A 62,915-nucleotide genomic window follows, 5' to 3' on the forward strand; every position below is an offset into this window, starting at 1 on the left:
TCCGAACCGAAATCGGTGATTATTATGCAGATGGGGTTGGATGGGGATCTCCTAGAGATGCTCTAATGCCCTGTTCCAACGGCATTTGCTGCAACTGGTAGCCCCACTCGAGATCTGGACGGTCCCTTTTTTACCCTCCGAACCGAAATCGGTGATTATTATGCAGATGGGGTCGGATGGGGATCTCCTAGAGATGCTCTAATGCCCTGTTCCAACGGCATTTGCTGCAACTGGTAGCCCCACTCACCTTGCTTTGTTCTCGGGTTGAACTATACCTCTAGATTGATCTTCAGAGTATCTCCAATCGTCTTTGCCCATCTCGCTGTTGGACTGCAAGTCCTTGGCTTATGTTTGTGATTCAGATAGTCCACCGGCGCCACAACAAGCAGCACTGAATTTCTTGTGATCCTTGAGCTGTATATGCCTGATATAGTTGGAGTCGTATATCACTTGGTCCTAATTTCTTCCATAGTTCTCTCACATTCTTGCATCTCAGGAACAACTGTTTATCTAGCGGTGGCAGAGTAAGAAGACTAGACGGGCGAGTAAATCATCCTCCGCGGCCGCGTCGCTGCGTTAGACAACTACGTCTTCCTGTCCATGGGAAAAACCGCAAATGAGGATGGGTTGAAGTGTTGAACATAGGCTAGCACAAAGCGCAGTTCCTATACAGGCCTATGGCGGCGACACTCCGAGGGTCTGATTGGTTGGTCACAATTCTGTTTCTTGCTTTGAGCGGGTTAAAAATGATTGGTTAGTAGGCCGGTTAATCTTGAAACCTTGGCCCGCATGTTTCTCAAAGCAGGATTTTCACTGCACGCGGAGAAACGCTCTATTCCACCATTTTTCACGAGCCAAGCTTCGGACGGCTGAAAGGAAAAGTTGCGCCCCGCTCGTGCAAGCTCGGAGATGGCGGGAGCACACATGGAGCCACGAAAAGCCGGCGGAAGAATTTCGTCACCTCCCGCTGAATTGAACCGCTTATATCACCGCACGGCTCACCGCCCAATATGTCCTCTCGATTTCTCTCCATTCGAGCTCAGCGAGTCGGCACGGAGGTTCACCGATGGCCAGGTAAGAGGCGACGACTACTCTAGTAGGAGCTAGACGGCCGCGGCAAGCGGGCTGCTGCATCTTCTCCGACCTCGTCAACCGGTTCTTCTCTGATGGCGGTGAGTCTCGTAACCCTTGCTCCCTACCATCTTTGAGCATGTCGTAGATCGTAGTACTTGATTTGATAGATCTGAGCCAGATTGTAGGCAGTGCATAGTAATCTTTACTCAATCTTGCTTGCTACATGTCCATTATGCTCTCTGCTAGTGCGATTTCTTCTGGTGTAGCCATTGATCTGTGCTTGAAGGTAGCTAGTCCATTTGTTGTTTCACTACTTGCTATGCAGATCTGAACGAAATAAACCTCTTATTTGTCATATAAGTAGCCATATGTGTTAGATCTAGTCGTAATATTGATAATGTACATGGTTGTGATCTACATTTACATTTTAGCTTGCAACTGTGAACTGTATTGACGTTGTACCTCCACTGATTGATGTCGGCTTTGTAAATGACCACTACCTAGGGGTACACCGGCGACAAGTTCTGATAAGGGGTTGCCCGATCTTCTCAGTAAGCACGATGGTGGTGATGAACACACGATGAACACAGCGGAGATAACACGATGAGGAGGTGGAGATAACTTGTATGACACCGACAAAGTCTCTCGATTGATTCCTGTCGCCAATGCAATAGCTCTCAACCCTGCAAGATATTCGCAACTCTACACACTTGCGCACTTAGCCGCCGACCACGAAGCGGTAAATTGCAACCGTCTAATTCCCAATGGAACAGCAGATCACACAAAACTTTCAGTAGCAAAACACCAGATCGATGCGAATTGGCATATAGATTCAATAGAGTTGCTAAGCAATCAACTATGAACCGGGGTTTATCTTAAACGTGGTCTAAACCCAATTTGGGGGCGTCCTGGGCACTTATATAGGGGTTCAGGACGACCAGAAGTCGAAAAATACGATTACAAATCGACCCAGATTGGGATCTCGTCGAGACTGACTCAGACACGACCGACGTGGGGGCCGGTCGACTGGGCCAGGGGCTGGATGGGCCGGCAGGGACCGGGCCTGGCACCTGGCTGGCACCTGGCGGGGGCGCCAGGCTCCCTGGATCGATTCCCGGTGTGCACCGGCGCGCAGAGCCGGCAGGCGCCGGGTCACCCGGTGTGTGGGCCGGCGGCACCGGCTGTGATGCCGGGTTGGCCGGCGTGGCGGCCGGTGTCACCGCGTGTGGCGTCGACCTGGACTTTTTCTTCTCCCTCCTTCGCGCATGCCTCCCGCTCCTCCCTCGCGCGTCCATGTGATGTCTTCATGTCCAGCACCATGTGCAGCTGTTCTCCTCCTCCTCGTGCGATGCTTCCTTTATCCTCGTACCTGATCATACACAAGTCAAAGGACTTGGGCCGTATACAATTCTCGTCAATCAAAGTATCATTTAAGAACAAGTTCACCTGTTGCTTTAGTAGCTTCGCACGAGCTCTTGTCATAGGTCAAATCCTGACTTCATTGGACTTAAGCTTCACAGCAATATCATCTTCATCTTGTAATAACGGAGGTAGTGGTTCGGTGGGGATGTCCTCATCAAGTTCGAACAGGCCCTCTTTGATACCCAGGACAATGTCCTTAGTTCCTGAGAGCCAGCTAGCACCCATGTATACCTAGGACACGGAATTGAAGCTGACGCCCCCATTGTGTTTGCTGCTTGTTGATGAACATCACCTGGCAGATGGAACCTTGAACGACAAGCAGAAGGCGAGCAAGGTTGGTAAAGCACACACCAGTCTGGGGGTGGGGGGCTTAAGTTGGGCAAGTTCACTATGAAGTGGCCACCTTACCTCTCTATGTTCGTCCTAAACCACATATGCGCAATCATCAAGACTGACACCAGGAATGAGAAGGGGTTTAATTAAGGAGGTGCATCTGAATGATTGTGCGGAGAAGATCTTTGAGTACTGCCAGCATGAGGTGTCGTCAACGCAAGTGTACAATCACCTGCATAAGTGGAGATCCATGTGGATCCATATCAGCAAGCTGAGAGACCCCAACGGCACCGGATGGGATGATGACACTCACACCATCCTTTTGGACGACGACCACTACATAGGCCATGTCTTGTTACTGGCCTCTCACTTACACACTAATTCACTTGCACACTAATTCACTTGCACAACTATAACATGTTCTCTAACTAGCTATTTGTCCCCATGTAATAGGCTCACCCAAAGGGCACCGAGTTCCTCAACAAGCCAATTACCAAGTACTCACATATCCAACAGATCTTTTGCCTTCGTTCTAGCCACTGACAAGTAGGCCATGGGCTCTAGTGAGTGTATGGGAACACCTGGAGTAGAGGACCATGACACTCAGGACTGTAATACGGTTGTTCTTGATGACGACCATCATGCATCTCCTGGTGTTGGTGCTAGCGTTGCTCCTGGTGCTGACAAGAAGAGTAAGAGGTTTGGCTTCACTAAGGAGGATGTTGGCCACATGACCTTCATCATAGAAGTTGTCAAAACGGTGGTGCAGGACATCACCAATGTTGCCCCTTGATACGTCCATTTTGCATCACTATTTTATATCATAATTTACTGTTATTCATTGATATATTTCATATTTAGAGATGATACTTATGTTATTTCACATGTTTTGCATGTTTCATGATTATTGGAGAATTATTCACCGGAGTCAGAATTCTGCTGGAAAAAGCACCGTCAGGATACAATATTTCTGAAGATCAACAATTGACGGAAAATATACCGAAGCTCCTATTTGTCCAGATGACGGAGCCAGCCAAAAGGGGAGGCCGAGGAGGGCCGCCATGGGCCCTCCCCATAGGCTGGCGCGGCCACCAAGGCCGGCGCACCGCCACGTGGGGAGGGGGCCCACGACCCCCTCGGCCATCGCCCTTTCGCGTACTTCATCTCCCGAAAACCCTAAGGTGCAGGGAGGCATCGAGGATAGTCACCGCCGCCTCCTCGAGGCAGAAAAACACCATAGAGAAAAGAGCTCTCCGGCAGGCAGAAATCTGCCGGGGAAATTCCCTCCCGGAGGGGGAAATCGTCGCCATCGTCACCGTCATCGAGCTGGACTTCATTGGGATCATCATCATCTCCCCCACCGACACCGTCATCTCCATCGCTGCACCTCGTCTCCGCTGTAACATCTTGGGTTGAATCTTGAGTATTTCATAGGGGAAACTTTCCCGTGTCAATTACACCTTGTTATTGATGCCATTGAGTGAAACCGTTGAATTAAGGTTTATGTTCATATTGTTATTCATCATCATATCACCTCTGATCATGTTCCATATGATGTCTTGTGAGTAGTTCGTTTAGTTCTTGAGGACATGGGTGAAGTCTAAATGTTAGTAGTGAACTATGTTGAGTAATATTTAATGGTTTGATATTTAAGTTGTGGTGTTATTCTTCTAGTGGTGTCATGTGAATGTCGACTACATGATACTTCACCTTTATGGGCCTAGGGGAATGCATCGTGTATTCGTTTGCTAATTGTGGGGTTGCCGGAGTGACGAGCAACTCGAACCCCCGTTGGTATATCGATGCATGAGGGATAGCAGGATCTCGTAGTTTAAGGATCTGTTGTTAGATTTATCTTAATTACTTTCTTGTATTTGCGGACGCTTGCAAGGGGTTTAATCACAAGTATGTATTAGTCCTAGGAAGGGCGGTGCATTAGCATAGGTTCACCCACACAACACTTATCAAAACAATGAAGATTAATCAACTATATGAAGCGAAAGCACTGGACTAAATTCTCGTGTGTCCTCAAGAACGTTTGGTCATCATAAGTAAACAAACCGGCTTGTCCTTTGTACTAAAAAGGATTGGGCCACTCGCTGCAATTATTACTCTCGCATTTTACTTACTTGTATTTTATTTATCTGCTATATCAAAACCTCCTGAAAACTTGTCCGTGAGCATTTACAGTGAATCCTTCATCGAAACTGCTTGTCAACACATTCTGCTCCTCGTTGGGTTCGACACTCTTATTTATCGAAAGTACTAAGATACACCCCCTGTACTTGTGGGTCATCAAGACTATTTTCTGGCGCCGTTGCCGGGGAGTGAAGCGCTATTGGTAAGTGGAATTGGTAAGGAAAACTTTTACTGTACGTGATGTTTTTATTTCTGCATGCTGCTATAATTCATTATGGAGAGATCTTCTCTTGAATTCCTATTTGGGAAATCTACTACTACTGCAAAGGTAGTGGATGAGGCGTCAGGTGAGAAAGTGATTCCATATAAAATACCTATGAAAATTATTGAACGTGTTGTGGATAACCGCTATGAAGGGGATGAAACTGTCCATCCTGGAGATCATTTACTGTTTTTACATGAATTATGCGGGTTATTCAAGTGTGCAGGTATTTCTATGGATGAAGTTAGGAAGAAACTATTCTCTATGTCGCTGTCTGGTAAAGCAGCGCATTGGTATAAACTGCTGAAGAATGGGCATTCTCTTGATTGGAAGGATATTATACCTCTATTTTATTCTAAATTCTATCCTCCAAGTGAAATTCACAAAGACCGAAACCGCATATATAATTTCTGGCCTCATGATGGAGAGAGTATTGCCCAAGCATGGGGGAGATTGAAGTCTTTAATGCTCAAATGCCCCATTCATGAGCTTCCTGGTAATATCATCATTGATAATTTCTATGCAAGACTTTCTTTTCAAGATAAAACCTTGTCGGATACTACTTGTTCTGGATCATTCACGCGCAACAAGTAAGAGTTTAAATGGGACCTTCTTGATCGGATTCAGGAGAATACTGAAGGATGGGAGAACGACAAAGGTAGAGAGTCAGGTATAAATTATGATTATGAATGCATTGAAACTTTTATGGATACTGATAAATTTCGAAATATGAGTGCTACTTATGGTCTTGACTCTCAAGTTGTTACAAATTTTTATAAAGCTTTCGCCTCTCATTTTGAATTGCCTAGGAAGAATTTTAATAAGTATCATGAACCTTACAAAGATAAAACTGATTCACCTATAGGTAAATGTATTGAAGTTAAAACTGTTGATCACATTCTTCCTGAAGCTTATATCGAAAAAATTCCTTTTCCTGCTAAAATGAAGGAGTATTCTGTTATAACTAGTGTAGTTAACAAAAGTGCAAAGAAACCTATAGAACCTGAGGAGCAAATAAATGTTGAACCTGTTGTTGCAATAGTTAAAGACCTTGTGACTGAAAATGTAGAAGATGGTCACATCATTTTCTCTGAAGATGCTTCTAATATTGTTTCACATCCTAGTAAGTCTAGGAAAGCCAGCGTTTCTATGCTCTCTGTTAAAATTGGTGATCACTGTTATTATGGTTTATGTGATATTGGTGCAAGTTCTAGTGCCATTCCTTATGAGCTTTACGTGGAAATCATGCATGAAATTGGTTCTTGTGAACTTGAAGATATTGATGTGGTTATTCGGCTAGCTAATAGAGAAACTATCTCTCCTATTGGTATTGTTCGAGATGTGGAAGTTCTATGTGGTAAGATTAAATATCCTGCTGACTTTTTGGTACTTGGTTCTGCTGCTAGTAAGACTTGTCCTATCATTTTTGGTAGACCTTTTGTAAATACTTGTGGAGCTATTATAGATTGTAAGAAAGAGAAAATTGTGACTAAATTTGCTGGTGAATCTTATGAGTTTAATTTTTCTAAATTTGCCAAAGTACCTTATGAAGCTGAATTGCCTAATGATGACTTTAGAGTTGAACAGCTTGCATCTATTGCTCTTGCTCCTACTAATCCTTTGCAGCAACATTTGGAGGATCACGAGAGTGAAGTCTTTAGGGAAGAAAGGAATGAGCTTCATGAAATTTTCCTTCGTCAACCCATTCTTAAACATGACTTACCGGTCGAAGATCTAGGTACAACACCACCACCAAAGGAAGATCCTGTTTTTGATTTGAAACCATTACCTGATAATCTTAAGTATGCTTATATTGATGATAAGAAAACATATCCTCTTATTATTAGTGCTAAGCTTTCAGATTTTGAGGAAGAAAGATTATTGGAAATATTGAAGAAACACCGAGGAGCTATTGGCTACACTCTTGATGACTTGAAGGGGATTTCTCCCTCTATTTGCCAACATGCCATCAACATGGAAGATGATGCAAAGCCTGTTGTTGAACATCAACGTCATCTAATTCCTAAGATGAAGGATGTGGTAAGGAATGAGGTATTGAAACTTCTTGAAGCTGGTATTATATATCCTATTGCTGATAGTAGATGAGTTATTCATGTGCATTGTGTCCCTAAGAAAGGAGGAATAACTGTTGTACCTAATGATAATGATGAGCTCATCCTTCAAAGAGTAGTTGTAGGGTATAGAATGTGCATTGATTTTCGAAAGGTTAATAAAGTTATTAAGAAAGATCATTACCCTTTACCATTTATTGATCAAATGCTAGAAAGGTTATCTAAAAATACTCATTTCTGCTTTCTTGATGGTTATTCTGGGTTTTCACAAATTGCTGTTAGAGCTAAAGATAAAGAGAAAACCACTTTCACTTGTCCCTATGGAACTTATGCTTATAGGCGTATGCCTTTTTGTTTATGTAATGCTCCTGCTACTTTTCAAAGATGCATGTCCGCTATTTTTCATGGCTTTTGTGAAAAGATTGTAGAGGTATTCATGGATGATTTTTCTGTCTATGGAAATTCTTTTGATAATTGTTTGCGAAACCTTGATAAAATTTTGCAGAGATGTGAAGAAACTAACCTGGTTCTTAATTGGGAGAAATGTCACTTTATGGTTAATGAAGGAATTGTATTGGGACATAAAATTTCCGAGAGAGGTATTGAAGTTGATAGAGCTAAAGTTGAAGCAATTGAGAAGATGCCCTATCCTAGGGATGTTAAAGGTATTCGTAGTATTCTTGGTCATGCTAGTTTTTATAGGAGATTTATTAAAGATTTCTCTAAAATTTCAAAGCCTCTTACTAATCTTCTTCAAAAATATGTACCTTTTGTTTTTGATGATGATTGTAAGGAAGCTTTTGAAACTCTAAAGAAAGCGTTAACAACTGCTCCTGTAGTTGAACCTCCTGATTGGAATTTACCTTTTGAAATTATGTGTGATGCTAGTGATTTTGCTGTAGGTGCTGTTCTTGGACAACGAGTAGATAAAAAATTGAATGTTATTCATTATGCTAGTAAGACTCTTGATGTTGCACAAAGAAATTATGCTACAACTGAAAAAGAGTTATTAGCTGTAGTTTTTGCTTGTGACAAGTTTAGACCTTATATTGTTGATTCAAAAGTCACAGTTCATATTGATCATGCTGCAATTAGGTACCTTATGGAAAAGAAAGATGCTAAGCCAAGGCTTATTAGATGGGTGCTTTTTTTGCAAGAATTTGATTTACATATTGTAGATAGGAAAGGTGTTGATAATCCCGTTGTCGATAATTTGTCTAGATTGGAAAATATTGCTTATGATCCCGTTCTTGTTAATGATAGTTTTCCAAATGAACAATTGGCTGCAATAAAGGTGAGCTCGCGAGATAGTCCTTGGTATGCTGATTATGCTAACTTTATTGTTTCCAAGTACTTGCCTCCAACCTTTTCAGCTCAACAAAGGAGGAAATTCTTTTATGACTTGAGGCATTATTTTTGGGATGACCCACACTTATATAAAGAAGGAGTGGATGGTATTATGCGAAGATGTGTCCCCGAATATGAACAACAAGAGATATTGAGTAAGTGTCATGGTAGTGTTTATGGAGGACATCACGCCGGAGATAGAACCGCACAAAAGGTTCTACAGTCTGGTTTTATTGGCCAACTCTCTTTAAAGATGCAAGAAACTTTATTTTATCTTGTGATGAATGTCAAAGAGTTGGTAATATCTCTAGACGCAATGAAATGCCTATGAATTATACTCTTGTTATTGAACCATTTGATTGTTGGGGATTTGACTTCATGGGTCATTTCCCTTCTTCAGAAGGTAACACTCATATACTTGTTGTTGTTGATTATGTTACTAAATGGATGGAAGCCATACCCACAAAAAGTGTTGATGGTGAGACCTCTTAAAAAATGCTTTTAGATGTTATTTTTCCTAGGTTTGGAGTACCTAGATATCTTATGACTGATGGAGGTTCTCATTTTATTCATGGTGGTTTTAGAAAAACTCTTGCCAAATATGGTATTAATCATAGAATTGCTTCAGCTTATCATCCTCAAACTAGTGGGCATGTAGAATTATCAAATAGAGAAATTAAATCTATCTTGCAAAAGACTGTTAATAAATCCAGGAAAAATTGGGCTAGTAAGTTGAAAGAAGCATTGTGGGCTTATAGAACTGCTTATAAAAATCCTATGGGTATGTCTCCTTATAAAATGGTTTATGGAAAAGCTTGTCATTTACCTTTAGAACTAGAGCACAAAGCTTATTGGGCTGTAAGAGAACTTAATAAAGATTCTAAACTTGCCGGTAAGAAAAGGTTGCTACAATTGAGTTCTTTAGATGAGTGGAGAAGTGAAGCTTATGAAAATGCTAGATTTTTTAAGGAGAAAGTTAAGAAATGGAATGATAGAAGAATTATTAAAAGAGAATTTAATGTTGGAGATAAAGTCCTATTGTATCGATCTCGTCTCAGATTTTTTGCAGAAAAATTGCTCTCAAAATAGGAAGGACCATATGTCATTGTGGAGGTGTATCGTTCAGGGGCAATAAAAATTGCTTCGCTGAAAGATGATGCCACACAAGTGGTGAATGGACAAAGACTCAAACATTATAATTCTGGAGATTCTTATAATGAAGATGTTGATGTTATTCAAGTGGTGACTCCGGAAACTTTCATCAAAGATCAAATTGATAGTTCTGCAGAGTTCGACTTTGAATAGGTAACAGTTTTGGTAGTAAAAAGTCCGCGTTTAACTTTCCGAACAATATTTTTTGCTATTTATAGAAAATATGAAAAATTACGAGATCGAATCGGAGTGGAGGAGGCGCATGAGGGCACGTCCCCACGTGGGGGCGTGGGGCCCACCCTGGCCGCCCCGCCCTATGGGGACGGCTCCTCGGAGTCCCTCTCCCACTCGTGTTCGACCTGGTACTTTCCTTTTGTCATGAAAGTTTTTGCTATATAATCCCTCGGATCCCCCGAGGTCCGTATATCGTCTTCTCGTCGTGTTTTGTTTCGAGCTGTTTTCTGCCAGATATTGTTTTCAGATCTAGAGCCACCATGTCTTCGTCGGGAACTCCGAAGGACAGTTTCTTTGAAAACATCGTCAACCCGTACATGAACGAGCTGATGCATCCCAAGGAATTGCTGCTCGTAGATGGAGAGTTGCAGATAGAAGATGTCCGGGGTCATAAAGGAGAAGGAAGCTTGGAGGACAGGATGGAGAAACTAGAACAAGAGGTTTTCGCCTACAAGAAGATGGCTGAACGTGAAGTGGACATCTTCCACAGAATTGTGTCCGAACTTATTGATGAACACAAGAAGGAGACTACAAAGCTGTGGGACGATATCCTCTCACTTCACAACACTACCAACCAACTTCAGGCGCAACTTTATGACGTTCAGAATCAAAACTGTGAGTATGAAAACAGGTTTAAACACATAAGCTATGCTGCTAGTTTCAGGATTCCTGAGACCAAGACGTCGTTTGTTGATGGAGAGCCTCTTCCTTGGAAGTCTGATGACGGGAAGAATTCACCACCATCACCATCGAAGGAGTAATTCATCATTGGTATTGGCATCCCCTTGGCTTGTTCCAAGCTTGGGGGGAGTGTCGCGATATCACATCATCACTATCTTTTACCTTTTTACTGTCAAGTAGTGTCATATCATGAGTAGGGAAGTTATCATATAAGATGGTTTGCAGTGTGGAAGTATCTCTCTTTTTAGTTGGTTATCTATGTATCCCTTGGTGTGAGTTATCGTTATGGAATATTAATGAGAAGTTTTATCATTTACTTTTTGCATGCTTTATTTTAGTTTGCAATTTCTGTTATATGATTGATCTTGTTGTTAGTATTGATATCACTTTGGGAGCATCAAGTAAATCTATTTGGTTTTGGCAAACTTAGCATTGGTCAATAGCAACAATACTTTGAGGCTTAAGTAGAAAAGAGGGAAGTACATGTAGATATATTATTTCATTATCTTTCTTTCTTGTTAGCTAATGAGCTTAGTATTCTGAAGTTAAAATTGTTTGTGCTTACAAGGAAGATGCATGATTGTTTCTATCACATATATATTTGTTTGTTTCCCTCAACTCTTATGCTTGCTAACCAACCTTGCTAGCCAAAGACCTGCACTGAGAGGGAATGCTTCTCGTGCATCCAAAACCTTAAACCAAACCCATGCCATTTGTGTCCACCATAACTACCTACTATGTGGTATTTTGCGCCACTCCAGGTAATATTTCATGTGCTACCTTTAAACAATTCAAAAGTTATTATCTCTTATTTGTGTCAATGTTTTATAGCTCATGAGGAAGTATGTGGTGTTTTATCTTTCAATCTTGTTGGGCAGACTTTCACCAATGGACTAGTGGCATATACATCCGCTTATCCAATAATTCTGCAAAAAGAGCTGGCAACGGGGTGCCCAGCCCCAATTAATAACTTTCATTAATAATTCTCTTCACATCTTTTGCCCTGATTTATCAGTAAGCAACTTAATTTTGCAATAGACACTCCTCCATGGTATGTAAAATGTTGGAAGGCACCCGAGGATTCGGTTAGCCATGGCTTGTGAAAGCAAAGGTTGGGAGGAGTGTCATCCATAAATAAAACTAAAGTACATGTGTAAACAAAAGAGAAGAGGGATGATCTACCTTGCTGGTAGAGATAACGTCCTTCATGGGAGCCGCTCTTTGAAGGTCTGTTTGACAAGGGGGTTAGAGTGCCCATTACCATTCGTTGACAACAACAAACACCTCTCAAAACTTTATTTTTATGCTCTCTTTATGATTTCAAAACTTAAAAAGCTCTAGCACATGATTTAATCCCTGCTTCCCTTTGTGAAGGGCCTATCTTTTACTTTTATGTTGATTCAGTAAACCTATTTCCCTCTATCTCAAGCAAGCAATTGAGTTGTCGTGATCCAACCATTTATATCGTGATCTATTTAATCATGTTTTCTTCCTTGTTTAGTACAAATTTTATCTGAATGAATATGACTTTGAAGGTTATCAATGATTATGAGGAGATTGTTATGATTGAGCATGTAAGTTCTGCCATATAAGCTCTAATATAAAGACTCTGCTCGAAAGATAAGTACAATCTGTTAATAGTTCTTTGACCAAGAACAAAGTTTGCCATCACCAATTATGATTTCATATGCACCTTTATTTGTGATTTCTCTTTACTTATTTCAAGTTGAGTTATATGAGGAAGTTGTTTACTAGAATGTCTTGTGTGAATTAATAAATGTGATGCTTCTTGTCACGTATTTTATTTATCGACTCTTCACTCCATAAACATGTGGTCTTATTTATCGAGTTCGGTTTCGCTTGGGGACAAGCGAGGTCTAAGCTTGGGGGAGTTGATACGTCCATTTTGCATCACTATTTTATATCATAATTTACTCGTTATTCATTGATATATTTCATATTTAGAGATGATACTTATGTTATTTCACCTGTTTTGCATGTTTCATGATTATTGGAGAATTATTCACCGGAGTCGAATTCTGTTGGAAAAAGCACCGTCGGGATACAATATTTCCGAAGATCAACAATTGACGGAAAATATACCGAAGCTCCTATTTGTCCGGATGACGGAGCCGAGCCAAAGGGGAGGCCGAGGAGGGCCGCCATGGGCCCTCCCCATGGGCTGGCGCGGCCACCAAGGCCGGCGCGCCGCCACGTGGGGAGGGGGCCCACGACCCCCTCGGCCATCGCCCTTTCGCGTACTTCATCTCCCGAAAACCCTAAGGTGCAGGGAGGCATCGAGGATAGTCACCGCTGCCTCCTCGAGGCGGAAAAACACCAGAGAGAAAAGAGCTCTCCGGCAGTGCGAAATCTGTCGGGGAAATTCCCTCCCGGGAGGGGGAAATCGTCGCCATCGTCACCGTCATCGAGCTGGACTTCATTGGGATCATCATCATCTCCACCACCGACACCGTCATCTCCATCGCTGCACCTCGTCTCCGCTGTAACATCTTGGGTTGAATCTTGAGTATTTCATAGGGGAAACTTTCCCGGTGTCAATTACACCTTGTTATTGATGCCATTGAGTGAAACCGTTGAATTAAGGTTTATGTTCATATTGTTATTCATCATCATATCACCTCTGATCATGTTCCATATGATGTCTTGTGAGTAGTTCGTTTAGTTCTTGAGGACATGGGTGAAGTCTAAATGTTAGTAGTGAACTATGTTGAGTAATATTTAATGGTTTGATATTTAAGTTGTGGTGTTATTCTTCTAGTGGTGTCATGTGAACGTCGACTACATGATACTTCACCTTTATGGGCCTAGGGGAATGCATCTTGTATTCGTTTGCTAATTGTGGGGTTGCCGGAGTGACAGACAACCTGAACCCCCGTTGGTATATCGATGCATGAGGGATAGCAGGGATCTCGAGTTTAAGGCTGTGGTTAGATTTATCTTAATTACTTTCTTGTATTTGCGGACGCTTGCAAGGGGTTTAATCACAAGTATGTATTAGTCCTAGGAAGGGCGGTGCATTAGCATAGGTTCACCCACACAATACTTATCAAAACAATGAAGATTAATCAACAATATGAAGCGAAAGCACTAGACTAAATTCCCGTGTGTCCTCAAGAACGTTTGGTCATCATAAGTAAACAAACCGGCTTGTCCTTTGTGCTAAAAAGGATTGGGCCACTCGCTGCAATTATTACTCTCGCATTTTACTTACTTGTATTTTATTTATCTCGCTATATCAAAACCTCCCGAAAACTTGTCCGTGAGCATTTACAGTGAATCCTTCATCGAAACTGCTTGTCAACACCTTCTGCTCCTCGTTGGGTTCGACACTCTTATTTATCGAAAGTACTACGATACACCCCCTATACTTGTGGGTCATCACCCCTCCCGACGTCCACCCTGCCCTCTACTCCGCCATCATGGATGCCTCGCCTACCTTCATCCCAGACGCGAAGATGGTGGCTCTAAGCCACCTCTTCAACAACAGGGCTCAGGGCAATGGCTTTTGGCCAAATGGCCGAGGACCACATGGGCTCTAGCTTACGACCTTCATGGGCAAGAACTACTACGTCTAGTGCCCCCTTTGCTGGGGTGGTGGTGGCTCATGCATGATGAAGTCGACGACGATGTTGGTTGTAAGTTTTGAAGTAGCTAAGGACCCGATGAACTGTTATGCCATGGCATGCACATTATGTGAGGTGGTATATACTAACCCCTCACATGGTGCTAAAAACTTTCGGTGTTGTGGGTGGTAGAGGATTACACTCTCTTTTGATGTGGTGGTAGGATGACACCATAGTAGCTAGTGTGATCGTTATTCAGATCACCTTAGCTAGTAGATTGAACTTCTCTGATGCTTTTGCCTGTAAGAGCATGCATACTTACATTTCTTAGCTTGTGTACTGCACTTGCAATGGTATGTTTGTTGATATGTTTCTTATGTTCCGTCTTGGTAGAAGTTCAGCTGGTCTACTATGGGAGAGTGCCATGAGTGTACAGTTCTCGGAAGGAGGTTTGACCTCTTGTGTCTGGATACGAGAACAACCTCCACAAAGGATACAAGACAAGGGAAGAGACAGAAGAAGCTTACTTCTAGTTCTTATCGCAGCAGGCAGGCTACTATGTGCCTCCGCAGATCGATGTTCATGAAGCTCCGCCAAAGAACGCAGGTTACGCTGAAGGCAACTACCACAAGAACTTGATCATGGTCATTCTTGTTATCTAGATCATGTATCTGATGCGGTTATAAGATTGTGTGGTCACCTGTAATAACCTAAACTCTGGACTCGTGGATGGTAACCTCACCAACCGTGCATGCAAGGTGACCATAACGGGCCTTGTGCGAGCTGCCAAACATTAATTGTGTGTTGCATCAATGAAGTTAAGAAACACGATTTGTGACCTTCCAATCAGTACAAAATTTACTTCTCCACTCATACAGCTACTACCATTGTTAGGATTCAAACGTAGTACACAACATAGCACAAACTCCGTTTCTCCTCATACGGCATCTAGCGGGCCAAATTAGAAAACGCGAAATTTTCTACGTGAGCAACCAATCAGGACCCTAAGTGTAATTCGCTGTTGTCTTTGTTTTCTATGCGGAAAGGGATGCAATGCTCGAGCTCGGAATGGCGAAGTACTTCGTTGGTGACTCTCACGGCAGTGTATTCATCATCTCTACGGCAAGGAACACGACGCTTTGAATCTCTCAAGGACGATGGCCGGGAAAATGACTGGCGGCTTTGAATCTCCATCTATCTTGGCTCCCCTAATCTTGTGCGTGTGGACAAGCTCGAGGACAGCTGTGCCTGTGGGAGATTTGTGCTCTTGGCGGTGGTCAACCACAGCGGAAGAGGAAATCGCCGCGCGTGTCTGCTCGATTATCGGACGAAATCTGGATCCCGATCAGCGGTTAGTGATAATACCTTTTTTACTGGTGTAAAAACCTGACCATGGATGCAAACTTTAGCAAAACCCTCAACCACAAATCCTAAATACATGTTTGCAGGCTGAAGAATTTATAATTTGAGGGCTGACAAAAGCGTTTGCAGACCAGATACGGTAAACAAAACTGCATATTTAAAAAAGATTGACACGGGAGATAGAACATGCATTCCATTTGACAGTTCAGTGCGATCATACAAAAGCCACTCAAATTTGCCTAAAATTCGAGATAAATTTCACCGCCACGGTAAACTAAGTACCAAAAATCGGCTCCGGGGTGCTCACCGGAGCCTTGTGTCATGGCAGCGACGCATCGGCGGCCGCACTCGTCGTCGCTACTGCCGAGGTTGCAGTACACCTTCCTCCGCTCCTTCACCACTAGGCGCCACTCCTCGGCCTTCTCCTTCGTTGTGGCTCATCTCCGACACGAGCCTGAGGACGGTGTCGAGGTGTTTGTCATCGACGAAGTCACCGGGCGCGAAGCCGGCCACGTCGTCGAGCTGAGGGAGGATCTACGTCGTCGACATAGTCGCCGGGCACGAACGCAGGCGTATCGTCAACCTCCATCTTCATCAGCGCTGTTGGTGGCACGCGTGAGCTCGAAGACGAGGAGGCGGCAGACGGGGAGGCAAAACAGCGGCGGTAGAAGCTGGACTTCCGCTTGGAGAACACGGGCGGCAGCGCCATCCCGTGCTTGGTGTACCGGTACGACCCGCGGAGGCGCGCCGCGTCCGAGCGCTTCTTCTCCGCCTCCGATTTCTCACCCGCCTTCGTTCCCGCCGCCTTGACTGGTCGACCCGCGTCCGGACATCATGACGCTGCAGCGGCGGTGGATCTACCCGCGTGCGTCGACTGCTGGCCGGAGCATGGGCAGATTTCTCGCCGACGGGGAGGCGGAGCGGTAGCAATGCGGATGGGGTTTGGCCCGTGTCGATCTGTGTGTGCGTGATATATATAGGTGGATTGGGTTTTTGGGTTATTGCCCGGATCTACTTTCTAGGCCAGACAACATATGCGATGTCTGGTCTAGCAAAAAAAAGACATAAAGCCGCATATCAGCTCAAACAGCCATGTACGGGCTGATATGCAGTGTGTGCTAGAGATCCTAGAGTTCCTCTTAATGATGTTTTTTTGTAGGGTGATGTATTTGTGTGTGTCGACATTGAACTACTTTTGTGTCAAAAACGAATTAGTAATGTAAAACGCGCTGACTATTACTTCGGAGAATAGTAGATGCATCTAGCTACCATTCGTATGATATACTATAATATGTAATGTACAGTGGACTAAGTTAAATGAAAACGAACTGAACTGTCTACAGTAGACAGTCTACTGCATTAGATCATCCTAACCCACACGACTTTGCCACGGTCATACATGTTGAACAGACCGTGTCATAGATAATTTTCACAAGCTAGCTGATTCGTTTAGGAAATCCACAAGCAATATTCATACATCGTTTTCCTAGTACTTCCTTCGATGTTAGATACATTTAAATTTTGATAAATCTCAGATAATCTTCATTGGGTGGAAGGAGTAAACTGCTGCCTGAATTATTTTGTTGCTAATGCAAAGTCTGGGTAACACTGTCACTAGGCAGATCTATAGCGACAGAGATGCATATACATTACATGCATGAGTAATCGATTACGCATGACTAGCTTAATGAAATTATAGATAAATCTCAGAAGCTAGCTGATTCGCTTAGGAAATCCACAAGCAACATCATACATCGCTTTTCTAGTATTTGTTACCTACTAGTACTTCCTCCGTTGTATGAAAATTATTTGGTAGATACATTTAAATTTTGATAAATTTCAGACAATTTTTATGGGATGGAGAAGGAGTAAAACCGTTGCCCGAATTATTTTGTTGCTAATGCAAAGTCTGGGTAACATTGTCACTAGGCAGATCAATAGCGACACACATGCATATACATTACATGCATGAGTAATCAATTACGTATGACAAGCTTAATGAAAGCAGGTAAAAGTATGTCGAGCAACGGCGATCTGGTCTTGTGTTGACTTGGTGCAACACGCGGCTACATTATTTGTCAACTGATACACGGTGAACCGATGCATATATATATATATAAGAACACCAATGCCTGGAGCCATCAATTCATCTCTCCACACATAACAAATTCCATCACCATTCGATCAATTTCTTATCGAGCATCATCAATTAGCCGGTCGACATCGAGCTTGCTAGCTAGCACTTCACCGACCCAACCGAATAATAAGCTAGTAATTAATCGAGCTTTAGACCGCGATGCCGCCGCCACGGTTGGCCTTTTGTGCGGCGGTGCTGCTCGCCATGGCCGCCTCTTCAACAGTGGTGGTGGCGTCGTACCCGCCGTCGTCGTCTCTGAAGGTTGGGTTCTATAAGCACACCTGCCCGCAGGCGGAGGACATCGTGCGCGATGCCGTCAGCCGCGCGCTCGCCCGCAACCCAGGCTTCGCCCCTGGCCTCATCCGCATGCACTTCCACGACTGCTTCGTCAGGGTAAACAAAACTATTTATCTATTGAGATTCATGGTGACAATTTCTATGCATGCATAACCTCTGACCCAACCTGACATTTTTTCTAATTTAGGGTTGCGACGGCTCGTTGCTGATCAACTCGACGCCGGGGAACATGGCGGAGAAGGACTCGGTAGCGAACAACCCAAGCATGCGCGGCTTTGAGGTCATCGACGACGCCAAGGCCGCCCTAGAGGCCGCCTGCCCGCGCACCGTCTCTTGCGCCGACGTGCTCACCTTTGCGGCTCGCGACAGTGCCTCCCTTGCCGGTGGCATCAACTACAAGGTCCCAGCCGGCCGCCGCGACGGCCGCGTGTCCCTCTCGGATGAGGTGCTAAACAACAACGTCCCCGGCCCTTCAGACGACGTCGTCGAGCTCATCGCCAGCTTCCGGCGTAAAGGCCTCTCCGCCGACGACATGGTCACGCTCTCCGGCGCGCACACCATCGGCCGATCCCACTGCTCCTCCTTCACGCAGCGCATCCACAACTTCACCGGCAAGGTAGGCACGACCGACCCATCCATCGAGCCGTACTACGCGGCGGACCTGAAGCGACAGTGCCCGATCTCCACGGACAACATTAACGACCCCACCGTTGTGCCGCTGGATGTGGTCACGCCGAGGGAGTTCGACAACCAGTACTACAAGAACGTGCTGGCGCGCAAGGTGCCGCTCACATCCGACCAGACGCTGCTCACCAATCGCCGGACGGCGGCGATGGTCAAGTCTCATGCTGCCAAGGAGAGGGCATGGAAGGCCAAGTTCGCCGCGGCCATGGTCAAGATGGGCAAGGTCCACGTGCTCACCGGCGATGAAGGGGAGATCAGGGAGAAGTGCTTTGTCATCAACCACCACTAGTCGAGCCCTTTAAAATTCATTCAGATGCATGCTTAATTTGCTGATATACGTGTGTAGTGTGTGTCCATCGATCCAATCTCATACTGGTAGTTCTAGTTGTTTGTGTATGTAATTCAACTTTCCAAAGTGAACTTTTCTTACTATTTGTGTGTGTATGTCAAAACGAGAAGTATGGAAGAAAGAACAAAATTTATGCCCCATAAGAAACGTATTGTTCTTTTTTTTGCACGAGCAAGCAATAATGGGGACCATTTTTGTCGAGAACTAACTTGAGAGGAAGAGAAATAGCTGATCTTTCTGATGCTAGCAATGCTTGCAATTAAGAAATTGAAATGCTAACATGCTTGAAATATAACGGCCCGTGTTACGAATGATTGACGACGAAATGTAGCCCATAAGTACAATACGAGTGCCAAAGAGATAAGCGATTGGAGCTGTATACAGAGAGTTTAAGAGAAGAGCCGTTCTCAAACAAAAGCGAAGAGTGATCGAGGAGGCACAATGTGATTGCCGTCCTTAGAAACTTTGGGCCTCACCGCGAGATGCAAAATGGGCCCTTAGTTTGAAATTTCATATAACTAATGCATACTTTCACTTAAGTGTATATTTTAAGTATGTTTTTTGCTCTTATATTTAAATACACTTGAAATTATAAATGCTGAAATAGTAAAGGAAGCATGACAAAAAAAAACCGTAGCTCATATCCTACCTAAAAGCATCACCCTCAAGGCTACTGAGGAGCAACAAACTATCTAAGAAATCTTGGATGCGTGATAAACTAAACAAACTACCCAATTATCATCCCCAAACAATTAAATTTTAGGTGTTGAGCACAATCAATTTTTTGATTAACCGCACAATGCCGACAACACCTAGCTACATAAGCTACCATCGAAATTACATTATGCAAATAGTCATTCGCAAGTTGATTGATTCATGTATCATTCAACCGAGTACCAATTGATGAATTGATCAACAAACAGTGACTAGGTGGTCGCGTGATGTTGTTTCTAATGTCATTCCCTGGCAGCGTGATTCCTTTATGATGGCAAATTGGGGAGTGTGGATTGGACTGCCGTGATGGCTTCATCCTTCAAAAATTGGCATTTGTAGCGTCACTCATCATGACTAGAAAATGGAGGAACGTGGAAAAGAGCAGCTCGCAAGCATGGTCAAGCGCTCAGAATAAAGGCAATCATCATTTGCAATTGTGTAAGAAGGTGTTTTCATGGAAACTTGGAAGTTACCATTGATGAAGATGGGTAGCTACTTCATTCTTCCTCCACTATTCTTTCATTATTGTTCTCATTAACTTGTACTTTCTTGGAACCCTCAACATAATTTTGTTCACTCAAAGAATTAGTACCAACAGGAATATTGCAATTTCATATACGTCAACACGAACTCATTGATTGTATTAGTAGCATTAGCATGTAATACCATATTTTTAGTTTTTTGCTTTATATCCGATGAACTAAAATGAGATGCAAAAAAATGCAAACAAGAATATAGCTTAGCACAACACTCCTGGCAACAACGTTAAGGAAGTGCTAGATAATCCCCAAGTGTAGAGAGTAGTTGTAGCATAATTCGATAAGTATTAACTGTCGACCCATGAGGAGCTGAAGGTAACCTTATATTCTCCAAGGTCCTATAACTCTCTTATGTGATTGTTCATGCCATGAAATTTAGCAAAAGATGCAAGGTTTAAGTATACCAAAATGTTCAGCGGAAAATTTCCAAAAACTTCCATGTTTTAGGTTTTCCGTTCGAAGTCGTTTTTGGGTCAGCTCGTGGCCATCTTTAAAAAATTCTACAGAGACAGATTCCATGAAACTTCGAATTTCACCATAATGAGGGACTTCTTTCCATATTCATGAAATTACTACACAACAAAGTGTAAAACAACAAATTGTGCACTTTTGTAAATATTAGTAGATTAGTTCAAATAAATTTAATAAAGTTGCCAAATATTAACATAATAAGGACTAAAGTCCATAGATACATGATATTGATTTAGCTTCATTACCCGTGAAAAAACTTCACTACAACCCCCCCCCCCCCCCACCACACACACACACACACACTTTTCTACAAGGTTATTGGCGTTTAGATAGATAACATAATGTCACTAAACACCCAAATAAATTTGTCTTTGAAATATCCACATAGTTTCTTAAGTGTCTACCATCCAAATAACACCATAAGAATCATGAAGAATCAAATGGAGACTCAAAAGAGCCACATAACTAACTGAAGATAGAATCTATCAAAAACAACAACTCTAGCAAACGATTTTTGAAACGGCAATCAGAAAACTCAGCAAAATATGAGAGCTTCCGAGAATGCAGAGGACAAAAAAATGAACTCACGATGTTTTTAGCACAATCCGAGCTACATGGATTTTTGAAGTTTCTTTTGGTAAACAGAAACTCACAGAAAACTATATCACGTGCATTTGTAATATCTTTTAGAATCCAAATGTATTAAACTTGGCACTTTATTCAAGAAACCTAAAACTAATAAAAAAGTCTCTATCCTAACAGGGACAAAAAAAAGCTTGGAAAAGGGAAAAAAGAAACAAGAAAAGAAAAGAAAGAATTTTTTTTGTTGTTTCATTTTTTTCAAAAATGCAAAAGGAAGCAATAAGAAGCAAATTTAAACAAAACAAAGAAGCATGAAATATTTTTGTGTTTTTTTAGTTTTATGAACAATACCCAAATGAAACACAAAGAAAACGAAGAACATGGTTTCTATATCTACACAAGACTCATGGTGGTAAAACTAAAACAAGAGTTGAGGAATAGGAAACCCAAATTTACTTGAAAGAAGAAGTGGAACGGGGACAACCCTAAGCTTTTGGTTTTTATAGTTATTATATTCTTCTAATTCCTCATCAACACTCAAGTTTTTTGGGTTTTGCTAGTTCTTATATTATTCTTATCCCCAAGCTTGGAGATAAAAGTGTTGATACATGTTAAATGTATTCGTATACTTTGGTGTTAATTTATTATGTGAGATCCATAATATTGGCAACTTTAGTTTATTATTTTGGGCTAACCTGTTAATAATTGCAAAAGTTCACAATATTTTTCTTACACTTCGTTGGGTAGGAATTGCACGAATATAGAAAAAGTCCCTCATTATGGTGAAATTCGGAGTTTACGGAAATTGTAACTGTTTTCAAAGATGGCAATGAATCAGCCCAAATAAATGTCAAATGAAAACACCTAAACATGAAAGTTGTTGGAAAAATTCCTATGAACATTTTGGTATATTAAACTTCAAAATCCGAGTCCATGTGCGACTTGCAGCCTAGGAGAACAAAAGGTCCAAACCTGCATTTTCGGGATTCCGAAAGTTGGTGACTGGATTCACTCCAAATCTTGCCATATGTGATGGATATGACCATTTATAGGTCGGTTTGGTGGACTTGTGGGGACAGAGAGGAGTTCCAAGGAAGGTTTTAGAGGTGTCCAAGAGCTCTTGAATCAAACAGATGATATCCCATGGCTAAGATGAAGTCTCCAACACTATGTATTGATGGGAAACCCTATTTTTGAAGGCCACCGACAAAAGCTAAAAAAAAGTCCCACCTGGAAGCCATATAAATGGAGAAGAGCTCCTCTCCATCGCCAATTAGTTTCAAGGAGGAAGGAGGCAAAGCGTTGTAGCCCCCAAGGGTGGTCGTGGCCCATTTGCCGCCACCTCGCTGCGGGACAGTGCCTCCTTCCCCCACTGTGGGATGGGCCCTTCTCCATGACCATCTACAACAACTCTCCTTAAACACCTCACCGTAACCTATTGGCAAAAATCATGATTGGTGCTATATATAATTTCTCCTTAATGTATGCATCTCTCTATCAAATTTTGAGTACTTGGGCAGTGGTGAAATATTTTTTCTTGTTGGTTCGATATATTTTTGTTTTCTTCTATTATGGTCTTAACACTGATGTATGAGTGCACACGTATGTTGTGGGGAATACATATAGTCATCAATATTGCTCGTGACTTATATAAGAGCGTGCGGGAGTGACTAAAATATGTGCATGAGCTTTAGATTGCATTCAATAGGGAGCAAACTAATGGATACCTTGAAACTTACAACAGTTATTGAATTTTATGTCTTGACTTATCATGTACTTGACCTTGGGAGCAATCACTAGTGGTGTGATTGCTCCGTGTACAATATTGCACATAATTATGGCTCCTCTCTAGAAAAAAAAGAAGGACTATATTTAAATCAAAAGCTAATGTGATGGTTAGCCTTAATTAATTCTGATTTCTCATGTGTGTGGCACGGGTTTTTTAATCATCAAGTTCATTATCCTTCATGACTTATTTTCCTATGATAGTGACAAGGATAGATAAGAGAGATGCGAGAGGCGCACAATACTCATGTCACACACTTTTAAGTTTGAGCTCTCCAAGTTAATAATTGGTAGGTTTCTAGGGTTGGTAATGTTAACGTAAACTTCAACCTTGCATCATTTGTTAAATTTTGTTCCATGAACAGTCATATAAGATATTTATAGGACCTTAGAGAATATGGGCTTGCATTTAGCTCCCCGTGGGTCCGAAACTCAATATTAATCAAATTATGCTACAACTACTCCTTTCACTTGTGGATTATCGAACACTTTTCTGGCACCATTGTTAGGGAGTGTTGAGCTAATTTTCTGCTCTTTTTTGCATTTTTTATTTGGTTGAATTTTTTTCATCTTATATTAATTTGTAGGATATAAATCAAAAACAAAAAAATCTACTAATGTAATCAAATCAATGAGTCCTTGTTGATGCATATGAAACTTTACAATATTTATGTTGGTACCAATGCTTTGAGTGAAGGAAATTATTTTGGGAGTGCCAAGGAAGTACATGTGAAGGAGGACAATGAAAGAATAGTGGTGGAAGAATGGAGTAGCTACCCATTTTCTGTTCCTCGCAATTGTAACTTCCAAGTAAAACAAAATAAAAAAAAGAGTGTTTCTTTGTGCTTGTTTGCTTTCTAATAAAGTGTTTTCATAATAATTAGTGGATGTTGCATGATGTGGTGAAGCAATGCCTTTCATTTATTTGAGGAACTAGCCATTTTGCAGGCGCCAAAGGTATCATGATGATAAAATATTCGTGCAAGCAATGTAGTCCTAAGGCCTCGGTTGCTTGGACTTGTGATTGGGCCTTAGAGTTTGGGACCTAACTTGGGGATGGACTCACACCCCAAATGAACATGCTTAGGCTTGGGACTCGGTGGGCCTTGTAGATGGCCTTGCACGATGTTCCCAGGTTAAGGCCCCAATGCGGATAACATCCCTATGTCCTACCTTGCGATGTTTCTCTTGATGATATCACAAAGATTTAAAATGGTGTATTTGGAGGTTAAAATATGCACCCTAGATCAACTATAGCTCATATGTGGACCCTTTTGGTGCTTGTATGACTTGTTGAGCTTGATTCTCATTTGTGGCGTATGGATACATTGGCTCAAAATTACCACCAAAAGAAGAGACGTGCCACATAAATAAAATTCAACACATTGGCCCAAAAGTTAAAAAAGGAGGAAGTCAAAATGCATGTATGACTTGTCCCTTGTATTTCGTCAAATATATATGACAACATTTGGAATAGAAATTTAGAAGAAGGTGAATTCATATCATTTCGATGTTATCCGTTTCAAGTTAACTTTTTTCCAAGCGATCCAACCATGGGATCGATTTTCATTACCAGGAGATAATGAAAAACAATAGTAGTTTTGGTAACAAGAAAAAGAAAACAGCATGGGGGAGGGGGACGCCGTCTAATGCTAGCGCTATAGAAACATTACATGGTGGAGGAAACTTTAAGGTTTTTTACATCAAACAAAAGGCCAACAGGCCGGACAGCGAGCCAACACAGCATTAGACATGGCCGGTGTCAGTGTCATCAAACCATCAGCGATCGCAACAAACTCAAAAGCAGGAGATCGATTTTGTAATATCGGCATCATCAGGAACGAGTTAGGCATCAGCATCATCCGTCTCCATGTCCTCCCCATCAGGATCTATTTCGAAGTTTCCAAATAGACCAACATATTGCAGCCAGCCCAGCAATCTGTACATTTCTTCTAGTAGGTACTAAACGGGAAACCACCAAAAAAATTGAGTGAAGCTTCAAGGTGTGTCAGTTGCCCCAACAGCCATAGCCACAATGCTCCATACATATTTTGCTGATGCACATTCAAAAAAGAGATGTGATATGATTTCATTTTGATGACAAAACTGACAGGAGGCATTTCCATCCCAGTTCCTCTTCAGCAAATTATCTTTAGTTGCAATTGCATTATGCCAGATCAACAATAGACATATCTTTATCTTCAGTGGGATCTTACTTTTCCATAAATGTTTGAAGGATCTATCAGTCTCATTCCTGCACAAGTGATTGTACATTGATTTCACAGAGTAAATTCCATTTTTTTGTCCATTTCCAGAAGGGTTTATCTTTTGCCGGAGATAAAATTGTAATCTTACAATTCCCATTAGCCCATGAACTTGAACAGTCAAATCAGGGGATAGATATCTCCTAAAGGAGAAGTTCCATCCAAGAGCAGCAGCATCAGCAACTGTAACACTCTGTTCATTGCAAATATGGAAGATATCAGGAAAAGAATCTTTCAATGGATTACTTCCACACCAGGCATTATGCCAAAAGCTTGTCAACTTCCCATCTCCCACCTGCATCCTTCTGCCAGGCAAGTAAATCTCTCTTACTTTCTGCATATCTACCCACAGGGGAGAGTCACCAGGTCTGCTTTTTGAATAAAATACACCAGTATCTCTTAGGTATTTCCTACTCATAAAATCATGCCAAGGGCCAACACTAGATTCAACTTTCCACCACCACTTGCACATAAGACTGACATTGAATTTGGAGAGATCTTTCAAACCCAGACCACCCTTCTTTTTGGGTTTACAAATCCATCTCCATTTAACAAAATGGTATTTTCTCTTATCTGCACTACCAGCCCAGAAAAATGATCTAATAGGTTTATGCATTTCCTCAATAGTAGTTTTATGCAACAATCTTATAGACATCTGATAGACACCTGTATTGGACAAACAAGCACCAATTTTTATCATTCTCCCTCCAATAGACATATTATTTCCAACCCAGGCACTCATTTTTTCTTTGTTTTGTCACCTAGGAAACTCATCTCAGCAACAGTGGGCCTCCTTGCACAGATTGGTGTGCCCATGTATTTTATTGGCTAATTACCACTTTGACAAACAGATCAGAGTAAGTCTGAATCTTATTGTCATCATGTAGAATCATCATGACTTCACTCTTCTCAAAATTTATTTTCAGCCCAGACATAGCTTCAAATAAATACAACAACAACTTGAGATTTCTGGCCTGTTCTAAGTCATATTGGATTAGTAAAATTGTGTCATCAGCATACTGCAACATAGCAATCCCCTTAGGGATAATATTATCAGCCAACCACACAACAAGGTCATTTTGCTGTGCCACAGAAACCATCTTAGCAAGGCTGTTAGCTACCATGTTAAAAAGATAAGGAGCAAAAGGCTCTCCTTGTCTAACTCATTGTGACTGCCAAAGTATGGCCCCACCTTATCATTGAACTTAAGACTAAGTGTTCCATCTGCAATAGCATTTTTGATCCAGATCAACCAATTTTCACTGAATCCTTTCTGTCTTCAGCAGTCAAACAGGAATTCCCAGTTCACTTTATCATATGCTCTTTCAAAGTAAATTTTCAGCACCACCCCTTGTTGTTTTCTGAATTTTTCTTCCCTCAAGACTTCCTGTAGCAGGGCAACCCCATCAGTAATATATCTTCCTTTGATAAAGGCGGTCTGGCAAGGATGTATGACTTTGTTCATGGTGGGAACAACTCTGATAGTTAGAAATTTTGTGAATATCTTGAACAGGACTTGCAAAAGGCAAATTGGTTTGTATTTCTGAATCTTGTCATCATCTGGTCCTTTTGGCACAAGAGTAATAATGCCACAATTGATTCTCTTCAAGTCAATTGCATGTCTGTGGAAATCATTGAAAGCAGCAATCATATTTGTTTTAATAATATCCCAACACTCCTTATAAAATTTTGCAGGAATTCCATCAGGACCAATTGCTTTGTTATTTTTCATTTGATCAATGGCATTCTTGATTTCCTCTTCATTGAATTCTCTATCCATCACTTCCCTCTCCTCTTCACTTATTTTTTCATCAGCAAACCAGATATGGTTGTTCAGTCTGATCCCAAAGTCAGTAGCTGGACCAAAGAGATTTTTATAAAAGACAGTGGCATGATTCAGTAGGTCTACAGTTCCTTGTACAACATTATCACCATCCTTCATAGAGAAAATAGTTCCCTTCCTTTTGCAACCACTGGAAATTCTATGAAAGAAAGAAGTGTTACTGTCTCTCTGAAAAAACCATTTTTCTCTAGATCTCTGCTGCCAGTAGCTCTCCTCTTTATCAATGATATGTAGCAACTCATGTTGTATCTGAGCCCTTCTTCTTATCTGTGCAGCAGAAAAGGGTTGATCCTCTTCCAGTCTCTCTAGCTCTTCTAGTTCTATACTAATATCCTTCTTTCTTTTGATATCTCTCCCTCTCAGATTTTCTCCCCAACCTTTCAAATCTCTCTTGACATTTTTCAGTTTCATTTGCAGTTTTCCTAGACTGTCAGAGGCCCTCACAGGATTTTGCCAGATCCTCGAAACTCTACAAAGCAAATCTTCTTCTTGTAAACATGCTTTTTCAAAATTAAAGTCTCTAACAACCCTATCTCTCTATTCCATAGTGTCTAGGATCAGTGGATCATGATCTGACATATCTCTGACAAGCTTATGGACAGTTGTAAGGGGAAACAAAGCCTCCCAAGAATCATTCATCAAGAATATATCCAGCTTTTCAAGGGTAGAATCTTGCTAATTATTTGACCAAGTGTATTGTCCATCAGATAAATATATGTCTCTCGGACCATGGTTGTTAATAATTGCATTGAACATATCAGTCCATCTGTTTCTCCTCATGGCTTTGTTTTTCTCTGAAGGAAATCTAATAATGTTGAAGTCTCCTCCAATGAGTAGAAGCAGCTCTTGATCACTGCAAACATTCCCCAACTCAATCAGAAAATCTTCCTTATCCTCTAGTCGAGCAGCTCCATACACAATGACCAAGTTCCATTTTACATGCATCTTTTTATCAAACATAGTAACTTTGATGTGGAATCTACCAACACTGGTATCACTTATGTCAAATCTAGATGACCTAAAGGCCACCCAAAATCCCACCGCTCATGCCAACAGAAGAATCCATCTCCAGTAAAAATCATTCATGTGGTCAATGATGTCTACGCACGCTTCTATTCCTGTAGACAGTGTTGGGCCTCCAAGAGCAGAGGTTTGTAGAACAGCAGCAAGTTTCCCTTAAGTGGATCACCCAAGGTTTATCGAACTCAGGGAGGAAGAGGTCAAAGATATCCCTCTCAAGCAACCCTGCAATCACGATACAAGAATTCTCTTGTGTCCCCAACACACCTAATACACTTGTCAGATGTATAGGTGCACTAGTTCGGCGAAGAGATAGTGAAATACAAGTAGTATGGATGTATATGAGTGGTAATAGCAATCTGAATAAAATATGGCAGCGAGTAAACATGCAACAGAACGATAAATAAACGGAGATTCGATGTTTGGAAACAAGGCCTGGGGATCATACTTTCACTAGTGGACACTCTCAACATTGATCACATAATAAAACCACTCTACACTCTCTTGTTGGATGACAAACACCATTAATTGTGTAGGGCTACAAGAGCACCTCAATGCCGGAGTTAACAAGCTCCACAACATTCAATGTTCATATTTAAATAACCTTAGAGTGCATAATAGATCATTGCAATTATACCAAGTACTAACATAGCATGCACACTGTCACCATCACACTATGAAAGGAGGAATAGATCGCATCAATACTATCATAGTAATAGTTAACTCCATAATCTACAAGAGATTACAATCATAACCTACGCCAAGAACTACATGATGCACACACTCGTCACCATTACATCATGAAGGAGGAATAGAGTACTTTAATAACATCACTAGAGTAACACATAGATGAATAGTGATACAAAGCTCATATGAATCTCAATCATGTAAGGCAACTCATGAGATCATTGTATTGAAGTACATAGGAGAGAGATTAACCACATAGCTACCGGTACAGCCCTTAGCCTCGAGGGAGAACTACTCCCTCCTCATGGGAGACAGCAGCGGTGATGAAGATGGCGGTGGTGTCGATGGAGATGCCTTCCGGGGGCACTCCCCCGTCCCGGCGGCGTGCCGGAATAGAGACTCATGTCCCCTAGATCTTGGCTTCGCGATGGCGGCGGCTCTGGAAGGTTTCTCGTACCGTGGCTTTTCCGTATCGAAGATTTAGGTCAGTGGGCTTCTTATAGGCGAAGAGGCGGAGTCGGAGGGGTTACGGAGCCGCCACACAATAGGGGGGCGCGCCCCCCCTTGGGCCGCGCCGGCCACCTGTGTGGTGGGCCTGTGGCTCTCCTCTGGCCCCTCTCGGGTGTTCTGGAAGCTTCGTGGAATTATAAGATGCTGGGCGTTGATTTCGTCCAATTCCGAGAATATTTCCTTACTAGGATTTCTGAAACCAAAAACAGCAGAAAACAGGAACTGGCACTTCGACATCTCATTAATAGGTTAGTTCCGGAAAACGCATGAAAACAATATAAAGTGTGAACAAAACATGTAGGTATTGTCATAAAACTAGCATGGAACATAATAAATTATAGATACGTTTGAGACGTATCAAGCATCCCCAAGCTTAGTTCCTACTCGCCCTCGAGTAGGTAAACGATAACAATGATAATTTCTTAAGTGACATGCTACCAACATAATATTGATCAACATTATTGTAAAGCATATGAAGTGAATGAAGTGATTCAAAGCAATGGTGAAGACAATGAGTAAACAACTGAATCATATAGCAAAGACTTTTCATGAATAATACTTTCAAGACAAGCATCAATAAGACTTGCATAAGAGTTACTCATAAAGCAATAGATTCAAAGTAGAAGGTATTGAAGCAACACAAAGGATGATTAAGTCTCAGCAAATGCTTTCAACTTGTAACATGTATATCTCATGGATAATTGTCAACATAAAGCAATATAACAAGTGCAATAGGTAAACATGTAAGAATCAATGCACACAGTTGACACAAGTGTTTGCTTCTAAGATAGAAAGAAGTGGGTAAACTGACTCAACAATAAAATAGAAGATAGGCCCTTCGCAGAGGGAAGCAGGGATTAAATCATGTGCTAGAGCTTTTTAAGTTTTGAAATCATATAGAGAACATAAAAGTAAAGTTTTGAGAGGTGTTTGTTGTTGTCAACGAATGGTAATGGGTACTCTAACTACCTTATCTACCAGACTTTCAAGAGCGGCTCCCATGAAGGACGTTATCTCTACCAGCAAGGTAGATCATCCCTCTTCTCTTTTGTTTACACATGTACTTTAGTTTAGTTTTTTATTTTATTTATGGATGACACTCCTTCCAACCTTTTGCTTTCACAAGCCATGGCTAACCGAATCCTCGGGTGCCTTCCAACATTCACATACCATGAAGGAGTGTCTATTTGCAAAATTAAGTTGCTTACTGATATATCAGGGCAAAGCATGTGAAGAGAATTATTAATGCAAGTTAATTAATAGGGGCTGGGCACCCCATTGCCAGCTCTTTTTGCAAAATTATTGGATAAGCGGATATGCCACTAGTCCATTGGTAAAAGTCTGTCCGAAGTAAATGACAAGATTGAAAGATAAACACCACATACTTCCTCATGAGCTATAAAACATTGACACAAATAAGAGATAATAGCTTTTGAATTATTTAAAGGTAGCACATGAAGTATTTACTTGGAATGGCAGAAAAATACCATGTAGTAGGTAGGTATGGTGGACACAAATGGCATAGTTTTTGGCTCAAGGATTTGGATGCACGAGAAGTAATCCCTCTCAATACAAGGCTAGGCTAGCAAGTTTGTTTGAAGCAAACTCAAGTATAAAACGGTGCAGCAAGACTCACATATGAACATATTGTAAGCATTATAAGACTTTACATCGTCTTCCTTGTTGTTCAAACACCTTAACCAGAAAATATCTAGACTTAGAGAGACGAATCATGCAAACCAAATATTAACAAGCTCTATGTAGTTCTTCATTAATGGGTGCAAAGTACATGATGCAAGAGCTTAAACATGATCTATATGAGCACAACAATTGCCAAGTATCAAATTATTCAAGACATTATACCAATTACCACATGAAGCATTTTCTGTTTCCAACCATATAACAATGAACGAATCAGTTTCAACCTTCGCCATGAACATTAAGAGTAAAGCTAAGAACACATGTGTTCATAAGCAACAGCAGAGCGTGTCTATCTCCCACACAAGCATGAATTTATTCAAACAAAACAAAAACAAACAGACGCTCCAAGTAAAGCACATAAGATGTGACCGAATAAAAATATAGTTTCAATAGAAGAAACCTGATAAGTTGATGAAGAAGGGGATGCCTTGGGCATCCCCAAGCTTAGACGCTTGAGTCTTCTTGAAATATGCCGGGATGAACCACGGGGGCATCCCCAAGCTTAGGCTTTTCACTCTTCTTGATCATATATCATCCTCCTCTCTTGACCCTTGAAAACTTCCTCCACACCAAACTCGAAACAACTCATTAGAGGGTTAGTGCATAATCAAAAATTTCACATGTTCAGCGGTGACACAATCATTCTTAACACTTCTGGACATTACCCAAAGCTACTGGAAGTCAATGGAACAAAGAGATCCATCCAACACAGCAAAAGAGGCAATGCGAAATAAAAGGCAGAATCTGTCAAAACAGAACAGTCCGTAAAGACGAATTTTTTAGAGGCACTGGAATTTCTCAGATGAAAAAGCTTAAATTGAATGAAAGTTGCGTACATATCTGAGGATCACACACGTAAATTGGCAGATTTTTCTGAGTTACCTACAGAGAACCCTGCCCAAATTCGTGACAGCAAGAAATCTGTTTCTGCGCAGTAATCCAAATCTAGTATCAACCCTACTATCAAAGACTTTACTTGGCACAACACTGCAATAAAATAAAGATAAGGAGAGGTTGCTACAGTAGTAACAACTTCCAAGACTCAAATATAAAACAAAAGTACTGTAGCAAAATAAAAACATGGGTTATCTCCCAAGAAGTGCTTTCTTTATAGCCATTAAGATGGGCTCAGTAATTTCAATGATGCACTCCCAAGAAATAAGAGTTGAAGCAAAAGAGAGCATCAAGAAGCAAATTCAAAACAAATTTAATCCTAACCCACTTCCTATGAAAAGGAATCTTGTAAATAAACAAGTCATGTAGGCATAATGCAACAAGCATAGGAAAACTAGACAAGCGCAACTTCAAGATTTTCAGCATATAGAGAGGTGTTTTAGTAACATGAAAACTTCTACAACCATATTTTCCTCTCTCATAATGATTTTCGGTAGCATCATGAACAAACCCAACAATATAACTATCAAATGAAACATTCTTATCATGAGTCTCATGCATAAAATTATTACTACTCCCAACATAAGCATAATCAATTTTATTAGTTGTAGTGGGAGCAAATTCAACAAAGTAGCTATCATTATTATTCTCATCATCAAATATAGGAGGTATAGTATCATCATAATAAACTTTATCCTCCATAGTAGGCGGCACCGGAAGACCACTATCATTATAATCATCATATATGGGAGGCATATCATAATCAACATAAACTTTCTCCTCAATACCCGGAGGGCTAAAGAGATCATTTTCATCAAAACCGACCTCCCCAAGCTTAGAATTTTCTATATCATTATCAACAATGGTGTTCAAAGCGTTCATACTAATATTACTACTAGCATGCAAATAAGGTTCCATAGGTTTTTTAATTTTCGCATTAAACCATTCATGTCTTGACTCAAGAAATAGTTTAAAAAGCTCACAGATGTTTTCCATTATGCCTTACTAGTGTTTAACAAGAAACAAAAAGATGCAATTGCAGGATCTAAAGGAAATAGCTTCGAGCACACACACAACGGCAACAGAAAAGTACTTAGTTACCTGGGACCGGAGTATGAGTGCTTTTTACCTTTCCTCCCCGGCAACGGCGCCAGAAAAGTGCTTGTTGTCCACAACTGGCGCGTGGTTGACGTGGGAGGTTTGATGGCGGTTGACGGGCTTGATGGAGTGTCTTGATTCGTCACCGGCAACGGCGCCAGAAAAGTGCTTGATGTCTACGCACGCTTCTATTCCTGTAGACAGTGTTGGGCCTCCAAGAGCAGAGGTTTGTAGAACAACAGCAAGTTTCCCTTAAGTGGATCACCCAAGGTTTATCGAACTCAGAGAGGAAGAGGTCAAAGATATCCCTCTCAAGCAACCCCGCAATCACGATACAAGAAGTCTCTTGTGTCCCCAACACACCTAATACACTTGTCGGATGTATAGGTGCACTAGTTCGGCGAAGAGATAGTGAAATACAAGTAGTATGGATGTATATGAGTGGTAATAGCAATCTGAATAAAATATGGCAGCGAGTAAACATGCAACGAACGAGTAAATAAACGGAGATTCGATGTTTGGAAACAAAGCCTAGGGATCATACTTTCACTAGTGGACACTCTCAACATTGATCACATAATAAAACCACTCTACACTCTCTTGTTGGATGACAAACACCATTAATTGTGTAGGGCTACAAGAGCACCTCAATGCCGGAGTTAACAAGCTCCACAACATTCAATGTTCATATTTAAATAACCTTAGAGTGCATAATAGATCATTGCAATTATACCAAGTACTAACATAGCATGCACACTTGTCACCATCACACTATGAAAGGAGGAATAGATCGCATCAATACTATCATAGTAATAGTTAACTCCATAATCTACAAGAGATTACAATCATAACCTACGCCAAGAACTACATGATGCACACACTTGTCACCATTACATCATGAAGGAGGAATAGAGTACTTTAATAACATCACTAGAGTAACACATAGATGAATAGTGATACAAAGTTCATATGAATCTCAATCATGTAAGGCAGCTCATGAGATCATTGTATTGAAGTACATAGGAGAGAGATTAACCACATAGCAACCGGTACAGCCCTTAGCCTCGAGGGAGAACTACTCCCTCCTCATGGGAGACAACATCGGTGATGAAGATGGCGGTGGTGTCGATGGAGATGCCTTCCGGGGGCACTTCCCCGTCCCGGCGGCGTGCCGGAACAGAGACTCCTGTCCCCCAGATCTTGGCTTTGCGATGGCGGCGGCTCTGGAAGGTTTCTCGTACCGTGGCTTTTCCGTATCGAAAATTTAGGTCAGGGGGCTTCTTATAGGCGAAGAGGCGGAGTCGGAGGGGTTACGGAGCCACCACACAATAGGGGGGCGCGCCCCCCTTGGGCCGCGCCGGCCACCTGTGTGGTGGGCCTGTGGCTCTCCTCTGGCCCCTCTCGGGTGTTTTGGAAGCTTCGTGGAATTATAAGATGCTGGGCGTTGATTTCGTCCAATTCCGAGAATATTTCCTTACTAGGATTTCTGAAACCAAAAACAGCAGAAAACAAGAACTGGCACTTCGGCATCTCGTTAATAGGTTAGTTCCGGAAAACGCATCAAAAAGATATAAAGTGTGAACAAAACATGTAGGTATTGTCATAAAACTAGCATGGAACATAAGAAATAAGAAATTATAGATACGTTTGAGACGTATCAGTCAATTTTCCTGAAGAAACCAGGAGAGTAATATTTCTCTATTGTATCCTGCAAACCAATGATATCTATATCCTGAGCTCTTAGCAGATCTGACAGGAAAACACTCATACCCTTCTTGCCAACACCCCTGCAGTTTAGTGTTGCACCTATCATAGGTACGTTGAGTTTTGTTTTCTTCTTCTGGTTCCAGTCACAATACCACACTAAGGGTGATCAATGGAGACTTTCACTGAGGCAACACTAGATTTTGGTAGTGCTCCTCCAGAGGCAACACCTGATTTTGCTAGTGTCCTTCTCAGACTCCTTTTTTCTGCTGATTTTCTCTTCTTTTTTGTCCTCCTGGATACCACAGGTGTATAATCTTCCATATCATCTTCCATGTTGTCACTGAAACCCAGCAACAAAATCTGGTTGGTTTCATTGTCTGTAGCAGCTTCATCTCTTTCATGTACTTCCTTGATAGCATGTCTAGCAATCTCTAAATCTTTGAGATAATTTACTTTTTCCAAGGGGAAAGGAATCATGACTAATACCCATTTCAACAGCTCTAGCAATAATATCATCATCATCTAAGATTGCAAATGAATTGGATGTGTTAAGGGAAGTACCTGATAGATCTTTCTTCTCAGCAGCTGCCTTGGCCTTGTCATCAATCCTGGTATAGGTACTCCCTTGGCTAGTCATCCTTGAGCTCCCCCTAGCAGGCACATCAACCTGCATAGGTTGTTGCTCTCCTTCATCTTCTGGTGGGTTGTCAACTTGAGAAGCTGGCTCCTCTTGAGTACATTCAGCCTCTGGCTGAGATCCATCAACATGGATAACAACAGCAGTGCGCTCATGCCTGGGAGATGGAGCAGCAAGAGAAAGGATTCCTTGACCTAGATCAATAAAAGGCATATCAGAAGCTTCACTGGACTCACCACTCTCTGTGCTACTTCCATAATCGACCTGTTCATCATGCATTCCATCATTCTTTGCTACATTTTCAACTATTGGAGGTAGGATGTGGCCAAATTGCTTCTTCAGGTGAAAGGATTTGTCACTGTTGGAAGATGCAAGCTCACTGATAAATTTCCTGAAGGAGGGATCATTTTGCTGAGTAAGGAAATCTTCTTCATTGTTTGTCTGTGCAGATGCCAGTGTAGCTACAACATTGCTCTGTATTTCATTCAGAATAGCCTGTTTCTTGGCCTGCAAAGCACATGAAGGAATAGAGGAACTTCATCAGATACTTTGTTCTTCCCTTTCTCTGCCTCAGTGTATTGCCTGACATGGGGTGTATTGTTGAGTTGCCTTTGAGCACCAGTTGAGGAACTAGTACCAACAACTGGGGGAGCATATTGGGAGCCTGTTCCAGAATCATTTCCACCTGTCCTTTGCCTTTTTGGAGTTTCTTGGTCTCCACCATCTCCAGTAGTGGTTTCAGCATCACCAGTTCTATTACCAGATGGAGGAGTTGGCTCAAAGAGTACTCTAGTATATTAAAATTCATAGAAACCTTTTTTTATTTCCCCAATCCTGGTATTAGGTACCAGAGAGAGATCCTGACAGCCAATCTTCACCCTCGCATAAGCAAAATTTCTCAGGCAATTCTTGTCCAGAGCCAAAGGTTTTCGAACAAAGCTTGCAGCATAATAGACAGTAGACTTGCTTCTAAACTTCATGGGGATCCCTTTAATTCTGAACCAAGCTTCCTCCATAACCCCAATGGGTTCTATGTCACCATTCCATTTCTCTAGATTAATAATAGCTCTAGGAACAGTCCTCATAAACAGCTTTCCAAAGTGAGGGAGTTCATCAATGGCCTTGGCAGATGGGAATCTAGTTATGAATTCAGTAGGTGAGACCACTTTTGCAAAGAACCTCCAGTTGATTTTCATGGAGTCATCCCACATATCAAACCCATTTTCAATATCTCTACAAGACACCTCACCTTTTTCAACAGTAATATGAGCATAATTCATCTGATCTAAAGAAGGGGACTCAAGTTCTACAGCAGGAATAGAGTAGAAACCAGAGCCAAATTCTTCACTGCCATAATATGGAGAACCATATTCCCATGGCTCACGCTCCTGACAAACTTCAAGCAAGTGATTCAAACCACATATTCCACAAACAACATGATCAGAAACAGGACGTTGATGTCGTACAGTTGTTGTAATTGGAGCAGTCACCAGTGGTGGTGCAAAGGACCCCACTGGATCAGGAGCAGAGGATAGAGAAGCATATATAGCTGTCACACGAGCAATTTGTTGTTGTTGATTGTCTTGAACAAGTTGATTTGAGAGCACATTCACTGCAACTACTGCATCATTCTGGGGGATATTAGAGGTGTTACGACTTACATCGGGGGATCTGCTGCGAGTGGAGGGGTTGATGGAGGATCCAGGCTGCATCTCGGATCTGTGCGCCCACCGATCCCTTGCACGTGATTCCTCCTTGATGCGGCGCTTCTCAGCAAGCGCACGCTCACGGGCCAGCCGCTCTGTATTGCGTGTTGCATCACGACGACGTTCTTCCTCGACGTGGCGGCGCACCTCCACACGTCGTCTCTCTTCATCGCGAAGCCTTTCTTGGTCTGTGAGGCGTCGATCTTCCTCATGGCGACGGTCCTCTTCCCATCGCTAGTTCTCTTCACGACGTCTCTCTTCTTCCCATCGATGCTGCTCATCTCGTCGATCTGCTTCGGATCCAACGTGCGGTCGGTTTCCGAAGTACCCGCGCGGTGGAGATCGGCCACGGATCAGAGATCTGCGAGTCGGCGACCTCTGGGAGCCTCCAAATCTTCGATCCATAGGTGGAGGGGATGCAATAACAAGAGCAAACGATCTACGATCGCCCGATCTAATCCCTTGCCAAGTCTGCGGAGGATTTGTGGGGTGGAAATCGTGGTGGAGAATTTCGGGGTTAGGGTTTGGAACGAATACCACCTTCACTCTGTCGATCGATCTAGGGTTGAAACGGATTGGGGAAATGGGGAATTGCCGGAGACCCCCACGATCTGGTGGGTTAACCTCCTCTCGATGTACAGTGCTGGGCTGCAGCCCAGTACCCATTAGAGCCATGGACGAAATAGGGAAAGCAACGACGCAAGCCTGCAACCCAATGCGGATCACAGCACACACACGCATAGAGGGTGGCGCGGGCTGCAAATCTCGCACACGGATCGTACCCATTCGCGGCCCGACCCAGATCTTGAATTCATCCAAACAAATTCTCGCGCCAAAGTTGAAGTTGTTGATCGAATCTGACCTCCATGATCTGATCCTCTCTCCGTTTTCCTTCGCCAACCAAATTCGATCCAAATCTGACCCAATGAAACCTCTCTGTCGGATCAGGAAACCCTCGCGCGAGATCGAGGTGAAAGAAGCTATCCACGGAGCTGACGAGTTTGAGACCGAGGGTGGCGCGGGAGGCGGGGATGGGGGAGGTGGAGGCGCACCGGAGACGGCAACGGTGCGGTCGGCATCGCGGGAGCCCTGTGACGCGGGGCAGGCATATGAGGTACTCAACCAAATACTGTTACCTGGTGGTGGTAAAAACTAGAAATGGATTCCTTGCAGCCCAAAGTAATGGATGAATATAGAAGAATAGAAGGCTACATCACATAGAAGAAATTCGTGATACTAGGATAGATTGATGTATGATTAACCAGGCAAAGTGATTACCAACTCAAATGGAAGTTTGTTCAAATCGCGGGCTCATACAAAGAGCAGATATGATTATAGTACAAGCCCAATTCGAGTTTCCTCACCATAACTCACGCCCCTCCGTGGTCACTCTCCGAGAACCCAGTCCATACACCACAGACCCCAAATACCAAACCGCCTTCCACACTAACCACCCTCCAGCCTTCCTACACCGAGCGCACCCAAAACGCAAGTTGGAGATCAACCCGCTCTCCCTCTCCTCGTCCCCGTCCCGCCGTCTTCCACCGCGCGATGGCGCCGGCGCCGACCACCGCGCGCGCAAGCCCGGCGCCGGTCCACCCGAACCGCGTGCGGGTGCTCCTCCCGGGCCAGGGCGATCAACCCGCTGCCGGCCCGGTGCTGTACTGGATGCTGCGGGACCAGCGCCTCGCCGACAACTGGGCCCTCCTCCACGCGGCGACCCTCGCCGCCGCGTCCGCCGCGCCGCTCGCCGTCGCCTTCCCGCTCTTCCCCAAACCGTTCCTCCTCTCCGCGCGCCGCCGCCAGCTTGGCTTCCTCCTCCGCGGCCTCCGCCTGCTCGCCGCCGACGCCGCCGACCGCCGCCTCCCATTCTTCTTCCTCACAGGTAACGCGCGCTCTTCTTTCTTCCTCACCGGTACGCCGCGTTTGTTTCCGGTGGAGGCAAGGTAACCGGTTCCCCGTACGTACGAGAAATGCGCTGTAACTGCGTATTGCGTGTCGCTGTCAGGCGGGCCCGCGGAGATACCGGCGCTGGTGCGGCGGCTCGGGGCGTCCGCGCTCGTCGCCGACTTCTCGCCGCTTCGGCCGGTTCGCCAGGCGCTGGATGCTGTGGTCAACGACCTGCGCCACGATGGTCTCACCGTGTACCAGGTAACTTCAGTACAGCAATGCACACCGCAATCACAGGAAACTTGCTGTCCTTTTCACGGGAATTCGACCTGAGGGCTTTGTGGCATTGGCACCCAGGTGGACGCGCACAACGTCGTGCCAGTATGGGCGGCATCCCCGAAGCTCGAGTACTCGGCCAGGACATTCAGAGGCAAGATGAACAAGGTGTTGGACGAGTACCTGGTGGAGTTCCCTCAACTGCCACAGGTGGTGCCATGGGACAGGGACCAGCCAGAGGAAATTGATTGGGATGTGCTCATCGACACAGTTTGCAGGTCGTGAGAGTTTTTGCGGGTTTTTTTTTACTTAATATGTGATGTGCAGTGAAGAATTTGTTACAAGTGGTGAATGATTCCCCGCTGCTGCAGGGAGGCAGAGGATGTGCCAGAGATTGACTGGTGTGAGCCGGGTGAGGCTGCCGCAATGGAGGCACTTCTGGGTAGCCAGGATGGGTTCCTAGAGAAGAGGGTCAAGAGCTATGATACGGACCGTAATTATCCCACGAAGCCAAAGGCATTGTCCGGCCTCTCGCCATACCTGCATTTTGGGCAAATTTCAGCACAGCGATGTGCTTTGGAGGCAAAGAAGCGCCGTCATCTTAGTCCCAAGGTGCCATTCTTTACTTTGCCATTTGAGATCTTGTGCAAGTAACATATTATTAGATGGCAGAATGTATTTCTTATTTGTAGCTACGGAACTGCAAATCTGAATGTCAGTGCTTAAGATAGTTCTTGTCATCTAAAAGTGATATATGTCAATTGTTTGGAAACAGTCAGTTGATGCTTTCTTGGAGGAGCTGATAATAAGGAGGGAGCTAGCTGACAACTTCTGCTATTACCAGCCTCACTATGATACGCTAGCTGGTGCTTGGGACTGGGCTAGGAAGACACTGCAGGATCATGCTTCTGACAAAAGAGAGCATATTTACACGTGAGATACTTTATATTCGAATTTGCACCTTATATGTATATTTATCTGCTTGCCCGCAACAGTCTCATTCTGTTGGTACTTGCTAAAGAAATTACTCTTGCTTGCAGGAGGGAGCAGCTTGAGAGTGCAAAAACAGCTGATCAAGTATGTTTTAAAAAAGCACACTGTACTCTGCTGCAGATACTAACATCGTTCATACCTCACCTCCTAATCGAATTACATGTTTTTCTTATTGGAATCTTCATCAGCTCTGGAATGCTTCACAGTTGGAGATGGTCCACCATGGAAAGATGCACGGATTCATGCGGTATAATCAATTATGCCGAGTTGCCTGCTTTAGATATCATAGTGTTTACAAATTTATTGGATCTTCCATCATTTTGATTTCATTTGGGATGTTCTGAATTGCCTGAATTTATTATTGTTGTTGCTAAAAGGACAGATAACTGATTAATGCCCTATAATCCTTTACCCCATATAGTTCTTGCAAAATAGACCAAATAGCTAGCAAATCTGTATGATAGGACCATCAGTTCGTCTACTTCCAACACGCAGACATATTCTTGAATTAGCCAACCATTTTCTACGCTCATATTCTTAATATTCAGGTCATAACTATATTTTGTAACTGGGTATTAATGAAAAATGTAACATTTTGAATCGTGTTACGTTGCTTGCATATATGTCCCCGTTTCACTTTGGAGCCACATGATTTTTTTTTCCAAATCCTTACTTACTTTTGCAGTTATGTTCTTTGTAAAGTATATTTCTCTGCCCTGATACGGCAATTTTCTGCAGAATGTATTGGGCCAAAAAAATTCTAGAATGGACCAGTGGACCTGAAGAAGCACTTTCCATAGCAATATATTTGAATGACAAGGTAATTTTGTGTTGTTTGACAACACTTCAGAGTTGTATTAGTTTGCATTTTTCTTGCGTTATACTATTGGTGCTGTTAAATAACTTGAATTCATCAAACACATGAAACAAAGGCTTATCCTCACCACAGCTTATGGCGTCCCTACCTGGGTAGCTAGCTTAATTATGCACAAGCCTAAGCTGTTGCAAATCTACCAAAGTTTAGTGTTAAGATCCTAGAGTACAGATCTCATGAAAATACCTTCTAACCATTTGTTGCAAGAGCCTATATTTGATTAAAAAATTAGTAATATTTATGAGATAACAGAAGTTATGTTGATATGGCGGTGTAACTGGTGAAGTTGATGCTGCCTGATATTGCACGATGGCAATTACCACCATGCACAGTGGATAGATCAAGTGCCTGGACAGGAATCAGAAGATGCAAACTCCGGCTAAACAACAAGCAAAACCCAGCAGCCACGGGTAACACCTTGACAATCCAGCCCCTAAACAAAAACCAATTCAATTCTCAACTAGTGCACACGCAACATTCGTCCACCTTCAATCATGGCGATTTTCTGGTTTTCTATTCTCTGAAACTAATCTTGGGCTGTCAGGAAAAAGAAACTACCAACAGGTACACATGTGCGTAGTCCACGTTATTCCTTTGCAAAAACTCTTGAGTACTTCCTATTTAATTTATATTGGACACCAGTAGGATACTAACCCATGTGGATACAAATACAATTAGACTTAGTACTGTAGTACACTATTAATGGAGCAAACAGAGCAACTTCCAGCTTAAAATCTCCACGCATGCTTATCTGTTCAGCTCAGAAATTTAATGTACTAGTTGCTGTCGGATACCTGATTCAAACTGTGATCAAGTAAAGGTGGGTTTTACCTTCTCTTTTCGCACAATCTGAAAATTATTTGCCCCAGTCAACGTCTTAGAAATAATACTTGTGTTGCACACCAAATCTCCTTCCATTTTTGGTCTAAACTGAGAAACAGCAGGTATGGAATATATAGATGCCTGGCAAGTACCACATTATTAGACACAATTTGGACATCTATTTGCCAGTTGCGGCTAAAAGAAAAATCATTCGACGATTTTATAATTGGGTGGTTGGAACCAGTAGGAACTAATGAGAATAAACACCATTTACAAAGAAGGTTCACTCCACGATGTTCATGGTTGCAGTTTTATTTTATCCTCCCTGGCATAAGCAACAGAAATACTCGTAAATCATAAATATGTGCAGGACAAAATAAGTATTCGGTGGTGTTGACGAGCTAAATGCCATCAAAACAGAATATACATAGTACAATTCGAAGCTGAACAAATTCGTGCAAGGAATCTTCTGAAAATAGCACACACCATTTCAAAGCATCTGCCTTTTGGATAACATGGTGGCTCAAGCCTGAGAACATAGTTGGTGATCTTGTGCACCGCCTACTGTTTCATTGTTTAAGAATTTAAACAAGAGTAACTTTTGCTTGGTTGGTTCTTGTATGAGAAGTTGGATAAGGTGTCTACTGCAATTGAGGAAAAAGATCCTATGGGCATAGCTCAAGACTATCTAAGTTTCTATACCCACCATTCCTAGTTCATATTGTAGCTGTTCACTTTCAAGTACTTCAGTTGATCAGTTTATAGAAAGATCAAAATCTTTGTGTCTCATTACAAGCCTAGGACTTAACGAACAAGCACAACCACGGAGTACACCAACAAACAACTGCTACATGGTCTTTACAACAGACAATCACCAAACCAACAACGGCCGTAATCTGTTGCATGTTGCAGTATGTTTTCAAACTAAATCTTTTTTTAACAGTAAACTAAATCTGTTGAGTCAATCTGTTGCAGTATCACATAGATGGCAGGGACCCCAGTGGCTACGTTGGTTGTATGTGGTCTATATGTGGCCTCCATGATCAGGTTTGAGATCCCCTTATTTTGATCGAAACCCTTATGAATGCTCTTCAGAAGCGCAGTTTATTGATCATAATCTGGAGGTCTGAGAGTAGTTTAACAACCATACTATTTCCTCAGGGTTGGAAGGAGCGTCCTATATTTGGAAAGATACGTTACATGAATTACGCTGGCTGCAAGAGAAAATTCGATGTCGATGCTTACATTTCTTATGTCAAAAGATTGGTTACTCAATCCAAGAAAAGGAAGCTGGATGAATCTCTGAATTCAGTAGTCAAGTATGCAAAGTCTTAGGACTAGTTCAGCTACTAACAGTAGTTTGGTATATATTTCAAATCTGGTCTAGAGTAGGAATGACCGTTATGCCCTTTTGTTCTGGGCATTTTCTTAAATTAAATAATTGTGTTAGCTAGAAAAGTATACGGAGTACAGGTTTTAAGCTTCACACCATTTTACAGCCATTGACATTCTTGAGATATCTATTGGTAAAATTGGCATTTTTTAAGACTGGCTGAATTCAGTCGAAGTGAACACACTGATTTGACTGGTACATGAATCTAACACTGGCAATCTGGTATATTACCAAATGAGCAAACGAGTTTCACCTTTAGCTGTTGGCAATTTTAAGTTGCTGAAACCACATTGATGTCGTTCATGTTAACTGTGAGGTTGCTGAAAAATGTGCTCTGGTCAGCTGAAACTACATGTGTTATCTTCCTGTTAAGTTGCTGAAACCAAATGCACAAGTACACGAATAATACTGCAAATACCATAGTTAAAAAAAAGAGAGAGTAAGTGTCACATTCTATACCCAGCAAACCAAACAGTGAATTTCCAATGCGTTGGTCACAACCAGCTTGGGCCTCCATATGGTGCAGACCACCGTCGAGGAGGATGGCCGTGGCGGGACGGGGGCGCCGGTGATGGGTTGGTGCTCAATTGGTCATCATCTTCCCACGTGACAGTGCGGCGAGTATGGTGTCGGCCGTGAGCCGCTCAGGCCCCGCCGACCGTACGACGAGCGTCTGGGTGACGGTGTCTTCCGCCACCACCATGTCCGCCGCCACGACGCTGAGCTGGGAGTCCCTTATAGCGTTGTACGCCCCGGAGATGGGGTGCGCGTCCAAGGGGGTGGTCACGCGCAGCACCACCTTGTCCTGCATTGCCTTCACCTCTACGGACTGCCGCGCCGGCGCCGGCCCCGCCCCGCCGCCCCTGAGACGGGCCTCCAGCTCCTGGATGTAGGCGACGGCGTTGCTGAGCAGCGAGAAGTTGTCCATCCTGGAGACCTTGGGCACCACCGCGCGCAGCGCGTAGAGCCGCTTGTTGAGCTCATCACGCCGCCGCCGCTGCTGCTCCGCGTCTTGTTGGTTCAGCGGCGCCTCCGGTGTCTTGCGCTCCCGCTTCAGCCGTCTCCGCTCGTCAACGCCCGGTTTGGTGAAGTTCATGCCCTTCGGAGCCTCCTCCACCATGGCTTGCCCGCCGAGCCGCAGCGCGCATGTGTCCTCGCATCCCGTGGTTCTCACCGACGGCATTGAGGCGCTGCGGGAGAGGTCCTTTCCGAAGATCCTCAAGTGATCGTCTGACGATGCGGCCTTGACGCGGAAGGCAGATTGGATGGCGCGCACGACGTCGGGGTTCTCGCGGATGTCCACGACGGAACCGAGCTCGAACACGCCGCCCTTGCACGGGACGAAGACGACGGTGCGGAGGCCGGCGGACTGGGCGAGGGAAGCACGGACGTACCACCCGGGTGCGGGCGCGGAGCCGGGTAGGCGCCGGGGATCCACGGAGACCCAGGCGTAGCGGCCGGAGGCCATCGCACGGCCCGGCCCGCCGCCGTCCTCGGGGAAGGAGAAGTACATGGACGCGAGGAAGTACATCTCGGCGCCAGTGACACGGTCCAGCCGGAGCGCGTCGTCGTCCTCCTCCCCTCCGCCGTACAGCACGTGCAGCCGCAGCAGGACGCGCTTGCGCGCCAGGTTCTTGTACACCGCGCCGGCTTCCTCGGGCGCGCCCGCGGCGGCAGGGTCGGCGTCCGGCGGGGCGGCATCGCGGCAGTGCCCGTCACCCCAGACGAGGACGGGACGGGTTCCGGCGCCGGCGTGGGACTCCTGCCAGTAGATACCGTACGTCCAGGTTCCTCCCCGCTCGACGAAGTCTTGAAGGCGCGCGCAGCGCGCCTGGAGCTCGGCCGGCGACGACACCGTCTCGTGGAGGTGCTGCGTCGTGGTAGCCAGGTGGTGCGCGGCGTCCTGCCCTAGGACGGCCGCGAACAAGGCCGCGTCCGCGTCCGACCACGACATGCCCGCGCGATCGGACAACAATCGCGTGCTGTAGTAGAATGGTAGCTAGCTCTCGGTACGTTGAGTGGTTTCATCAGATGCTTGTAGTTTTATAGAGAGCTGAGAGCGCCAGCCGCCGGAGCTAAACAGAGAAATATCAGGGGAGGCAGTTCGGGAAGAAGATGATTTTTTGCGAGTGACTCCCGGCAGCTAGCGGTGTGCACAGGGCAGTGGCAACTACTGCTAAAGTGTGCTCTGAAACTAGCAAGAAAACAAAAAGGTACCGAAAATGGCATGGCAAACGCACAGCGCCTATGCGGTTACGGGTCTGATAGCTCTTTAGTTCCTAATCCTGGTTCCAGTTACTTGAGGAATTGAAGACGGTTAAGAATTAGCCAAAATAGCTAAACAGCGTTACGGCTACTTTGGAAAGCTTGGCAACCGCTTCATGGTGTGAAGTTTAGGGTTTGGAGAGGGAACTGCCCAGCCCTTGTGCCTGAATATCTTCGTATCTTGATGCACGTGCTACAAATACAAGTCTAGTCCAATACGCGCAAGCTACAAGGCATCTCTAATACAAGGTCCAACATCATCTCTCAATCTTAACCGTGTGTTTAGGAGGCTAGCTAGGATTGCACCGGTGGCTATAGTGTGCCAAAGTGTGCCAAACCTAGCTTTCCATGTGTATATGTCCTAAACAAAACTAAACCTATCAAAAAGTATGTTGGTGGAACCTCGCGCGGTGAAATCTAGGGGGTAGACCCCGAGGCACGCAGGAGCCGCCGTTATCGGGGGGGGGGAACGACCGCGGGGCACCGGAATGCCACCAAAAGTTGCAAGTGGACCTAGGATATGTGTGAAAGTGTGTTGGAAGGTTTGATTCACCAAATGGTGCAAGGCATAGCTCCCATGTGTGAGATTTCTCTCTTTCGGGCGATAACACTTGGAAGATTCCTCGACTTGTAGGTCGAAGTGTCCCGACTAGCGGGTATACCGGTGGCTATAGTGTGCCAAAGTGTGTCAAACCTAGCTTTCCATGTGTATATGGCCTAAACAAAACTAAACCTATCAAAAAGTATGTTGGTGGAACCTCGCGCGGTGAAATCTAGGGGGTAGCCCCCGCGAGGCACGCAGACCGCCGTTTTCGGGGGGAACTACCGCCGGAGCACCGGAATGCCACCAACACTTGCATGTGGACCTAGGATATGTGTGAAAGTGTGTTGGAAGGTGTGATTCACCAAATGGTGCAAGGCATAGCTCCCATGTGTGAGATTTCTCTCTTTCGGGCGATAACACTTGGATGATTCCTCGACTTGTAGGCTGAAGTGTCCCGCTGCGGGTATACCGGTGGCTATAGTGTGCCAAAGTGTGTCAAACCTAGCTTTCCATGTGTATATGGACTAAACAAAACTAAACCTATCAAAAAGTATGTTGGTGGAACCTCGCGCGGTGAAATCTAGGGGGGTAGACCCCCCGAGGCACGTAGACCGCCGTTATCGGGGGGGAACGACCGCCGGGGCACCGGAATGCAACCAAAACTAGCAAGTGGACCTAGGATATGTTTGAAAGTGTGTTGGAAGGTTTGATTCACCAAATGGTGCAAGGCATAGCTCCCATGTGTGAGATTTCTCTCTTTCGGGCGATAACACTTGGAAGATTCCTCGACTTGTAGGCTGAAGTGTCCCGCTAGCGGGTATACCGGTGGCTATAGTGTGCCAAAGTGTGCCAAACCTAGCTTTCCATGTGTATATGTCCTAAACAAAACTATACCTATCAAAAAGTATGTTTGTGAAACCTCGCGCGGTGAAATCTAGGGGGGTAGACCCCCCGAGGCACGTAGACCGCCGTTATCGGGGGGGAACGACCGCCGGAGCACCGGAATGCCACCAAAACTTTCATGTGGACCTAGAATATGTTTGGAAGTGTCGTGTAAGGTGTAAAGCTGCAAGAAATTGCACCAAATATGTGGGGGCGATAACACTTAGCAGTACACCGAACCCCGTTAATTTGCTTCGAAACCACGATATGTTGGGGGGAGGGGTCGATGAAGATGTAGATTACTTGTTTTATCGGTATACGGATTGTATTAAGTAACACTAACAAATAGTCTACAAAAAGTAAAAACTAATTTTACAACAAATATAAGTATTAATATAAATATGAATACTACAAAAGAAGGGAAAGAAATGAAAGCTGTACTACGTGCCGTGCAAAAACGCACGGCAAAGGGTTAGCTCGCACGGCAAAGCCGTCGTTGCCGTGCATGCATCTTTGCCGTGCGCCTTCGTGGCCTCTTTGCCGTGGGGGTTACTTTGCCGTGCGCCATACGGCTGCTTTGCCGTGCGGGGATGCTTTGCCGAGCGCCGTGCTGGCTCTTTGCCGTGCGCTGTTTGTTTGCCGTGCGTCGCCCGGAGCCACACGGCAAAGAATTCATTGCCGTGCGCGAGGCGCACGGCAAAGAACTTCCGCACGGCAAAGGGCGCTGGAAGCACACGGCAAAGACCCGTGCACGGCACTGAGCTTTTTTCCTGTAGTGATCGACAAACCTTAAACAAATGCAGCAGACAATAACTTTGTGAAGATTCCAGCAAGTTGATCATTAGAAGAGATGAACTTGATTTAGTGTAATTTTTGTGCAACATGATCCCTCACAAATAACTTTAATGTGTTTTATCAGTGTAAGAAAAACATAATTAGACGAAAAATATGCAGCTCGTCAATGTTATCTCACTAAAGGGATGGATACCTATCTTCGAAAACCCAATTTCTATTAGATGCTGGGGCACTGTCCGGTCTTACGGAGTGCTCTCTCCTTTGCACCGTCGGATGCAAATCGAGCGATCCTATCAGCATCTAAGTAACTGCGTCCACATCAAGACATACCCACGGTACCCAGCACCTTCGTTGATTTTTCTCATCAGCCACAGAGGACATTAACTGCTCTCTCTCTCTCTCTCACATCTAGATCGGGGCAAAACAGAGGAGGTCGCCGGAGAGTTGAGGTCACCGGCAACTACCGCAACCACGCCTTGCCACCAGCACCGCCGCCTCCCCCGGCTCGCCTCGTCGCCTCCCCCGGCTCGCCTTGCCTCTCATTCCCCCTCCGGCTGGGAGGACGCCCACCTCGACCACTAGCTGCGGTGCCCATTCTCCATGGCGCGCCGCGGGAGGACGCCCAACTCCGCTTCCGCGGAAGCCCCGAGCGCCTCCTCTTACGCGCCGGCGGAGCTGTCGGGCGACGGTGGCAGCTTGGGCTTCCCGCAGCGCGAGGGCGTCGACGTTGTGCGCTGCCATCGGATGCAGCAAAGCCGGATCGAACTTGGTCTCGGCCAGTTCTAGCCACGTTCTGCTGGCCGTTGAAGCCGGGCGCCGCCCCTGACCCGGAGGCCATGTAATTGAACGGGTCGCCCCAGATGGCGCCTCTAGCGCCAGTGTCGGCGAGCGGGTGGTTGCGTCGGTCATAGATCCCCATGGGCGCCGTCGCTGAGGGCACGGGCATGTACCTGCTGCCGGGGCTGCCGACCCTCTGCTCAGTCATCGCCAAATTAAACAGCAGGTAGAGATTAACATGGTTCCGTTCCCAGATGTAGCAATAGTATTCCTCCAGTTCTGGTAGATTTTTTGGAGCGGTTGATGCATTTTTCTTCTTTTTTATACATCACGGATCTTGATTAGTAGGTTTCACGAGGATTTTGGGTGCATCAAATAGTAGGTTCCTCTAGATATTGGATGTATTTTTTTTCTTTTTTATACATCGCGGATCTTGATTAGTAGGTTCCTCGAGGATTTTGGATGTATCAAATAGTAGGTTCCTCTAAATATTGGATGTATTTTTTCCCCTTTTCTACATCTAAGATCTTGCCAGGTCCGTGTTTGCCAGATCCGTGTATAGGATTTTCCTATTGAGTAGAAATAATTGGGGATGTACTTATTAGTTATTTGTTACATATAATTGATCATACAGTACATGTTTAGGATGAAATTTCTATGAACAAATACATGATATATCCCTGTAGCCAAATATTACGTCTGATTAACCATGTACTACTTGCTCTGAATGTAATTCCTCTACATGTAAGACATCCTATACACACAGTACTTTGTTTGTAGGATGTATTTTCTCCCATATACTTAAATTACCATTTTGTTGGTGCAGAAGTTGACTGATTCCCCTCCCCCTTTCCATGATGTATTTTTTGCACCTAATATTTTAGAATTACTAGCTATGGGATGTTGTTTTGCCCTCCTATACCCAAATTGCAATGTCTCCGAATATTTGATTTATTTTCCCAGAGTTCCAGGTCATGCTTTTAGGGATAATTTAGACAGAATTGGATGTATATTTTTAACTCACATATACATTCGTGGATGTACTTTTTACTTATATGCATCTTGTTTTTTTTTAATGCAGTTCATGCAAGGAAATGTGGTCATCATATAAGACAGGGATCTGCACTTTGATTTTGATTAGCCCCAAGATTTGTTACATGCAGGCACTTCTAGACATGTGCAATAGTTTGTTATATCAGGTTATTTTTGGAAGTTCTGGTGATATAACTATGACAGACCTTGGGTCTATTTAATCCTGAGCTTAATTAGGTGTCGAAGATATACACAGCATGAGTAAAGTTTAGCTTCGTCGGGTTTTGCACAACACATTGGATGGATCTTTGTATAGCCTGCCTCTTCTTTTCTATTTGCTTAATTTTATGTAATTAAGAATCGTTCTCATTTGTATTGGCTTGTAGTAGTACAACTTTAAACTTTGGATAACCTCTGTGACAGGCTGGAACTTTGGACCACATAGTCTGTATTTTTGGCCGATTTTTCTGCCCCGGGTCTCTCGCTTCAGCGAGAAATGGTCCTGTACCTTTTCGGTACCTGTCGCTATCAAACCTGGTCTACCTTTCTATTTTGGTGAGATGTCGCTATCAAAGTTGGCCCTGCTTTCTATTTTGGGTAAGTTTTCCGTTCAGACAGGGAGGGCACCGTGGTAGACTATCCGGTGCCTGGGCACCGTGTAGCATGGTCCCTTCGAAAATACCAAACCCTCGCAGATGGGCTCGATAGAGGCAGAGCTTCATGGAGGCCATACAAGGCGTAGACCCAGTCTTCCGAAATTGCAAAAAAAAAAAAATCACTTTTGCTACGGTGCGCACCCTTGGTCAAACTCGTAGCTCGTCAAAACAGATGTACGGTCGGGATGATGCGGTACCAGTTCGGGATTGGGGGCAGGATCATCAGCCGGGAAAATATTGCAGCTAATGACTCCTTTAATATCGTATGCATCAAAACCCACGCTAATAATTGTTGCACTACGTTTTCTATTTCCATGCTGCTAGCTACTGCTATGTATGTAGTTCTTGCCCGAGACCGGCTTTTGTGAACCTGGGTGTATGTGAACCCACTTTTTCAAAAGTGGGTTTGTGATATCAAAACATGTTTCAAAAATCGAAACACAAAATGATTGCAAAGATGATCTCAAACATGTGCCCTGGACATGAGTTTCGTTCTGGAAAAACATTTTATTTTGCCTCGGCAAAAAAGTAAAATTTTACACGGCTATATAGCAGTATATATGTGACGTATTTTGTCTTTTTTAGATTCTGAAATAAAAAAATGGTTTCTCCGCGAAAACTTTCTACGCACACATGGAACATGCATACGTACCCTGATATTTTTATTTCAGAATTTTTTCACATTTCGAAAATGCATTTCGAACCTGGGTTCACGTGCACCCAGGTTCAACTGGGGCTTTTCCGTTCTTGCCCTCCCTATACTTGCGCCAACATTACTTAGGCAGGTGTTTGCAGGTGCTTGCTTCACGTCAACAACATGCCATGCCTTTTGAACTCGGTTCACTAATTTTGTTGTTTACTATACATGGTCTGCTAATCAAGGTTTTCTATAACTAGTAAAACCGATGGGGAGGAGTACTCCGAGTCCATGTGTTAGTTGCCCTGGAACCGCTTGAGTTTTCGAGATATAGTCGGAGACGGGCAGCTTCGCCGTTTTCTCTGCCTATATATACACGCAAGGGTCGTATTGTTGATCCAGAAAAAGACGAGAAGCGGCAACGTACAAGAGATCGATGGGATCAGCAGCCGGCGGTATGGAATTGGACATCTTCCAGGCGGCACGCGCCGGCGACTGCGCCCTGCTCGGCCGCCTGCTCCGAGACGGCGCCGACCTGAACGCGTGCGACCGCTGGGACTCCATCCCGCTCTACTACGCCTGCCTCGCGGGCCATGACGGTGCCGTGTGGATGCTGCTCGAGGCCGGCGCCGTCTACGACGACAGCACCTTCGAAGGCGAGCGGTGCTACCGCGCGGCGCTCAACCTGGGCATACGCAGAATCCTCTGTCACTACGAGTCGCGGCCGCGGCCGCGGCCGCTGCGCCCGCTCCCGCTCGCGCCGTTTCACGCTGCCCTCCGGTCGGCGTTCCTCGCCTGCCCCGCCAACCGCGTCGGCGGTGACTCCACGCCGACGTTGGCGACGGATGCTGCCGGCGAGCTGTGGCCGTCCCCTCCAGACATCACGCTGTATGTGCAAGGAAGACCCATCGAGGCCCACCGCGTCATCCTCGCCGCCCGGTCCCCATACTTCCGTAGGAAACTCGCGACGGAGTGGAGAAACCGCAAGGAGGTGACGTTCTCCAGCAGACATAGCCTGTCCTTCAAACTGATGCACATGCTCGTCGACTTCTTCTACTCCGACAGATGCGAGGTAGCCGCGGAAGACCTCGAAGATTTCGCGCGGATATGCAAAGCTTGCATGTGTACGGGGATGGTTAAAAGATTAACCGCTCACAAGAAGCGCCGAGATACTCGAACGAGGGAGTTGGGTCGGGACTATTCACAGAGACCTTTCGTCCTTCAAGGACGTTCAATGGATCATCGTGCAGAAGACGGCCTCCCGTCGGCTCTCCGCCGGATCCTGCACGATTCCCTAGCAAACTCCAGAGAGGAAGATCTCCGCAACAGCGAGCTAGCCGAGACCTGCAGAAGCTCCGCGTACGACGACCTTGCGGACGTATGCGTAAAAGTGGGCGACAGGGTATTCCGTTGCCACCAGCTGATTCTTACCTTGAGGTCGGAGTACTTCAAAACCAGGCTGTCTCGACGAACCGATTTCCTCCATTCCAACAGAGGAGGAGAGCTTCCGCTCCTGGAGGAGCATGACGTGAGTGCGGAAGCGTTCGAGAAGATGCTTGAGTATGTCTACACGGACGGGCTAGAGGATCTGGATGATGATGATCCTCTTTCCATGGCGGAAGAGCTTTTGGACATCGCGTCCAGGTACCTCCTGTTTCCGTTTAAGCGGGTCGTGGCTGACCTGCTGCTGCCACATCTAGATCTGGACCGCGTCTCACCGGCGGAGATCTGCCGCTGGCTGATGGTATCGGACATGTACGACGTTGCCAAGGTGCGGGAGCACTGCCAGGACATCATCGACCGCAACTTTGAGGCGTTTGCCGAGTCTCAAGGGAGTTCCGGGCCTTGCTTCTGACGCTTTCCTCACGGGATGCGTGGAGACGAGGCGTCGCGACCGAGCGCGCCAGCTGATGGTCAATGCGACCTTTTTAATGATTCGCGAATCGCGAGAGAGATGGTTGAGAGCAGCACTAACAGTAACAGGAGAGATCGATGTTTGACTGCAATGGAAGTGGGAGATCGATGTGCAGGGCGTGCAGCTTTTTTTTGGAAAGAGCCAAAAGATTTGCCATTTTTATTTATAAAAGAAGAAGTTTTAGAGTGTTACAAACTTAACGTGTAATCAGAGTACTTAACGCTTTCAACTGGCCAAGGCCCATAAAGATCCCTCTTTTTTTAGGGAGTCTTTAACGCTCAGTCGACTGAGACATAAGCTATGTCTCCGAAATCGTTAAAAAAAGGCCGACCTTCGCGAAGGGAAGTCAACTCGTTCCGCACGCGACAAGTGGCGCGCTGTGGTGCCAGAAAATCCTTGAGAAGTGGTCTCCCTGCTCGCCACGTGTCGCAAGGGGAAGCAAGGTGGGGATGGGGGAGGAGAGAGAAGACTGGGTTGTGTCAGTTTTTCCCTTTTTCTTCTAGATTCGTTTTTTCAAAATGAAATATCTTGAGAACCGTAAGTCCAAATTGCGAACCGTTTTCACTTTTGAGATCCTTGCGTCGAGATCTTCAAAACTAGATCCCATGTTGATAGGTTTGGAGATACTTTTTTTTGTACTTCCAATAATATTATATATTATGATTGTACCTATGGTGTGTACCTAACTGTACTCGTGTTTCAACTGATAAGTACTTCTGTTTTTAGTGTATTTGGTGCAATTTTTCCCTTTACTCGCTAACTGTACTCGCCCGTGTGCGGGACTGTACCTGTACTTACGCGCGACTATACCTGCTCGTTTGCGCCACTGACCTCTGTACATGTACTTGCTTGTGTTCACGACTGTACCTGCTCGTATGTGTGTTTGTACCTGCTCGTCTGCGTGACTGTACTTGTACTCGCTCGTGTGTTCAAATGTACTCGTGTGTTGTGCGTGACTGTACCTGCTCGTGTGCACGATTGTACCTGCTCGTGTGCGTGACTGTACTTGTACTCGCCTGTGTGTTCAACTGTACTCGTGTGTTGTGCGTGACTGTACCTGCTCGTGTACACGACTGTACTCCTGTGCTGTATGTAAATGTACTTGTGTATTATACGTGTGTTCCGACCCGAAGTACTTCAGCATGATTTCCGCGTTGCTACATGTTGTACTCGCGTGTAGCTGGAGTAGTACTCGACTACTCGTTCGCGGTTCGCGGAACCAGTACGCGCGCGTGTTGCGCGGAGCGGTGCGCTCGTCTACACGTGTCGCTAGTGCGGTGCGAGGCTGGCCTTCGCAAAGGTAGGCCTCTACCTATGTCTCAGTCAATTGACGTCATTCCTGTTTTTTTTGAATCTGTTTGACCTGGGTTGTCCAGTTGTCCTTGTTGGGCCAGTTTTGTTCCAGGTTGTTGGCCAGTTTTGTTCTTGGGCTTCTTCAGGTTTCTGAAACCTTTTTTGTTGTGCCCAAAAAAGCCCAACTAAACTACAGGAAGCCCAACTTGAAGCACACGAAATCAACCACTTCTAGATCCCTGTCGAGTACGAGAAAACAGACACGATAACCACTCCTAGATTCGTTTCCTTTCTTCCACCTCCAGCTAAACTACAGGAAGGAGAATGAATGAACGAGATCCGACGGAGGGGAGCTAGTTCATGAAGAAACTAGAACAATGGATAAAGGAGACGAGGCTTACCATGGTAAATTCTCCAAACCCTTTCCCCAAAAATCTTGGGCTTCTTCGATCTGACTTTCTGCCAAACCCTTTCCTTCATCAGTCGATGATCCTTGCTAAAACCTGATGCATCAACAACAAAGAGGTCGAAAAAGATAGTATTGCAACAGATTCGAACTAATAGCTGATTTCATTTGCAACAGATTCGAATTTGGAGGCTGATTTCATAATAGGGACACAGGTAAACAGCACAAACAAAAATGGCTCATGAATCCAACACTGCATACAAATTTGGAGGCAGATTTTTATAAAAGCAAATTTGTATGAAAGCTTATATACTGAGTTATGAATCCAACACTGCATACAATTCCAGATACCAAAGTACCCATACCTGGAAGTTGCAGGAAGCGTAGCAAGAATTATAACACCTTACGCTCGAATCAGGTAACTCTCTCTCTAAAAAGAAGGCGTGTACCTGCAATTTATATTGACTACAAGTTAATATTGACTACATACATCATCCAGTTCGAGTACGTGCATTCAAAAATTTGTCCATTGCATTCAAAATCTGGTATGTGCATCCAGGTTTGCTCATGTTCCTCCTGAGCATGTGCCCAAAACATGCAAGCATGTACATATGTCTGACCAACTATGCTCATGATTTAATAATTATACCTCACATTTGCATGTTCTACACTTATTTTACCGGCAAAAATAAAAATCATACTAATATATAGATATCTCTCACCAAATGCAAAGCATCTACATATCGACCCAAAATGCATTTGCACTTCTTCAGACGGAAGTATTTGAACATAGCAAAATATACTGAGCCTTACCAGCAACAAGTGATCTAATGTTACTGTGTTAAGAAGCTCCCGACTATAAGTAAAAGAAACATTGATGTGTCCCAACTTGCTGAACACGGAAAGCAAGCGAAAAATATGATCATGACATAGCTAACCTGACTATTGCACCTTCGTTGTCTAACACGTCCTACATGATAAGCAGAAAACATCGCTGCAGGTTGCATCCTTTTGTATCGCTGTTATCAGAATTTGTAGAGACGTAATAATAGTTGGTTAGAGCAGGTTGAATAACAAAAACAAATTTGAAAACAAAAAAAATAGCAGGTAATAACAAGACACAGAGGAGAAACTGTCACTAAATTGGAGAGGACAATGTGGAACTCAATTCCAACAAGAAAGTAGTCACCGCCAGAAGAAAGCAAATTCAGAGCAAAATTCAGAAGCCGAATTTGTGGACAGTAGTTTCTATTTCTAGCAAACAAAATTGTTTACTTCTCGCATTATTTCCAAGACTATATAAGTAGTAGTTTGTTGTGTCACAGTAGTTTTTATTTCTAGCAAAAAAGTTGTTTATTTCGGCATTAATTGTCAATACTATATACAAGAGCGAGAATAAATTGGAATTATATGGCTATTATTTTTCCATGCAGAAAGAAACTGAAGCTCGCACAGCAAGCTATACTTTGAACAACAACTATGTTAACTTGCAGGTTACTTTGATCTACTTTCTGAACTACATATCAAAACATGAATTACAACTCAACTTTGTCAACTAACATATGTTTTAATGAACTTGATGTTTAGACTAAGACAGCAGCATGGACATATGACTACAACTCAAAGGAAGCTGAACAAGGTGACCTTGAAGATCACTATGCTGTAAGTTGTTCCATACTAACTTTAGTACATAATTATATGATCATAAAAAACATTGAAATATGGGATAATGGGATGACAGATGGATTTAGTGACTTATCTGAAACTAAAAATGCGGATATCCTTATCACAAGGTAATGGTATGTCCTTCACGGAAATGTTGTTGTCTGTCGAAGCACCATCAACATCACAGGTAAGAAGCAACATACATAGCGCAGGGAAAATGTTGTTATAACAAAGTTCCTGGTTGTTTAAACTGACTATTATTGTAAAAATATAAATTTGCAGAGTTATTTACAAAGCAATTTCAATGGAATGGAAGAGGGAATGGGTTCAGAGGTAAAAAAGATAACTGTGACTACAAATTAGCTGTGGATTATCTTTAGCTGCATATTATAGATAACCAAAAATTGAAAAAATGTGCAGAACAAGACATTTATGATAACTGGCAGATATGCAAGTTCCCAGTCTACGCTCCTAGATGTACAAGAAGAAGAAGAAGCTTTTGAGCAACCAGTATTTGGTGATGAAGATGAAGAATTAGCTGAAGATGAGACAAATATTGGAAATGAAGATTTGCCGAATTATGGTTCAGATAGCTACTACAATTGGCAATTCGATGACAATGAAATTCAGAATAATGATCCAGTACATAATAAGCAGCATATTCCGAGAGGAAAAAAACAGTTTCGACAATGAAACTCACAATAATGAAGATGGTGAAGAAGTAGATATGGACATGCTCGAAGGAGTGGAGAAGCTAACTCAAGAAGATATCCGTATTTTCCTTGAAAATGAAAGTGTTGTTGCAGCATTACAAGCTAGTCGGAAGTTACTTGGGCATCATGCTCCACACTTAAACATGGTATTTAACATCGAAGAGGAAGCCTACAAATTTTACAATGAATATGCTTCAATTTGTGTATTCTCCGTGAAGAAAGCGGGAAACTACAAAGGCAAAAATATTGGAAATGCTATTGGCACGAGAAGAACTTACACATGCGAGTAAGTTTGGCAAAGTAGTTGCTCCTGAGGTAATTGAGGAAAGGAAGAAGAAGAGACAAGAGAGAAACCAACAGAAAGCTGGTTCTGGACCGCCACCTAAAACAAGAAAAAGAAGAAGAAATGTAAATCCTGTTTCAGGTTGCAAAGCCAAAATGGTGGTTACACTAAAAGGAGACAAGTGGGTTGTCACAAACCTAGAGTTGCACCACAACCATGATTTAAGCCGCCCTGATGAGAGCAAATTCCTGGCATCCCATAGACATATGACCGATCAAGAGAAGCTCTTCATTCGCACTTTCACTTCTGTGAAGCTTCCAGCACGAAAGATAATGGCAATACTCACATACCTGCGAGGAGGAAAGCCAAAGAATGTTCCTTACAACAAGAAATATGTGAGCAATGTCATGACTGCAATCAGATTAGAAGACAACACAAATGATATGATGAAAGTTCTATCTTATTTTAGGCAGAGGCAAGAAGAAGATCCAAGGTTCTACTATAATTTTGATCTTGGAGAAGGGAACAAGGTCAAATGCATATTTTGGTCTGATGGATTTTCTCGACACATGTATGACTTATACGGTGATTGCCTTAGCTTCGACACAACATTCAAGACTAACAAGTATAACCTCCCATTTGCTCCTTTTGTCGGAGTGACAGGACATGGCCACAACTGCCTATTTGCTTGTGCAATAATCAATAATGAACAAGCAAGTACCTTTGAGTGGCTATTTGAGGAATTCCTCATATGTATGGGAGGGAAGCATCCTGCAACAATTATCACAGATCAAGATGCTGCAATGGCAAAAGCAATATATGAAGTTTTCAAACAAACTTGTCATAGGAACTGCTTCTTCCATATCAAGAGAAAGTCGGAAGAGAAGTGTGGAGGAAGCTTCAGTAAAATACCAAACCTTCATGCAGATTTCTCTGATATTCTGCGCAACTCACTGACTATAGCTGAATTTGAGCATTTGTGGCCAGAGATGATTTCCAGATACAATGTTGGACACCTGAAATACTTGAAAATTATGTGGGAAAACAGAGCGAAGTTTGTCCCCGTTTACTTCAAGCATAACTTCTTACCTTTCATTCACTCAACTGCTAGAAGTGAGGGAACTAATGCAATCTTCAAAGACAATGTGGGGTCTACATATAGTGTTATGAGCTTCTTGGGTGAGTACCAGAAAATATCTGAAAACATAGAGGAATTGGAAAGAGAACAAGATTCAGTAACAAGGATAACAGAGCCGGACTATTGGGTGCGTAGCGAGATAGAACTTCAAGCTGGTCGCATGTACAACCGGAAGATATTCTATCGGTTCCAAAAACAAATAATGTTCACAACAAAATTGCATGTTCAGGAAGTTCAAAAGTTTGTCAGGTATGAGGTCTACAAGACACCTATGCTACAACTGCAAGATTTCAGGTCCGAAAAGTACCTTGTTTCTGTAAACCTACAAGCAGAAGAATTCGCCTGCATATGCTGCAAGTTTGAGAAGGATGGCATAATATGTGCACATATACTGAGGGTCCTCATCCACCTTAACTTGTCAGAACTTCCTGAAAAGTATTACATCAGTAGGTGGAGGCCAAAAGATAGAAAATACATCAGAGATAAGCAGTCCATCCCAATAGATCTAACAACAAGTAACAAACATCTGAGATACTGCGTGCTATCTAGGAAATTTTGCAATGTTGCCTCTGAAGGAGCTGTGACTGAAAGGAAATACTTGTTCTTGCTGGATGAAATCAAAACGATAGAGGACAGAGTAGATGAGATGACTCAAGAAGATGAAACTGTGGAATTCCAGAAAAGAGAAAAGGGCAAACAACCATCTGCAACAAGTGAACAGCAAAAACCAAGAGAACAGCAACATAAAGATGGTTTCCCAGATAACCTACAAGATCCTGATGTTGTTCCTTCGAAAGGACGTCCAGAAAATTCTAAACGACAAAGGACATTCGTTGAAGAATTGCTGTCAAAAAATCAAATTACATGCAGCCACTGTGTTTCGCATCAACATAACATTGCTACATGTACAATGAGGCACATACCCAAGTCATTTTTTGAGAAAAGTGTCAAAACCAGCAACAAGAAGACAGCGGGTAAAAACAAAACATTAGCTAAAAAAGAGCAATTATAATGTATTTCCTATGTTTATAATGTTTAGAAACTAATTCCTAGAGAATTTTCATTTTGTTGCAGGTAAAGCTGATGCTGAGAAGTCAACAAAGAAGCAAACACAAAAGAGAAACCAGGCGAAATCAACAGGCAACATGAAGAAGACATCGTCAAAAAGCCAGGGGAAAACATGCCTCTAAAAAAGCAAGCTGGAGATTTGTGCGAAAAAGATTCTAGCTATTTATTGATGTTGTGAAGTAGATTCTAAACAATGAATCTGAGATACTGGAGCAAATAAATGTAATAGTACTAGTCATACCTGGAAAAAAGCTTCTGCATTTCTTCTCTGTGTCAGATTCTGATATGTCTTCTGCATTTCTTAACAAAAGCTTGTCATACATGTCTTTACTTATGAAAGGTGAAAAATATGCAGTTGTCATGGTACTTATAGAAAAAGACAGTAAAGCAACCAGAGGCTGTTTCCGCATATCCAGAAAAAGTTCAAACAACACAGATAATGTGAATGCCAAAAACATATAAAGCACACCATGAACATAATTATTTGAATAAAAAGAAGACATTCATAACACTCGAAAGAAAGAAAGACACTAAAACGTTGTTCTCCGATAACACTCAAAAGGTCTGAGATAACATGCCATGTTCTCCGATAACAGGGCGACAGTACTTATATACACGTCTCTTTGAATTTACAGAAGAGAAGGAACAAACTACAAATCATTAACTATTTCGAGCACTGGGGTAGTCACTTTGGTAGTATATTCACAGCTTATTCAGCAACTTTGTTTGTTGTTCACCATTTTCATGTCTTCTTTTGATTTTCTTCTCCTGACAATACCACAAACACAAATAAATTTAGTTATGAGAAAATTCATTAGCAAACAATTGTAATATACACCTAAAAATATAACACCATACCTATGAACAAAACTGAACGGCTAAATTTTTTGCATCATTCTCAACATTGTAGTCACACATAAAGATGTCATGAGCATATTTCATACGAAACGCCGTGATGTCCAAATGAGAAAATGAGCACTGAGCAGGATTTCTAGCAGTAAAGAGTTCCAGATACTTCATGCTGAAAATTCCACAATCATTTCTGTGGGGAAGACAGACAAATAAAAGACAAGGTGAATAGAAGCAGAACATCTAAAAATGCATAAAAAGGAATCGAAGAAAGTGCCACAGGAAAAAACAATGCATACCCATTCTTTTGCTTAGGTACATTTGGATATGCTACTCCAAAGCTCGTTGAAGTCCAAATTCTTTAGGCCGGCCTCGTTCCGAGGTTGCCTTGAAGTTTTTAATCTGTTTCATGCACAAAAACAATGATAGGTATTACTAGCAAGAGGCTAAATTCAAGAAAGGATTACAAAAAAGAAACTACAAAAGAAATTTGTTATTACCGAGCAAGTTTGCAACTTTCTTCGATAACTAGATTGTTGAGAATAATATGAATCTAGGAATATGAAGTTGCGATATTTGATGTCAACCATGAACACGAACCAATGATCATCAAACACACTAGGGAAATACAATCATGCAGCATATAAAAATACAAAATTAGATAAACTAGAATAATAGAAACAACGAGATAATGAATCACTGGATCATAGAAGAACAAGAAAATACCCCATCCGACAAGTGCAATGATCCGGCTTTATTTGATAAGGTGAATGATTCTACTCGCTTTCGTTTCCAAATTATCCTAGTTTCTTCATTTTTCCATTTTTCAAGAAGATAATCCTGTTTAAGATATAGAAAACTGAATCATAAATGATTTACTCTTGTACAAGTAAACTGAAAAACAAATACTAGTTTCAACAAAATAGACTTACCGAAGTAGTATTGAAGAAGAAATGCTTGTTAGATTTTCTAGGATGCTTGTCTTTGAATAATTTGCGACAGAATGCATTCATTAGCCAAGCCTCAACCCAACCGTTTACTTTCATTGAGTTTCCTAACTGCAACATGGATACTCTTATATTATCAATGTTAATTGCCCATATCCTGCAAGATATTAAAAATCAAAGTAACTTGTTTAGAGACTGCAAAACTCAATAAAAAATATAAAAAAATATTATATAGATAAACTTACAATCTATCAGGTTCTACATCACACAAAGAAGTGACAGCTTCCCAAATTTTTTGCTGAAAAGGTTGTACTGCCACTGCGGGGCTTGGGTTAACATCAAAAGGTGAACATATGTACTTGCTGCGCTGTGGTATTCGTTGCGGAAGCACATTTTCTTTCTCATGCCATGAGGAACTCCCAAGTGACAAGCTAGTATTATACAACTTTTCTGCTTCATCATTCATAGTATTGCAGTTCTCTTTGAATGATTTTTCACCCAAAATCTGAACTTCTGGTGACAATGACTCCTAAATTACAAAATTAAACAACATAAGTACATACTAAATTGCAAAGTGCAACTAAGAAAAGCTATAGTCGTGACTGAGTTGCATGTGTGGTTGCAACTCGTGACTCAGTTACAAGAGTTGTTGCAACTTGAGTTGCAACTCGAGAATTCATAGGTTGTGACTCATTTTGAAACTTAACAGAGATAATAGGGAGGGAGTGGCAAGTAAATTTTAAACTGACATAACACTCATTTTGAATTGGAACTTGAGTTGCGACATGAGTTGCAATCCAAAGTGCAACTAAGAAAAGCTATAGTCGTGACTGAGTTGCATGTGTGGTTGCAACTCGTGACTCAGTTACAAGCGTTGTTGCAACTTGAGTTGCAACTCGAGAATTCATAGGTTGCGACTCATTTTGAAACTTAACAGAGATAATAGGGAGGGAGTGGCAAGTAAATTTTAAACTGACATAACACTCATTTTGAATTGGAACTTGAGTTCTACCAGTGTTCCAACTATGCTTGAAACTATGCTTGGAAAAATGCTAGCTCTCACTACGGCTGCAGGTTAAGCTCAATTACAACTGTTGTTGCAACTGGCATATTATTTGACAAACCCCCTTGATAAAGCGCTAAGTTTATAGATGCCAATCAGATATTATTTGACAAACCCCCTTGAATAAGCATATTATTTGACAAATGGTTGCTATTAAGGTTGCAAGTAATATATAAATACGGACAGTTGCGACATGAGTTGCAATTCAGATAAGTTTATAGATGCCGATCCGAGTTGTGAATAAGGTTGCAAGTAATATATAAAAGACGGACAGTTGCGAGACAAGTTGCAATTCAGAATGCCAATCTGAGTTGAGACGGTTGCAAGTAATATAAGACGGACAGTTGCGAAAAGAGTTGCAATTGAGATAATCTGAGTTGTCACTAAGGTTGCAAGTAATATATAAGGAATGATAATCTGAGTTGCGACTAAGGTTGCAAGTAAAAGCCTGC

At 43.2% G+C, this 62,915-nt stretch overlaps 4 protein-coding genes, 1 long non-coding RNA gene and 1 pseudogene across 5 annotated transcripts; 5 read left to right on the top strand and 1 right to left on the bottom strand.

The window, feature by feature from the left end:
* Positions 1 to 17,958: 17,958 nt before the first annotated feature.
* On the top strand, positions 17,959 to 19,069 carry LOC124647149 (peroxidase 5-like). The gene is made up of 2 exons (XM_047187128.1): positions 17,959 to 18,192; positions 18,284 to 19,069. Exons 1-2 carry the CDS (start codon positions 17,959 to 17,961, stop codon positions 19,067 to 19,069), a joined length of 1,020 nt encoding a protein of 339 aa, XP_047043084.1.
* Positions 19,070 to 38,838: 19,769 nt separating this feature from the next.
* Positions 38,839 to 43,486, top strand: LOC124647151 (deoxyribodipyrimidine photo-lyase-like). The gene is made up of 10 exons (XM_047187129.1): positions 38,839 to 39,172; positions 39,296 to 39,438; positions 39,535 to 39,731; positions 39,825 to 40,065; positions 40,229 to 40,386; positions 40,494 to 40,530; positions 40,635 to 40,693; positions 41,185 to 41,266; positions 43,118 to 43,189; positions 43,304 to 43,486. Exons 1-10 carry the CDS (start codon positions 38,839 to 38,841, stop codon positions 43,475 to 43,477), a joined length of 1,497 nt encoding a protein of 498 aa, XP_047043085.1. The 3' UTR covers positions 43,478 to 43,486.
* Positions 43,487 to 44,118: 632 nt separating this feature from the next.
* LOC124647152 (transcription factor ABA-INDUCIBLE bHLH-TYPE-like) lies at positions 44,119 to 45,489 on the bottom strand. The gene has a single exon (XM_047187130.1). The coding sequence runs from the start codon at positions 45,487 to 45,489 to the stop codon at positions 44,119 to 44,121; it is 1,371 nt and encodes a 456-aa protein (XP_047043086.1).
* Positions 45,490 to 48,709: 3,220 nt separating this feature from the next.
* On the top strand, positions 48,710 to 50,241 carry LOC124649635. Its single transcript, XR_006986718.1, has 2 exons — positions 48,710 to 49,024; positions 49,880 to 50,241. It is a non-coding gene; the product is annotated as an uncharacterized LOC124649635 (long non-coding RNA).
* Positions 50,242 to 51,559: 1,318 nt separating this feature from the next.
* Positions 51,560 to 53,034, top strand: LOC124647153 (annotated as a pseudogene).
* A 4,519-nt stretch (positions 53,035 to 57,553) lies between these two features.
* On the top strand, positions 57,554 to 59,726 carry LOC124647154 (protein FAR1-RELATED SEQUENCE 5-like). The gene is made up of 5 exons (XM_047187132.1): positions 57,554 to 58,295; positions 58,373 to 58,387; positions 58,437 to 58,698; positions 58,786 to 59,510; positions 59,611 to 59,726. The coding sequence occupies exons 1-5, from the start codon at positions 57,554 to 57,556 to the stop codon at positions 59,724 to 59,726; spliced, it is 1,860 nt and encodes a 619-aa protein (XP_047043088.1).
* Positions 59,727 to 62,915: the final 3,189 nt, after the last annotated feature.

This window comes from Lolium rigidum, chromosome 4 (genome assembly GCF_022539505.1).
Source record: "Lolium rigidum isolate FL_2022 chromosome 4, APGP_CSIRO_Lrig_0.1, whole genome shotgun sequence".
Classification (NCBI taxonomy): Eukaryota; Viridiplantae; Streptophyta; class Magnoliopsida; order Poales; family Poaceae; genus Lolium; species Lolium rigidum.

Excerpts from the sequence above, each read along its gene's own strand:
- LOC124647149 (XM_047187128.1), top strand. The coding sequence starts at position 17,959 with ATGCCGCCGCCACGGTTGGCCTTTTGTGCGGCGGTGCTGCTCGCCATG. Across the intron at positions 18,193-18,283 it reads TCCACGACTGCTTCGTCAGG|GGTTGCGACGGCTCGTTGCT; the intron begins GTAAACAAAACT and ends TTTCTAATTTAG.
- LOC124647151 (XM_047187129.1), top strand. The coding sequence starts at position 38,839 with ATGGCGCCGGCGCCGACCACCGCGCGCGCAAGCCCGGCGCCGGTCCAC. Across the intron at positions 40,694-41,184 it reads AAGATGCACGGATTCATGCG|AATGTATTGGGCCAAAAAAA; the intron begins GTATAATCAATT and ends AATTTTCTGCAG. Across the intron at positions 41,267-43,117 it reads CAATATATTTGAATGACAAG|TATCACATAGATGGCAGGGA; the intron begins GTAATTTTGTGT and ends AATCTGTTGCAG.
- LOC124647152 (XM_047187130.1), bottom strand. The coding sequence starts at position 45,489 with ATGTCGTGGTCGGACGCGGACGCGGCCTTGTTCGCGGCCGTCCTAGGG.
- LOC124647154 (XM_047187132.1), top strand. The coding sequence starts at position 57,554 with ATGGTGGTTACACTAAAAGGAGACAAGTGGGTTGTCACAAACCTAGAG. Across the intron at positions 58,699-58,785 it reads GAACTTCAAGCTGGTCGCAT|GTATGAGGTCTACAAGACAC; the intron begins GTACAACCGGAA and ends AAAGTTTGTCAG. Across the intron at positions 59,511-59,610 it reads CAGCAACAAGAAGACAGCGG|GTAAAGCTGATGCTGAGAAG; the intron begins GTAAAAACAAAA and ends ATTTTGTTGCAG.